Source organism: Oncorhynchus mykiss, chromosome 2 (genome assembly GCF_057628025.1).
Source record: "Oncorhynchus mykiss isolate SJ-2025 chromosome 2, ASM5762802v1, whole genome shotgun sequence".
NCBI lineage: Eukaryota > Metazoa > Chordata > Actinopteri > Salmoniformes > Salmonidae > Oncorhynchus > Oncorhynchus mykiss.
In genome coordinates this window covers 98,425,962-98,488,866 of record NC_143023.1, presented here as the reverse complement: position 1 = coordinate 98,488,866, position 62,905 = coordinate 98,425,962, and the positions used below count along the sequence as shown (strand labels likewise).

Below are 62,905 nucleotides of genomic sequence, written 5' to 3'. Positions count from 1 at the left end.
TAGTCTGTCCTGCTCAGGTCTGGTCTGGTCTGGCCTAGTCTGTCCTGCTCAGGTCTGGTCTGGTCTGGTCTGGTCTGGTCTGGTTTTGCCTAGTCTGTCCTGCTCAGATCTAGTCTGGTCTGGCCTAGTCTGTCCTGCTCAGGTCTGGTCTGGTCTGGTCTGGCCTAGTCTGTCCTGCTCAGGTCTGCTCAGGTCTGGTCTGGTCTGGTCTGGCCTAGTCTGTCCTGCTCAGGTCTGCTCAGGTCTGGTCTGGTCTGGTCTGGCCAAGTCTGTCCTGCTCAGGTCTGGTCTGATCTGGCCTTTTCTGGCCTGGTCTAGTCTGGCCTGGTCTGGTCTGGTCTAGTCTGGCCTGCTCAGGTCTGGCCTGGTCTGGTCTGGTCTGGCCTAGTCTGGCCTGGTCTGGTCTGGCTTAGTCTGGCCTGCTCAGGTCTGGTCTGGCCTAGTTTGGTGTCTATACTGGTCTCTGGGCAGATTGGAAACAGGCATTGCATTTGGAAATCCAATTAGAGATGGAAATTGCAGTGAACCCAAACCCATAACTTTATCACCATGTTATGCCCCATCACATACCTGCACATGTGGACCGAGCACTGAAAACAGGGCCGTTCTTTTCTAGAAACCTTAATTAAACTGTTTACTTTTTGAAAGAGGACTAGTCTGTTACCAGGCACTGGTCTGTTCACCATCCACTCTTTCACAACTGTGGTACAGAGATGAATCACAAAGGAAAATGGATGGATTACAAAGAAAAATGGCCTTGGTAATGGAAACTATTTGTCAGTTTTGTTGGACAAGTTTCTACTGTGTGTCTCTCTAGCCTCTATTTTCCTGTACATCCCAGAAAAACTGTTTCAACTTTGACCTCCCAGTCAGGCAGTACCCACTCACTCACGGTCGTGCTGTTTTCATTGTCTCATAACGTCATTTCTTTCCTTTCTCCAAGTACCCAAAATGCTTTAGATTACAGAGGATAATCCCTCTGATTTATAGTGTCTAACCCTAATATTGTGGTCCAGACGTAGAATTACATTTATTACCCCAAGTAAAAGAGAAGAGATGAGAGTCTGCTGACACAATATTGCGTCTCGCCCAAGGTCATATTCAAACATTGGCTGGCCTCCCTATCAACATCCCAGGGCACGTATCCACGTCTCAAAATGTGTTTTAAAGTGAATTCTATATTAGATTTTTACATTAGGCAGTTTCTAAAATATACATTTTTTCCAAATTCCACCCCTGCTGTAGGCTTACTATATGTTCCTCAAGGAGACTTGAAATCCCTGGCCATTTTAATAACGGAACACTAGTCACTTCAATAATGTTTACATATTTTGCATTACTCATCTCATATGTATGTACTGTATTCTATCCTATTCTACGGTATCTTAGTCTATGCGGGAGAAGAGGCATTGCCGTGACTTCTTCACGACTGTGCTGGTGTGAGAGGACCATGTTAAATCCTCAGGGATGTGGGATACAGAGGAATTTGAAGCACTTTGTTGCATTACAACCATAATCATTTAAATACATTTGTATTTGTATTTCATGTAATGGACAGACACAAAATAGTCCAAATTGGTGAAATGAAGTGAAAAAAATTACTTGGTTCAAAAAATTCAAAAATACAAAATGGAAAAGTGGTGCGTGCGTATTCACCCCCTTTGCTATGAAGCCCCTCCCCCCTTTGCTATGAAGCCCCTCCCCTTTGCTATGAAGCCCCTCCCCTTTGCTATGAAGCCCCTCCACCTTTGCTATGAAGCCCCTCCCCTTTGCTATGAAGCCCCCCCCCCCCCCTTTGCTATGAAGCCCCTCCCCTTTGCTATGAAGCCCCTAAATAAGATCTGGTGCAACCAATTACCTTCAGAAGTCACAGAATTAGTTAAATAAAGTCCACCTGTGTGCAATCTAAGTGTCACGTGATCTGTCACATGATCTCAGTATATATACACCTGTTCTGAAAGGCCCCAGAGTCTGCAACACCAATAAGCAAGCGGCACCGTGAAGTTCAAGGAGCTCTCCAAACAGGTCAGGGACAAAGATGTGGAGAAGAACAGATCAGGGTTGGGTTATTAAAAAATATCTGAAACTTTGAACATCCCACGGAGCACATAAATCCGTTATTAAAAAGGCACATGGGAGACTCCCCAAACATATGGAAGAAGGTACTCTGGTCAGATGAGACTCAAATTTTGCTTTTTGTCCATCAAAGAAAACGCTATGTCTGGCGCAAACCCAACACCTCTCATCACCCCAAGAAAACCCACAGTGAAGCATGGTGGTTGGCAGCATCATGCTGTGGGGATGTTTTTCATCGGCAGGGACTGGGAAACTTATCAGAATTGAAGAAATGATGGATGGCGCTAAATACAGGGAAATTCTTGAGGGGAACCTGATTCAGTCTTCCAGAGATTTGAGACTGGGACGGAGATTCACCTTCCAGCAGGACAGTGACCCTAAGCATACTGCTAAAGCAATACTGGTGGTTTAAGGGGAAACATTTAAATGTCTTGGAATGGCCTAGTCAAAGCCCAGACCTCAATCCAATTGAGAATCTGTGGTGTGACTTAAAGATTGCTGTACACCAGCAGAACCCATCCAACTTGAAGGAGCTGGAGCAGTTTTGTCTTGAAGAACGGGCAAAAATCCCAGTGGCTAGACTTGCCAAGCTTATAGAGACATACCCCAAGAGACTTGCAGATGTAATTGCTGCAAAAGGTGGTTCTACAAAGTATTGACTTTTGGGGGGGGGGGTGAATAGTTATGTACGCTCAAGTTTTCATTTTCCTTTTGTCTTATTTCTTGTTTGTTTCACAATAAAAAATGTTTTCTTCAAAGTGTGTGTGAATCAAATGATACAAACCCCCCAAAATATTTATTTTAATTCCAGGTTGTAAGGCAACAAAATAGGAAAAATGTCAAGGGGGGTGAATACTTTCACTAGCCACTGTACGTCTCGAGTCTTTGTACTGTAATGCATTTAGCCTGTTTGACTGCCTTACAGAGGGAATTAACTACACTATTGGGCGGCAGGGTAGCCTAGTGGTTAGAGCGTTGGACTAGTAACCGGAAGGTTGCGAGTTCAAACCCCCGAGCTGACAAGGTACAAATCTGTCGTTCTGCCCCTGAACAGGCAGTTAACCCACTGTTCCCAGGCCGTCATTGAAAATAAGAATTTGTTCTTAACTGACTTGCCTGGTTAAATAAAGGTAAAATAAAAAAAAAAAAAAAAAAAAAATAACTACACTATTTGGCCATATTCACAGTCATGGTTAAAATGTGACAGTAAGCACTTTCAGTTTTGCACAAATGCTGCCATCACCTTACCCCTATATATATATCTACCTCAAACACTCCAGTACGTTTATTTAACTAGGCAAGTCAGTTAAAGAACAAATTCTTATTTTCAATGACAGCCTCCCGGGGAACATTGGGTTAACTGCCTTGGTCAAAGGCAGTTTTCCTTGTCAGTTCGGAGATTCGATCTTGCAACCTTTTGGTTACAAGTCCAACACTCTAACCACTAGGCTACCTGCCGCCCCTCCACTCTAACCACTAGGCAACCTGCCGCCCCTCCACTCTAACCACTAGGCTACCTGCCGCCCCTCCACTCTAACCACTAGGCTACCTGCCGCCCCTCCATTCTAACCACTAGGCTACCTGCCGCCCCTCCACTCTAACCACTAGGCTACCTGCCGCCCCTCCACTCTAACCACTAGGCTACCTGCCGCCCCTCCACTCTAACCACTAGGCTACCTGCCGCCCCTCCACTCTAACCACTAGACTACCTGCCGCCCCTCCACTCTAACCACTAGGCTACCTGCCGCCCCTCCAATCTAACCACTAGGCTACCTGCCACCCCTCCACTCTAACCACTAGGCTACCTGCCGCCCCTCCACTCTAACCACTAGACTACCTGCCGCCCCTCCACTCTAACCACTAGGATACCTGCCACCCCATATTCCTGCACATTGTAAGTATGGTACTGACACTGACCCTGCATATAGCATCCTCTCTTATTTCTTATTTCTCATGTTAATTCTGTATTTGATACTAGTTTGATATTGAATACTGTACTGTTGGGTATGGCTTGCAAGTTAAGCGTTTCACTGTATTTGTACACGTGACAAATACAACGTGAAACATACGTACATAAGCTTGGCTTATCGGGATCCAGGAACACATACGGTGATCATTTCAGTGGGAGAAAGGCCCCGGCAACATACTTAAAAAACTGAAGATTTTACAGTACTTCCTTTACAGACTTTCGTCCAATCTACTGCATATTACTATTTCACCAACACAAGGAAGATTATGATAGGATGTGAGATGTGTCAATCAAAAAAAAATCTATAAGGAACAGATTAATTTGCACGTCAGCAAAAAACCCAACTGACCAACCAGAACCAAAAGATCTGAAGTCACAAGAGGCGAAGTTCAGCAACACCTTACAGAGAAAGTTGTAAAGTATTAACTTAAGGGGGCTGAATAATTTTGCACGCCCAATTTTTCAGTTTTTGATTTGTTAAAAAAGTTTGAAATATCCAATAAATGTTGTTCCACTTCATGATTGTGTCCCACTTGTTGTTGATTCTTCACAAAAAAATACAGTTTTATATCTTTATGTTTGAAGCCTGAAATGTGGCAAAAGGTCGCAAAGTTCAAGGGGGGCCGAATACTTTCGCAAGGCACTGTATCTCCAATAGCAGAATGATTCGTCACAGCACAGCTAGGTCTGGTCTGTCAGGATAAGAACTGATCGGATTAAACGATTCAACAGCTATTGATGATCAAAACATGCTTCTTTTTCTCTTCAGATGTCACTCTCACTCATGTTAGATCAGACTACATGACCCAAGTGTCTTCTTACTGGGCCCCAACAGACTACATGAACCAACTGTCTTCTTACTGGGACCCAACAGACTACATGACCCAAGTGTCTTCTTACTGGGCCCCAACAGACTACATGACCCAAGTGTCTTCTTACTGGGACCCAACAGACTACATGAACCAACTGTCTTCTTACTGGGCCCCAACAGACTACATGACCCAAGTGTCTTCTTACTGGGCCCCAACAGACTACATGAACCAACTGTCTTCTTACTGGGCCCCAACAGACTACATGACCCAAGTGTCTTCTTACTGGGACCCAACAGACTACATGACCCAAGTGTCTTCTTACTGGGCCCCAACAGACTACATGACCCAACTGTCTTCTTACTGGGCCCAACAGACTACATGACCCAAGTGTCTTCTTACTGGGCCCCAACAGACTACATGACCCAAGTGTCTTCTTACTGGGCCCCAACAGACTACATGAACCAACTGTCTTCTTACTGGGCCCCAACAGACTACATGACCCAAGTGTCTTCTTACTGGGCCCCAACAGACTACATGAACCAACTGTCTTCTTACTGGGACCCAACAGACTACATGACCCAAGTGTCTTCTTACTGGGCCCCAACAGACTACATGACCCAACTGTCTTCTTACTGGGCCCCAACAGACTACATGACCCAAGTGTCTTCTTACTGGGCCCCAACAGACTACATGACCCAAGTGTCTTCTTACTGGGCCCCAACAGACTACATGAACCAACTGTCTTCTTACTGGGCCCCAACAGACTACATGACCCAAGTGTCTTCTTACTGGGCCCCAACAGACTACATGAACCAACTGTCTTCTTACTGGGCCCCAACAGACTACATGACCCAAGTGTCTTCTTACTGGGCCCCAACAAACTACATGAACCAACTGTCTTCTTATTGGGCCCCAACAGACTACATGACCCAACTGTCTTCTTACTGGGACCCAACAGACTACATGACCCAAGTGTCTTCTTACTGGGCCCCAACAGACTACATGACCCAAGTGTCTTCTTATTGGGCCCCAACAGACTACATGAACCAACTGTCTTCTTACTGGGCCCCAACAGACTACATGAACCAACTGTCTTCTTACTGGGCCCCAACAGACTACATGACCCAACTGTCTTCTTACTGGGCCCCAACAGACTACATGAACCAACTGTCTTCTTACTGGGCCCCAACAGACTACATGACCCAAGTGTCTTCTTACTGGGACCCAACAGACTACATGACCCAAGTGTCTTCTTACTGGGCCCCAACAGACTACATGACCCAACTGTCTTCTTACTGGGCCCCAACAGACTACATGACCCAAGTGTCTTTTTACTGGGCCCCAACAGACTACATGACCCAAGTGTCTTCTTACTGGGCCCCAACAGACTACATGAACCAACTGTCTTCTTACTGGGCCCCAACAGACTACATGACCCAAGTGTCTTCTTACTGGGCCCCAACAGACTACATGAACCAACTGTCTTCTTACTGGGCCCCAACAGACTACATGACCCAAGTGTCTTCTTACTGGGCCCCAACAGACTACATGACCCAAGTGTCTTCTTACTGGGCCCTAACAGACTACATGAACCAACTGTCTTCTTACTGGGACCCAACAGACTACATGACCCAAGTGTCTTCTTACTGGGCCCCAACAGACTACATGACCCAAGTGTCTTCTTACTGGGCCCCAACAGACTACATGAACCAACTGTCTTCTTACTGGGCCCCAACAGACTACATGAACCAACTGTCTTCTTACTGGGCCCCAACAGACTACATGACCCAAGTGTCTTCTTACTGGGCCCCAACAGACTACATGAACCAACTGTCTTCTTACTGGGCCCCAACAGACTACATGACCCAACTGTCTTCTTACTGGGACCCAACAGACTACATGACCCAAGTGTCTTCTTACTGGGCCCCAACAGACTACATGACCCAAGTGTCTTCTTACTGGGCCCCAACAGACTACATGAACCAACTGTCTTCTTACTGGGCCCCAACAGACTACATGAACCAACTGTCTTCTTACTGGGCCCCAACAGACTACATGACCCAAGTGTCTTCTTACTGGGCCCCAACAGACTACATGAACCAACTGTCTTCTTACTGGGCCCCAACAGACTACATGACCCAAGTGTCTTCTTACTGGGCCCCAACAGACTACATGACCCAAGTGTCTTCTTACTGGGCCCTAACAGACTACATGAACCAACTGTCTTCTTACTGGGCCCCAACAGACTACATGACCCAAGTGTCTTCTTACTGGGCCCCAACAGACTACATGACCCAAGTGTCTTCTTACTGGGCCCCAACAGACTACATGAACCAACTGTCTTCTTACTGGGCCCCAACAGACTACATGACCCAACTGACTTCCTCCCCAGACTCTTTTTTTTTCTCTCTCCCACTCCCTCACCTTTTCATTTTTACTATCTTACTATCTATTCATCTCTCTCCCTATCTCTCTCTCTCTCTCTCTCCACCTAACCTTTCATTCTCATTCTCTCGTTCCTGTAATCTGTCATTTCTTCTTTCAGCTATTATGTCTTCCTCTCCTCCTTTTCACAGTTGTCTAGAACACATGTGTGAATGTGTGTAGTGATGGATCGAATGATAGTAATGATTATTACTGTACTGCCTGGCTCCCTGCTGGCTGGGCCTCATTACTGTACTGCCTGGCTCCCTGCTGGCTGGGCTGGCTGTGCCTCAAAATCATACTGCCTGTCTCCCTGGTGGCTGGCTCCCTACTGGCTGGGCCTCATTACTGTACTGCCTGGCTCCCTGCTGGCTGGGCTGGCTGTGCCTCAAAATCATACTGCCTGTCTCCCTGGTGGCTGGCTCCCTACTGGCTGGGCCTCATTACTGTACTGCCTGGCTCCCTGCTGGCTGGGCTGGCTGTGCCTCAAAATCATACTGCCTGTCTCCCTGGTGGCTGGCTCCCTACTGGCTGGGCCTCATTACTGTACTGCCTGGCTCCCTGCTGGCTGGGCTGGCTGTGCCTCAAAATCATACTGCCTGTCTCCCTGGTGGCTGGCTCCCTGGTGGCTGGGCCTCATTACTGTACTGCCTGGCTCCCTGCTGGCTGGGCTGGCTGTGCCTCAAAATCATACTGCCTGTCTCCCTGGTGGCTGGCTCCCTGGTGGCTGGGCCTCATTACTGTACTGCCTGGCTCCCTGCTGGCTGGGCTGGCTGTGCCTCAAAATCATACTGCCTGTCTCCCTGGTGGCTGGCTCCCTACTGGCTGGGCCTCATTACTGTACTGCCTGGCTCCCTGCTGGCTGGGCTGGCTGTGCCTCAAAATCATACTGCCTGTCTCCCTGGTGGCTGGCTCCCTGGTGGCTGGGCCTCATTACTGTACTGCCTGGCTCCCTGCTGGCTGGGCTGGCTGTGCCTCAAAATCATACTGCCTGTCTCCCTGGTGGCTGGCTCCCTGGTGGCTGGGCCTCATTACTGTACTGCCTGGCTCCCTGCTGGCTGGGCTGGCTGTGCCTCAAAATCATACTGCCTGTCTCCCTGGTGGCTGGCTCCCTGGTGGCTGGGCCTCATTACCATACTGCCTGTCTCCCTGGTGGCTGGGCCTCATTACTGTACTGCCTGGCTCTCTGGCTCTCTGTTGGCTCTCTGTTGATTGTGCATCATTTCTGTGCTGGCTGGGTCTCTGCTAACTGGGCCTAATTATTGTGCTTCCTGGCTCTCTGTTGGCTCTCTGCTGGCTTGATGCTGGCTCTCTGTTGGCTTGGCCTCATATCAGACCAGGAGCCCAGGAGACCATAGGCATCCATCAGAACACACACGCCATCTACTGGACACAGTGAACATAACACCACCTCACAGTTGCATGATCCAGGATAATTGGGGTTTCACGCAATGGGTGAGACCTCACCCCTCTGCTCTGTTGGACAAAAACAAGCCTGATCCTCAGTACACACTGTGGTTTCATCCTCGGTAAGTCTCCTTGGTTTCCATGAGCACAGCTGGTTGTTTTTAGGTATACCCGTTGGGCAATGCTGTGACATAGGTACTGAGAGACGAAACAGACCCTCCTCTGCACACAAACACAGAACACAGCATTACACTCCCGGCCTTGTGTGCAGCTGCTAGGGATGACACAAGAGGAACAGAACGCCTTTATTGAGACCCGCTGAGGGTGTGTGTGTGTGTGTGTGTGTGTGTGTGTGTGTGTGTGTGTGTGTGTGTGTGTGTGTGAGTTCATGTGTGAGTTCATGTGTGAGTTCATGTGTGAGTTTGTGTGTGAGTTTGTGTGTGAGTTTGTGTGTGAGTATGTGTGTGAGTTTGTGTGTGAGTTCGTGTGTGAGTTCGTGCATGCGTGTGAGTGAGTCAGGGCTGCTCTCTGGAGAAGCTCAGGCTGGAGGGCGCTGCACTGGAGGAGAGCAAGAGGAGAAGAAGGGAATGGAAAGCAGACCAGACCAGGCCAGGCAAGACAAGGCCTGAACCAGGAATGAACCAGGCCAGACCAGACCAGCTTGTTGGTTGCATGGTCCTGTGAGGCTCTGTTCTGTGGGTTTCTGATCTACTGGACGTTGTGAAGGGACCAGGGACTGGCGGCATCTCTTTGTCTCCATTCTCTTCATTAAACCCAATGAACTCCCTCCAGCAGGGATCAGGTCCCTAGGGTACAGAGGATCAGGCCCCTGGGGTACAGAGGATCAGGTCCCTAGGGTACAGAGGATCAGGCCCCTAGGGTACAGAGGATCAGGTCCCTAGGGTACAGAGGATCAGGTCCTTAGCGTACAGAGGATCAGGCCCCTGGGGTACAGAGGATCAGGCCCCTAGGGTACAGAGGATCAGGTCCCTAGGGTACAGAGGATCAGGCCCCTAGGGTACAGAGGATCAGGCCCCTAGGGTACAGAGGATCAGGTCCCTAGGGCACAGAGGATCAAGCCCCTAGGGTACAGAGTATCAGGCCCCTAGGGTACAGAAGATCAGGCCCCTAGGGTACAGAGGATCAGGTCCCTGGGGTACAGAGGATCAGGTCCCTAGGGTACAGAGGATCAGGTCCCTAGGGTACAGAGGATCAGGTCCCTAGGGTACAGAGGATCAGGCCCCTAGGGTACAGAGGATCAGGTCCGTAGGGTACAGAGGATCAGGTCTGCTGCTTAGGGGAGAAATGAAGAAGTATCAGTCATGTTGGAACACAACACAAACGCACTCATACAGATCTCCACCCAACACATCCCTAATACAACATATTCAGCCCCTCCACCCAACACATCCCTAATATAACATATTCAGCCCCTCCACCCAACACATCCCTAATACAACATATTCAAGCACTTTCGTTCTTTGCCGACGACCAGCGAGCGGAACTCAAGTTTCTGATTATCTAAAGACAACTGAGGATAGCAGTGAGGTTCTGGGATGGAACCACAGGAGCCTTGAGCTGGTCAGTGTGTGTGTGTGTGTGTGTGTGTGTGTGTGTGTGTGTGTGTGTGTGTGTGTGTGTGTGTGTGTGTGTGTGTGTGTGTGTGTGTGTGTGTGTGTGTGTGTGTGTGTGTGTGTGTGTGTGTGTGTGTGTAGCCTTATGGGCTATATTCTGGGAGCTGGATGACATGAAGAAGAGCAACATTATCACGATGATGGGTACCAGCTTTACACACACACACACACACACACACACAAACACACACTCACATAGACACACACACACACACACACACACACACACGCACACACGCACACACATGCACACAGTCACACACAGTCACACACACACACACAAAGGAACAACATCATGTCCTCATTATCGTCATCAGCCACGTATTTCTCTGTTTTGCATTTCATTCCCCCCCTTTCTGATCGTGCAGACTGACTCTCAATATGTAGGCTGAAGGTATCTGACTCTCAATATGTAGGCTGAAGGTATCTGACTCTCAATATGTAGGCTGAAGGTATCTGACTCTCAATATGTAGGCTGAAGGTACAGTATTAGACTCTCAATATGTAGGCTGAAGGTATCTGACTCTCAATATGTAGGCTGAAGGTACAGTATCAGACTCTCAATATGTAGGCTGAAGGTATCTGACTCTCAATATGTAGGCTGAAGGTACAGTATCAGACTCTCAATATGTAGGCTGAAGGTACAGTATCAGACTCTCAATATGTAGGCTGAAGGTATCTGACTCTCAATATGTAGGCTGAAGGTACAGTATCAGACTCTCAATATGTAGGCTGGAGGTATCTGACTCTCAATATGTAGGCTGAAGGTACAGTATCTGACTCTCAATATGTAGGCTGAAGGTACAGTATCAGACTCTCAATATGTAGACTGAAGGTACAGTATCAGACTCTCAATATGTAGGCTGAAGGTATCTGACTTTCAATATGTAGGCTGAAGGTACAGTATCTGACTCTCAATATGTAGGCTGAAGGTACAGTATCAGACTCTCAATATGTAGGCTAAAGGTACAGTATCAGACTCTCAATATGTAGGCTGAAGGTATCTGACTCTCAATATGTAGGCTGAAGGTATCTGACTCTCAATATGTAGGCTGAAGGTACAGTATCAGACTCTCAATATGTAGGCTGAAGGTATCTGACTCTCAATATGTAGGCTGAAGGTATCTGACTCTCAATATGTAGGCTGAAGGTACAGTATCAGACTCTCAATATGTAGGCTGAAGGTACAGTATCAGACTCTCAATATGTAGGCTGAAGGTATCTGACTCTCAATATGTAGGCTGAAGGTATCTGACTCTCAATATGTAGGCTGAAGGTACAGCATCTGACTCTCAATATGTAGGCTGAAGGTATCTGACTCTCAATATGTAGACTGAAGGTACAGTATCAGACTCTCAATATGTAGACTGAAGGTATCTGACTCTCAATATGTAGGCTGAAGGTATCTGACTCTCAATATGTAGGCTGAAGGTACAGTATCAGACTCTCAATATGTAGGCTGAAGGTATCTGACTCTCAATATGTAGGCTGAAGGTATCTCACTCTCAATATGTAGGCTGAAGGTACAGTATCAGACTCTCAATATGTAGGCTGAAGGTATCTGACTCTCAATATGTAGGCTGAAGGTATCTGACTCTCAATATGTAGGCTGAAGGTACAGTATCAGACTCTCAATATGTAGACTGAAGGTATCATAAACTGAAAGAATCCACCAATGACTTGTCAGATCCAGTGGTAGTAGAGTTATATGTGTTGGAATGTAACACATAGTCCTCTGGTGACCTCTTCTGGTTTAGATACAGGAACAGACAGTGTGTTTCCCCATCAGGAAGTGTTATATAGCTACAGTGTGTTGTCCCATCAGGAAGTGCTATATAGCTACAGTGTGTTTCCCTACAGGAAGTGCTATATAGCTACAGTGTGTTGTCCCTACAGGAAGTGCTATATAGCTACAGTGTGTTGTCCCTACAGGAAGTGCTGTATAGCTACAGTGTGTTGTCCCTACAGGAAGTGCTATATAGCTACAGTGTGTTGTCCCTACAGGAAGTGCTATATAGCTACAGTGTGTTGTCCCTACAGGAAGTGCTATATCGCTACAGTGTGTTGTCCCTACAGGAAGTGCTATATAGCTACAGTGTGTTGTCCCTACAGGAAGTGCTATATAGCTACAGTGTGTTTCCCCATCAGGAAGTGCTATATAGCTACAGTGTGTTGTCCCTACAGGAAGTGCTATATAGCTACAGTGTGTTGTCCCTACAGGAAGTGCTATATAGCTACAGTGTGTTGTCCCTACAGGAAGTGCTATATAGCTACAGTGTGTTGTCCCTACAGGAAGTGCTATATAGCTACAGTGTGTTGTCCCTACAGGAAGTGTTATATAGCTACAGTGTGTTGTCCCTACAGGAAGTGCTATATCGCTACAGTGTGTTGTCCCTACAGGAAGTGTTATATAGCTACAGTGTGTTTCCCCATCAGGAAGTGCTATATCGCTACAGTGTGTTGTCCCTACAGGAAGTGCTATATCGCTACAGTGTGTTGCCCCTACAGGAAGTGCTATATCGCTACAGTGTGTTTCCCCATCAGGAAGTGCTATATCGCTACAGTGTGTTTCCCCATCAGGAAGTGTTATATAGCTACAGTGTGTTGTCCCTACAGGAAGTGCTATATCGCTACAGTGTGTTTCCCCATCAGGAAGTGCTATATCGCTACAGTGTGTTGTCCCTACAGGAAGTGTTATATAGCTACAGTGTGTTGTCCCTACAGGAAGTGCTATATCGCTACAGTGTGTTGTCCCTACAGGAAGTGCTATATAGCTGCAGTGTGTTTCCCCATCAGGAAGTGCTATATCGCTACAGTGTGTTGACCCTACAGGAAGTGGTATATAGCTACAGTGTGTTGTCCCTACAGGAAGTGTTATATTGCTACAGTGTGTTGTCCCTACAGAAAGTGCTATATAGCTACAGTGTGTTTCCCCATCAGGAAGTGCTATATCGCTACAGTGTGTTGTCCCTACAGGAAGTGTTATATAGCTACAGTGTGTTGTCCCTACAGGAAGTGCTATATCGCTACAGTGTGTTTCCCCATCAGGAAGTTTTATATAGCTACAGTGTGTTGCCTCTACAGGAAGTGCTATATAGCTATAGTGTGTTTCCCCATCAGGAAGTGCTATATCACTACAGTGTGTTGCAAATACAGGAAGTGCTATATAGCTACAGTGTGTTGCCTCTACAGGAAGTGCTATATAGCTACAGAGTGTTGCAAATACAGGAAGTGCTACACAGCTACAGTGTGTTTCCCCTACAGGAAGTTATTTTTGCAAGAGTGTTTTGCCCCTAAATGAAGTGCTATATAGCTACAGTGTGTTGCCCCTACATGAAGTGCTATATAGCTACAGTGTGTTGCCCCTACATGAAGTGCTATATAGCTACAGTGTGTTGTCCCTACAGGAAGTGCTATATAGCTACAGTGTGTTGCCCCTACAGGAAGTGCTACATAGCAACAGTGTGTTGCCTTTAAAAGTAAGTACTATTTTGCTACTGTGAGTTGCCCCTACAGGAAGTGCTATATAGCTACAGTGTGTTGTCCCTACAGGAAGTGCTATATCGCTACAGTGTGTTTTCCCATCAGGAAGTGCTATATTGCTACAGTGTGTTGTCCATACAGGAAGTGCTATATCGCTACAGTGTGTTGTCCCTACAGGAAGTGCTATATTGCTACAGTGTGTTGTCCCTACAGGAAGTGCTATATCGCTACAGTGTGTTTTCCCATCAGGAAGTGCTATATCGCTACAGTGTGTTGTCCCTACAGGAAGTGTTATATAGCTACAGTGTGTTGTCCCTACAGGAAGTGCTATATCGCTACAGTGTGTTTCCCCATCAGGAAGTGTTATATAGCTACAGTGTGTTGCCTCTACAGGAAGTGCTATATAGCTATAGTGTGTTTCCCCATCAGGAAGTGCTAAATCACTACAGTGTGTTTCCCCATCAGGAAGTGCTATATCACTACAGTGTGTTGCAAATACAGGAAGTGCTATATAGCTACAGTGTGTTGCCTCTACAGGAAGTGCTATATAGCTACAGAGTGTTGCAAATACAGGAAGTGCTACACAGCTACAGTGTGTTTCCCCTACAGGAAGTTATTTTTGCAAGAGTGTTTTGCCCCTACATGAAGTGCTATATAGCTACAGTGTGTTGCCCCTACATGAAGTGCTATATAGCTACAGTGTGTTGCCCCTACATGAAGTGCTATATAGGTACAGTGTGTTGTCCCTACAGGAAGTGCTATATAGCTACAGTGTGTTGCCCCTACAGGAAGTGCTACATAGCAACAGTGTGTTGCCTTTAAAAGTAAGTACTATTTTGCTACTGTGAGTTGCCCCTACAGGAAGTGCTATATAGCTACAGTGTGTTGTCCCTACAGGAAGTGCTATATAGCTACAGTGTGTTGTCCCTACAGGAAGTGCTATATCGCTACAGTGTGTTTCCCCATCAGGAAGTGCTATATTGCTACAGTGTGTTGTCCATACAGGAAGTGCTATATCGCTACAGTGTGTTGTCCCTACAGGAAGTGCTATATCGCTACAGTGTGTTGTCCCTACAGGAAGTGCTATATCGCTACAGTGTGTTTCCCCATCAGGAAGTGCTATATCGCTACAGTGTGTTGTCCCTACAGGAAGTGCTATATCGCTACAGTGTGTTGTCCCTACAGGAAGTGCTATATAGCTACAGTGTGTTGTCCCTACAGGAAGTGTTATATAGCTACAGTGTGTTGTCCCTACAGGAAGTGCTATATCGCTACAGTGTGTTGTCCCTACAGGAAGTGCTATATAGCTACAGTGTGTTTCCCCATCAGGAAGTGCTATATCGCTACAGTGTGTTGACCCTACAGGAAGTGCTATATAGCTACAGTGTGTTGCCCCTACAGGAAGTGCTATATAGCTACAGTGTGTTGACCCTACAGGAAGTGTTATATAGCTACAGTGTTTTGCCCCTACAGGAAGTGCTATATAGCTACAGTGTGTTGCCCCTACAGGAAGTGCTATATCGCTAGAGTGTGTTTCCCCATCAGGAAGTGTTATATAGCTACAGTGTGTTGTCCCTACAGGAAGTGCTATTTAGCTACAGTGTGTTGTCCCTACAGGAAGTGTTATATAGCTACAGTGTGTTGTCCCTACAGGAAGTGCTATATCGCTACAGTGTGTTTCCCCATCAGGAAGTGTTATATAGCTACAGTGTGTTGCCTCTACAGGAAGTGCTATATAGCTACAGTGTGTTTCCCCATCAGGAAGTGCTATATCACTACAGTGTGTTGCAAATACAGGAAGTGCTATATAGCTACAGTGTGTTGCCTCTACAGGAAGTGCTATATCACTACAGAGTGTTGCAAATACAGGAAGTGCTACACAGCTACAGTGTGTTTCCCCTACAGGAAGTTATTTTTGCAAGAGTGTTTTGCCCCTACATGAAGTGCTATATAGCTACAGTGTGTTGCCCCTACATGAAGTGTTATATAGCTACAGTGTGTTGCCCCTACAGGAAGTGCTACATAGCAACAGTGTGTTGCCTTTAAAAGGAAATACTATTTTGCTACTGTGAGTTGCCCCTACAGGAAGTGCTATATAGCTACAGTGTGTTGTCCCTACAGGAAGTGCTATATAGCTACAGTGTGTTGTCCCTACAGGAAGTGCTATATAGCTACAGTGTGTTGCCCCTACATGAAGTGCTATATAGGTACAGTGTGTTGTCCCTACAGGAAGTGCTATATAGCTACAGTGTGTTGCCCCTACAGGAAGTGCTACATAGCAACAGTGTGTTGCCTTTAAAAGTAAGTACTATTTTGCTACTGTGAGTTGCCCCTACAGGAAGTGCTATATAGCTACAGTGTGTTGTCCCTACAGGAAGTGCTATATAGCTACAGTGTGTTGTCCCTACAGGAAGTGCTATATCGCTACAGTGTGTTTCCCCATCAGGAAGTGCTATATTGCTACAGTGTGTTGTCCATACAGGAAGTGCTATATCGCTACAGTGTGTTGTCCCTACAGGAAGTGCTATATCGCTACAGTGTGTTGTCCCTACAGGAAGTGCTATATCGCTACAGTGTGTTTCCCCATCAGGAAGTGCTATATCGCTACAGTGTGTTGTCCCTACAGGAAGTGCTATATCGCTACAGTGTGTTGTCCCTACAGGAAGTGCTATATAGCTACAGTGTGTTGTCCCTACAGGAAGTGTTATATAGCTACAGTGTGTTGTCCCTACAGGAAGTGCTATATCGCTACAGTGTGTTGTCCCTACAGGAAGTGCTATATAGCTACAGTGTGTTTCCCCATCAGGAAGTGCTATATCGCTACAGTGTGTTGACCCTACAGGAAGTGCTATATAGCTACAGTGTGTTGCCCCTACAGGAAGTGCTATATAGCTACAGTGTGTTGACCCTACAGGAAGTGTTATATAGCTACAGTGTTTTGCCCCTACAGGAAGTGCTATATAGCTACAGTGTGTTGCCCCTACAGGAAGTGCTATATCGCTACAGTGTGTTTCCCCATCAGGAAGTGCTATATAGCTACAGTGTGTTGCCCCTACAGGAAGTGCTATATAGCTACAGTGTGTTTCCCCATCAGGAAGTGTTATATCGCTACAGTGTGTTGTCCTTACAGGAAGTGTTATATAGCTACAGTGTGTTGTCCCTACAGGAAGTGTTATATAGCTACAGTGTGTTGTCCCTACAGGAAGTGCTATATCGCTACAGTGTGTTTCCCCATCAGGAAGTGTTATATAGCTACAGTGTGTTGCCTCTACAGGAAGTGCTATATAGCTACAGTGTGTTTCCCCATCAGGAAGTGCTATATCACTACAGTGTGTTTCCCCATCAGGAAGTGCTATATCACTACAGTGTGTTGCAAATACAGGAAGTGCTATATAGCTACAGTGTGTTGCCTCTACAGGAAGTGCTATATCACTACAGAGTGTTGCAAATACAGGAAGTGCTACACAGCTACAGTGTGTTTCCCCTACAGGAAGTTATTTTTGCAAGAGTGTTTTGCCCCTACATGAAGTGCTATATAGCTACAGTGTGTTGCCCCTACATGAAGTGTTATATAGCTACAGTGTGTTGCCCCTACATGAAGTGCTATATAGCTACAGTGTGTTGCCCCTACATGAAGTGCTATATAGCTACAGTGTGTTGTCCCTACAGGAAGTGCTATATAGCTACAGTGTGTTGCCCCTACAGGAAGTGCTACATAGCAACAGTGTGTTGCCTTTAAAAGGAAATACTATTTTGCTACTGTGAGTTGCCCCTACAGGAAGTGCTATATAGCTACAGTGTGTTGTCCCTACAGGAAGTGCTATATAGCTACAGTGTGTTGTCCCTACAGGAAGTGCTATATAGCTACAGTGTGTTGCCCCTATAGGAAGTGCTACATAGCAACAGTGTGTTGCCCCTATAGGAAGTGCTACATAGCAACAGTGTGTTGCCCCTACAAGAAGTGCTATATAGCTACAGTGTGTTGCCTTTAAAAGGAAGTGCTATATCGCTACAGTGTGTTGTCCCTACAGGAAGTGCTACATAGCTACAGAGTCTTTCCCCTACAGGAAGTGCTATATCACTATAGTGTGTTGTCTCTACAGGAAGTGCTATATCACTTCAGTTTGTTGCCCCTGCAGGAAGTGCTCTTCAAGCATTTCGCTACACTCGCATTAACATCTGCTAACCATGTGGATTTAACAAATACAATTTGATTTGATATTGCTACAGTGTGTTGTCCCTACAGGAAGTCCTATATAGCTACATGTAACAGTATAACTTTAGACCGTCCCCTCGCCCATACCCGGGCACAAACCAGGGACCCTCTGCACACATCAACAACAGTCACCCACAAAGCATCGTTACCCATCGCTCCACAAAGGCCGCGGCCCTTGCAGAGCAAGTGGAACCACTACTTCAAGGTCTCAGAGTGACGTCACCAATTGAAACGCTATTTAGCGCGCACCGCTAACTAAGCTAGCCGTTTCACATCCGTTACATACATTGTGTTGTCCCTACAGGAAGTCCTATATAGCTGCAGTGTGTTGTCCCTACAGGAAGTGCTATATAGCTACAGTGTGTTGTCCCTACAGGAAGTCCTATATAGCTGCAGTGTGTTGCCCCTGGATCACGCTTCAGTACCAGGCAGTCCGACGGATGAATCTGGGTTTGATGAATCTGGGTTTGATGAATCTGGGTTTGATGAATCTGGGTTTGCTAGGAGAACGCTACTTGCCCGAATGCATAGTGTCAACTCTAAAGTTTAGTTTAGGAGGAATAATTGTCTGGGGTTGTTTTTCATAGTTCGGGCTAGGCACCTTAATACCAGTGGAGGGAAATCTTAACAGTACAGTTACATTCTAGATGATTCTGTGCTCCCAACTTTGCGGCAACAGTTTGGGTAATGCCCTTTCCTGTTACAGCATGACAATGCCCCCGTGCACAAAGCGAGGTCTATACAGAAATGGTTTGTTGAGATCGGTGTGGAAGAACTTGACTAGCCTGCACAGAGCCCTGACCTCAACCCCATCGAATACCTTTGGGATGAATTGGAATGCCAACTGCCAGCCAGGCCTAATCGCCCAACATCAGTGCCCGACCTCACTAATGCTCTTGTGGCTGAATGGAAGCAAGTCCCTGCAGCAATGTTCCAACATCTAGTGGAAAGCCTTCCCAGAAGAGTGGAGGCTGTTATAGCAGCAATGTTCCAACATCTAGTGGAAAGCCTTCCCAGAAGAGTGGAGGCTGTTATAGCAGCAATGTTCCAACATCTAGTGGAAAGCCTTCCCAGAAGAGTGGAGGGTGTTATAGCAGCGAAGGTGGGAACAACTCCATATTAAATGCCCATGATTTTGGAATGAGATGTTCGAAGAGCAGGTGTCCACATACTTTTGGTCTTGTAGTGTAAATAAAAAAAAATATGATACTTTAACATTTTTTATCTTTGCTCCAGCCAACGAATATAAAATGTATCCTCTGAAAAGCGAGGATCCGTGGTCTACTAAATGTAACATATTTTAATGAGGGTTTAATTAAACATATATATATAACAAATATCCCAAAGTTTATGAGCCATATTGAAACAAAAGAAAAGTTACAAAAACAAAACACATAAAGATTGGAAACTTGTATTTTGAACTTGGCCACTAGGGGGCGCATGTGGACTCCCCAAACAGACCTTCACTTTACGAATGTATTACTTCGGAATGGACCAGACCTTTTTGGACATAACACTTTATATATATTCATAACAAATGTCATAATACATATTTCTCTAGAGGTGAAATAACAGTGTTGGACTACAACAAATTCCAGTGACATCGCTCATCATTTAGCTCAATGAGCAAATCTCTATTACAACTGTATGATACAAGAAATATTGAGATTTCTGCAATGAGCACATAGATTATTGCATTATTACATTTTCCTTTTTTTTTGCATTGAAAGGGTGGAACCAGTTCTCCATTCACTGGTGGATCGAGCCTTCATTTAGCCTCCAGTACAGATCAATGGTGAAACAACTCTCTTCAAACATCTAACAGATTTGAGAGGTACAAGAGAGTCTGTATGTGGTGACCTTTGTCCGAAAGTTTGAGATCTATTATCTTGCTGTACATCTGGAGATATTTTATCATGCTGTTGATCCCAAATGGAGAGATCACAATCACAATCAAAACCATCTCATCTTTGTGTTCTACAATGTTCTAGAGTTTTCTACAACATGTTTTTGAGGTGCTCTGGAGTGTTGTAGAATGTTCTAGAGTGTTCTACACCATGTTTTTGAGGTGTTCTAAAGTGTTGTAGAATGTTCTAGAGTGTTCATGAATCTGCTAAACCATGTTGTTGTTGAGTTTGGTCCACTCAAAGATGTCCTGCTCACACACAATGTCCGAGTTGATGAGCAAGTAACGGTCCCCGACACAGAAGTGTTTCTGGCAGGCCGCGCATTTAAAACACTCCAGGTGGTAGACCTTGTCCCTCACACGCATGGTCATCTCAAACGCTCTGATTCTCTTCTCACAGCTAGCACACAGCCCGTCCTGTCCAAACAGCCTGGGAGGGAAGGGAGATGAAGGTGTATAACGTCCATGGATAAGCATTAATAAACCATTATAAAGAGTTTACATGCTATTGACTACTTAATATTTTGTCATATTTGTATGAATTTTGGAAACATTTAAAATAATTTAAATTTAAATTTAAATTTAAATTCATTTAAATTATTTATAAAATAATTTATATGGGCAGGATTTCAATTACTTATTGACTCTTGGGGTGTGCCCAACAGCAAAATATCTAACTCTATTTTTGGGGTGAGGGTATATGGTAAATGTCAACTATAAAGTGTCTAACCTGAGGTAGTCTCTGCGACAGAGCTTACGTCCCAGTTTGTAGTAGAGTCTTCGTCCCACCTCTCCCAGTCTGCAGCCACACAGGTCACAGCTCAGACAGTCCTCATGCCAGTACTTCTCTATGGCTTTCAGGAAGAACCTGTCCCCGATGCTCTGCTGGCAACCCCCACAGTTCAGGAGGGACGGGGCCATCTGTAACACCTCGTCCACCGGCTCCCTAGGGGGAACGAGGACAAGAGACAGATGAGGAAATGGAAGAATACAAGTCCATAATAAGAAGGCTGTGTGTGTGTGTGTGTGTGTGTGTGTGTGTGTGTGTTCTACCATGTAATATGCACATATTATTATTAGTTTAACCCACAGGATGGAGCCATTGACCTATATACCAGCGAGTGCAGCACATAATCCCTATGACCTGTTCATACAGCCAAACTATGTACTGACAAAAGGTCACGACATTCATCAGCCTTCTAAATAGACTTATATCGTTCTTTATAATGATCCCTTTCCCATTTATTGGTGCTTCCTTTTTCAATTGGTTCTTTCATGATGTTGTATTTGAATTGGATTATATTCTGAAGAGACTTTGGAAACTGCCACTGGCCTATTGCGTTTGCTTATTCCCAAGCAACTATTGTAATTTGCGTAATAAGACATTCTACAGCAGTATCAAGTCAACATTGAAGGTCCTAAGATTCTATTATAGCCTATTCTATTATATTTCATTGAAACAGCCGACTGGTACGTCACTTACTCGTTAGCCTCCATCGTCTTCCTTTCAATTGCAGATGACATTTTCCCAGTATGTTTTATTTCTCAGGTTGACATCAAGATGTTCCCGCTTCTCTTCTCTGTGATCAGCCTGGCAGGCCCACACCACGGTCACAGTTAAATCTTCAGAACACGCGTGTAACGGTAAATGTCGAAGGGACACACACTGCACCTGCTCTGATATAATGTCGCCCTAGACGTCAGTTGCGCGCGGAATTTGCCTTCATTTTATATGACATAATTTCAATCAGCAGTCTATGTCCAACGAAGATCATCCTGACATGTGACGCATTTTCAATGATGGAGGCTATTCTGTACATTTCCTCAGGCAATTGAGAAACCGCGGTGAAATTCGGTGTAGCCTTCGTCTTTCATAAGTGCATTTTTTTTATTCCATTGCGACTGTATATATGTCTTAAAACACTAGAAGAATTAAAATCAGCAAAGGTTGCTTGACTGAGTCTCCCTTTCCTCTTCAGTTCTTATTTATATTCCCTTCTTCTCCAGACGCGCTCTGTCCTGAGAATGAACGTTACCGCGGTTCCGTTATTGAGCGGCTGCGTCGTGCTTTTAAATACCAGCTCCTGCCCCCTAGCTCGGTCTCTGGTTTCGTTTCACCCTTCCTGCTCACGACTACTTGACAATGGGGGGAAATCGCTCTTAAAGCGACAGATAGCCAGCCCAGAGCAGAGCTCGAGAGCTCAACTCCTTCATGCGTGATTGAAGAAGTAAGTCGTGACAGAACTTGGGGTCACGAAGTGTTGCCTCGAGTTCAAGTGGTGTCTATATGTCTAAATGGCAACACAAGTGAGATAAATAAAAGCCTTTTAGCTTATTTGTGTGAAACATTCTCACTGCACTGTGTGGTAGTCTTATTAGTGCCTGTTTATTTATTGTTTGTTTCATTCCTAATAGGTCAATTACCCAACAGTCAAAATAAAATGAGGAGCAATCATAACATAAATACATTGCTCTGAGTACAGCAGCTCCTGGTGGAAAACCCCAGGTTGGATTATCATGAGCCTTGATGGTGTGTCCATTGCCTTTTATTGAAAAGCATGTTGAAATGTGCCATGGTACGTGTTCTATTGGACAGGGTTTTTTCTCAGCAGTTTTATGATATCACATTGGACGAGTAACATCTGCGTTATAGGAGCATTGGACTTGGTTAACATGCATATATATCATTACAGTCTGAAAACGGGATCTACAACTCTCATGTCCAAAAAAAAAAAGGTTTATTTAACCAGCAGAAAGACTCCCTATCTCTCTCTGTATAATCTGTGTTCTTACACCCATCCTCAACCAACGTCCTCAGGGAGCCTTCCTCTTATCTGCTGCCAGGGTCCCAGGCAAGGCTGGCTGTTAGAGGGAGGGAGACACACACAGCAGTTGGACTGAGCTGAGAGATAAAGCACCTTGCCTACTGCAACACCCGGTTTATACACACTTGTCAGGCATTAATAATCAATCATCATCAACCCCAATTTCCACTGTTACACTACTGCTGATGGTGGGTGGACCGAATACAGCCTGAGAGTGCCAGTCTGTTTGTGCTATCATGCCAACTCATTGTCACTCATTGTCATGCCACTCAAGCTGGCACTCAGGCTAGGCTGAGTGTACTCCTCCCCAGGCAGATGCTTGGTTAAATGTAGGTCGATTACAGCCTGTGGCTAGATTCTGGCTGTTAGGTTGTGTTGTGGGTTTTGTTGTGTAGGCCCAGTGACCACACAGAGACAGAAGCAGAGCTGAGAAGGCCCCGGAGCACAGCTATGTCTAGTGGAGATCTAATGCAGAACAGCTTTGAGAGACAGAGAGATTACTATTCAGAGTTACATGATCACAGAACGGAACACAATTCACAGTTAATGAGTTCTAGAACACCAACCAAGACATTTGGTTAGACAGGAATCTTAAGAGGCTAATGAGTTCTAGAACACCAACCAAGACATTTAGTTAGACAGGAATCTTAAGAGGCTAATGAGTTCTAGAACACCAACCAAGACATTTGGTTAGACAGGAATCTTAAGAGGCTAATGAGTTCTAGAACACAAACCAAGACATTTGGTTAGACAGGAATCTTAAGAGGCTAATGAGTTCTAGAACACCAACCAAGACATTTGGTTAGACAGGAATCTTAATTAAGAGGCTAATGAGTTCTAGAACACTAACCAAGACATTTGGTTAGTCAGGAATCTTAAGGGGCTAATGAGTTCTAGAACACCAAACAAGACATTTGGTTAGACAGGAATCTTAAGAGGCTAATGAGTTCTAGAACACCAACCAAGACATTTGGTTAGACAGGAATCTTAAGAGGCTAATGAGTTCTAGAACACCAACCAAGACATTTGGTTAGACAGGAATCTTAAGAGGCTAATGAGTTCTAGAACACCAACCAAGACATTTGGTTAGACAGGAATCTTAATTAAGAGGCTAATGAGTTCTAGAACACTAACCAAGACATTTGGTTAGACAGGAATCTTAAGGGGCTAATGAGTTCTAGAACAGCAACCAAGACATTTGGTTAGACAGGAATCTTAAGAGGCTAATGAGTTCTAGAACACCAACCAAGACATTTGGTTAGACATGAATCTTAATTAAGAGGCTAATGAGTTCTAGAACACCAACCAAGACATTTGGTTAGACAGGAATCTTAAGGGGCTAATGAGTTCTAGAACACCAACCAAGACATTTGGTTAGACAGGAATCTTAAGAGGCTAATGAGTTCTAGAACACCAACCAAGACATTTGGTTAGACAGGAATCTTAATTAAGAGGCTAATGAGTTCTAGAACACTAACCAAGACATTTGGTTAGACATGAATCTTAATTAAGAGGCTAATGAGTTCTAGAACACCAACCAAGACATTTGGTTAGACAGGAATCTTAAGGGGCTAATGAGTTCTAGAACACCAACCAAGACATTTGGTTAGACAGGAATCTTAAGAGGCTAATGAGTTCTAGAACACCAACCAAGACATTTGGTTAGACAGGAATCTTGGAACCTTTATTTGAAATAGGGTTTTATCTTATCTGATGACAAGTGATTTGCAGAAGAACTTATGATGTCTACGAAAATAGATTTTGGAGTTATGCCTTGACTACGTTTTTTTCACTCTAAATTGTATTTCAAACAAAAATCATTGAGTTAAAAGTTCAACAAACCATACAACTCTACACACAGGACTACTTTTAACAATTTCCTCAGAAAAGTGTCCAAAAACAAATTTTGTGGAAGAACTGTGCAGATGCAAACTTTGGTTAATGGAAATACGGTCAAATCTACCTCAGGTTTTTATGAGACTACTTTCTTTTTTTATACGGTTAAATACAGTGCCTTGCGAAAGTATTCGGCCCCCTTGAACTTTGCGACCTTTTGCCACATTTCAGGCTTCAAACATAAAGATATAAAACTATAGTTTTTTGTGAAGAATCAACAACAAGTGGGACACAATCATGAAGTGGAACGACATTTATTGAATATTTCAAACTTTTTTAACAAATCAAAAACTGAAAAATTGGGCGTGCAAAATTATTCAGCCCCCTTAAGTTAATACTTTGTAGCGCCACCTTTTGCTGCGATTACAACTGTAAGTCGCTTGGGGTATGTCTCTATCAATTTTGCACATCGAGAGACTGAAATTTTTTCCCATTCCTCCTTGCAAAACAGCTCGAGCTCAGTGAGGTTGGATGGAGAGCATTTGTGAACAGCAGTTTTCAGTTCTTTCCACAGATTCTCGATTGGATTCAGGTCTGGACTTTGACTTGGCCATTCTAACACCTGGATATGTTTATTTTTGAACCATTCCATTGTAGATTTTGCTTTATGTTTTGGATCATTGTCTTGTTGGAAGATAAATCTCCATCCCAGTCTCAGGTCTTTTGCAGACTCCATCAGGTTTTCTTCCAGAATGGTCCTGTATTTGGCTCCATCCATCTTCCCATCAATTTGAACCATCTTCCCTGTCCCTGCTGAAGAAAAGCAGGCCCAAACCATGATGCTGCCACCACCATGTTTGACAGTGGGGATGGTGTGTTCAGCTGTGTTGCTTTTACGCCAAACATAACGTTTTGCATTGTTGCCAAAAAGTTCAATTTTGGTTTCATCTGACCAGAGCACCTTCTTCCACATGTTTGGTGTGTCTCCCAGGTGGCTTGTGGCAAACTTTAAACAACACTTTTTATGGATATCTTTAAGAAATGGCTTTCTTCTTGCCACTCTTCCATAAAGGCCAGATTTGTGCAATATACGACTGATTGTTGTCCTATGGACAGAGTCTCCCACCTCAGCTGTAGATCTCTGCAGTTCATCCAGAGTGATCATGGGCCTCTTGGCTGCATCTCTGATCAGTCTTCTCCTTGTATGAGCTGAAAGTTTAGAGGGACGGCCAGGTCTTGGTAGATTTGCAGTGGTCTGATACTCCTTCCATTTCAATATTATCGCTTGCACAGTGCTCCTTGGGATGTTCAAAGCTTGGGAAATCTTTTTGTATCCAAATCCGGCTTTAAACTTCTTCACAACAGTATCTCGGACCTGCCTGGTGTGTTCCTTGTTCTTCATGATGCTCTCTGCGCTTTTGACGGACCTCTGAGACTATCACAGTGCAGGTGCATTTATACGGAGACTTGATTACATACAGGTGGATTGTATTTATCATCATTAGTCATTTAGGTCAACATTGGATCATTCAGAGATCCTCACTGAACTTCTGGAGAGAGTTTGCTGCACTGAAAGTAAAGGGGCTGAATAATTTTGCACGCCCAATTTTTCAGTTTTTGATTTGTTAAAAAAGTTTGAAATATCCAATAAATGTCGTTCCACTTCATGATTGTGTCCCACTTGTTGTTGATTCTTCACAAAAAAATACAGTTTTATATCTTTATGTTTGAAGCCTGAAATGTGGCAAAAGGTCGCAAAGTTCAAGGGGGCCGAATACTTTCGCAAAGCACTGTATCTGCTCTGAATGAAGATTTCTTTGAAACCCAAAACCCAATTTGATGTGCTCCTATTAACTTTACATGTTGGTGCTCATGGATCCTTTGATGGAAAAGGGGAATCATGATGCCCTTATCCAGAGAAACCAACAACACAAGCTTCATCATATACAGTGGCACACAAAAAAGGTGCTATCTAGAACTTAAGAAGGTTAATCGGCTGTCCCCATAGGAGAACCTTTGTTGATCCAGGGAGAACCCTTTTGGTTCCAAGTAGAACCGTTTGAATTCCACGTAGAACCCTTTCCACAGAAGGTTCTACATGGAACCCAAAATGGTTCTACCTGGAACAGAAACGGGTTTTGACCTAGAACCAAAAAGTGTTCTCCTATGGGGACAGTTGATGAATACAATTAAAAACATTTGTCTAAGACTGTAGTCTAGTCTTCCAAGGGCTATGGCAGAAAATCCAAAGACTTTGTGACAACGCAGTCAGCATATCCCCAACAGTTGGTGCTGCTGTGAAGATGAATCCACTACTTAAAACCATTCACCATTTCCTGTGGATTTGACAGGGCAGGCCTAGAAGGATGTGCAATAACTAAAGGTGTCAGCACGCTTCAGTTCGGCTGGTGCCTAGCGAACCGAACGAGTGTGCTCGCATACTCTCTTAAAAACCTTTGTTTGATAAACAAGAAAAAAAAGTGACAATAGTACTGCTTGTCCATTTTGAGACGCCGTAGCCAGTATGCACTTCCTCAAAATAGTCTGAATTCATCTAAAATAACTCAAGAAATCTGTCATACATTTGTTTTTGCAGAGTAGATCTTAGTTGCGCAATTTTACATCACAGAAGAAGAGCCGAAGCTTTCCTGGGAGGGGTCAGGCCTACTTTTTCTACCGCTTACTCTCAATCGCTCCACTGACTCCGCTGTCTGACTGCAGTTGGCTCAAACTGATAGGCGGCTGACGAGGCTGATAGAGCACTTGAGAAAATTGAGGTCTGTACATTAGGGCATGCAACAGGAAACAGAAAGTGAGCTTTTCTTACTGTGCAAGTCTAGATAGTCCCTAAATGTTTCAGTCCATTTTGGTGCTAAAAGTGGGAATCAGCAGTTGAAACAGTAACAAAGTGTGTCCCCGTCACGGTTTTGGTAAAAGGCTGAGGGATGGCGCTGGAGAAATGTAACCACTCTCAAATTTAAAAACAGAGCTATAGATGCAAGGATTGACCATCCATGATATCATGTTTTGAGGTTATACCACAATTGTTTACATTTACTTTGAGGCATTTTTAAGTGATATTCTTCAGTAATCAATGGGTGCATACTATCATTGATTTATATGTCCATAAATGGATGTCACAACTGCAGAATGCAACTTTAACGACCACAACCCTGGTTTGTTGTTCTGAGTTCAATAGGTGGGAAGGAATCCATTAGTCCTCTAGGGTTTCCTTTACTGCTTCTAAAACAAATGGTGTATGACATGACAAGACGTTATATTACCATGGTAACGTGACAACAGGTTACAATATACTGTAACTACATGGTAACACGTTATAATATACTGTAACTACATGACAACATGTTATAATATACTGTAACTACATGGTAACATGTTATAATATACTGTAACTACATGGTAACATGACAACATGTTATAATATACTGTAACTACATGGTAACATGACAACACGTTATAATATACTGTAACTACATGGTAACACGTTATAATATACTGTAACTACATGGTAACATGACAACACGTTATAATATACTGTAACTACATGACAACACGTTATAATATACTGTAACTACATGGTAACATGTTATAATATACTGTAACTACATGGTAACACGTTATAATATACTGTAACTACATGGTAACATGTTATAATATACTGTAACTACATGGTAACATGTTATAATATACTGTAACTACATGGTAACATGTTATAATATACTGTAACTACATGGTAACATGTTATAATATACTGTAACTACATGGTAACACGTTATAATATACTGTAACTACATGACAACACGTTATAATATACTGTAACTACATGACAACACGTTATAATATACTGTAACTACATGGTAACATGACAACATGTTATAATATACTGTAACTACATGGTAACATGTTATAATATACTGTAACTACATGACAACATGTTATAATATACTGTAACTACATGACAACACGTTATAATATACTGTAACTACATGGTAACATGACAACACGTTATAATATACTGTAACTACATGGTAACATGACAACACGTTATAATATACTGTAACTACATGGTAACATGACAACACGTTATAATATACTGTAACTACATGGTAACATGTTATAATATACTGTAACTACATGGTAACATGTTATAATATACTGTAACTACATGGTAACATGTTATAATATACTGTAACTACATGGTAACATGACAACACGTTATAATATACTGTAACTACATGGTAACATGTTATAATATACTGTAACTACATGGTAACATGTTATAATATACTGTAACTACATGGTAAAACGTTATAATATACTGTAACTACATGGTAACATGTTATAATATACTGTAACTACATGGTAACATGTTATAATATACTGTAACTACATGGTAACATGACAACATGTTATAATATACTGTAACTACATGGTAACACGTTATAATATACTGTAACTACATGGTAACATGTTATAATATACTGTAACTACATGGTAACATGTTATAATATACTGTAACTACATGGTAACATGACAACATGTTATAATATACTGTAACTACATGGTAACAAGTTATAATATACTGTAACTACACGGTAACACGTTATAATATACTGTAACTACATGGTAACATGTTATAATATACTGTAACTACATGGTAACATGTTATAATATACTGTAACTACATGGTAACATGACAACATGTTATAATATACTGTAACTACATGGTAACATGACAACACGTTATAATATACTGTAACTACATGGTAACATGACAACACGTTATAATATACTGTAACTACATGGTAACATGACAACACGTTATAATATACTGTAACTACATGGTAACATGTTATAATATACTGTAACTACATGGTAACATGTTATAATATACTGTAACTACATGGTAACATGTTATAATATACTGTAACTACATGGTAACATGACAACACGTTATAATATACTGTAACTACATGGTAACATGTTATAATATACTGTAACTACATGGTAACATGTTATAATATACTGTAACTACATGGTAAAACGTTATAATATACTGTAACTACATGGTAACATGTTATAATATACTGTAACTACATGGTAACATGTTATAATATACTGTAACTACATGGTAACATGACAACATGTTATAATATACTGTAACTACATGGTAACACGTTATAATATACTGTAACTACATGGTAACATGACAACATGTTATAATATACTGTAACTACATGGTAACATGTTATAATATACTGTAACTACATGGTAACATGACAACATGTTATAATATACTGTAACTACATGGTAACACGTTATAATATACTGTAACTACATGGTAACATGTTATAATATACTGTAACTACATGGTAACAAGTTATAATATACTGTAACTACACGGTAACACGTTATAATATACTGTAACTACATGGTAACATGTTATAATATACTGTAACTACATGGTAACATGTTATAATATACTGTAACTACATGACAACATGTTATAATATACTGTAACTACATGGTAACATGTTATAATATACTGTAACTACATGGTAACATGACAACATGTTATAATATACTGTAACTACATGGTAACATGTTATAATATACTGTAACTACATGGTAACATGTTATAATATACTGTAACTACATGGTAACATGTTATAATATACTGTAACTACATGACAACATGTTATAATATACTGTAACTACATGGTAACATGTTATAATATACTGTAACTACATGGTAACATGACAACATGTTATAATATACTGTAACTACATGGTAACATGACAACACGTTATAATATACTGTAACTACATGGTAACATGACAACACGTTATAATATACTGTAACTACATGGTAACATGTTATAATATACTGTAACTACATGGTAACATGACAACATGTTATAATATACTGTAACTACATGGTAACATGTTATAATATACTGTAACTACATGGTAACATGTTATAATATACTGTAACTACATGGTAACATGACAACATGTTATAATATACTGTAACTACATGGTAACATGTTATAATATACTGTAACTACATGGTAACATGACAACATGTTATAATATACTGTAACTACATGGTAACATGTTATAATATACTGTAACTACATGGTAACATGTTATAATATACTGTAACTACATGGTAACATGACAACATGTTATAATATACTGTAACTACATGGTAACACGTTATAATATACTGTAACTACATGGTAACATGTTATAATATACTGTAACTACATGGTAACATGACAACATGTTATAATATACTGTAACTACATGGTAACATGTTATAATATACTGTAACTACATGGTAACATGACAACATGTTATAATATACTGTAACTACATGGTAACATGTTATAATATACTGTAACTACATGGTAACATGTTATAATATACTGTAACTACATGGTAACATGACAACATGTTATAATATACTGTAACTACATGGTAACACGTTATAATATACTGTAACTACATGGTAAGGCAGAAACAGATCTGGCTGCCAAGCTATCTGAACTTAAAGACAGTCAACCCTGTTGAATGGATATGATCTAGTATACAGGACTGTTATTCACCGACCGAGGCTTTTGGCGTCTAACAGCAGAAAATGGGAAACAAACAGTTAATGATCTTTGCTAGATGACCTTTTGGGAAGTGGTGTCACTCATATCTGGCTTCCTGTTTTGTGCTGTTTGGCGTTGAGAGAGAGAGAGAGCATTATGGAGTTGAAGGCTGTTGGGTGGAATTTCAAGGCAAGTGGAAAATATAATGGGTCGGGGCTATTAAGCGAACAGTAAAACTATTTGTCGTTGATACCACTTGTCACTCTCTGTAATCATATAGTGAACTATGGAGATTAGGTCAAGCTCATTGATCGGCATGAAAGTTGGGGATTTTAGTCGGTCACAACTAGCCTGGGCCCAGATCTGTTTGTGCTCTCTTCCCAACTCCTATGGTCACTGTGCTATAGGAGTTGGCAAGACAGCACAAACAGATCTGGGGCCTGGCTAGGTCACCACATGGACTACATCCCATACAGAACCTTTTATTTAACCTTTATTTCACCTTTATTTAACTAGGCAAGTCAGTTAGGAACACATTCTTATTTACAACGACGGCCTACCAAAAGGCAAAAGGACTCATCGGGGTTAGTTTGGCAGCTGGGGTGAAAGAGGAACGATTACAATAGAGTCCACCAAGACTAGATTTAACTTTAGCCTGCAGCTTTGATATGTGCTGAGAAAAGGACAGTGTACCGTCTAGCCATACTCGCAAGTACTTGTATGAGGTGACTACATCAAGCTCTAAACCCTCAGAGGTAGTAATAACACCTGTGGGGAGAGGGGCATTCTTCTTACCAAACCACATGACCTTTGTTTTGGAGGTGTTCAGAACGAGGTTAAGGGTAGAGAAAGCTAGTTGGACACATGTAGACTCCTTGTTTTCTTCTATGTAAAGCATACATCAACTGGCAAGACACCGTGGCCATCCATCACAGACTGTCCACACACACACACACACACACACACACACACACACACACACACACACACACACACACACACACACACACAGGCCTATTTCCTGTAACTAGAGATAGAGTGCTCTGGACACAGTGGTGAAACTGCAAACTCTGGAGCAGCAATAGCCAGGCTACAGCTTCATGTCTATAATCTGAAGCAAATCCATTATTGGTTTATTTTTGTTTGAGTTTAGTTCACTTCTCTTAGATGATTACACCATTACCGTGGTGAACTTTGAGAAGATAGACTGGAGAGAGAGGAGAATCGAGTTGATGGTTTGACAAACTCCTGCTGATAAGGGCAGAGGTCAGAGCATTAGCCAGGGTTGTGTTAATTATGCATAAAATGGAAGAAAGCATCCTGAAACAGGAGGGGACTACCTGGACTTGTCCAATAAGACATTGTATTTATTGCTTATTGAACATTACCCTGGCCTCTTTACAGTAGTTTAGAAAATGGAGGACAAACAGTACAGCCCTGCTGTCTAACTGCAACAGAGCAGGTTACCATGGAGAGGAAATGAGTCACTGGTTGAAAGGGAGCTTCGCTTCCCTTAGGGAACCTCCCATAATCAGTATTATCACAAAAAAAAAACAGCCTTTCAATGGGCCAGTGCAATCAAAGAGCAGCGCGGCCATGTTAACTGCTTCCTGAATAAGCCAAACAAAACCTCATGAAGGCTGATTCCACAGAGTTCTTATGGACTCTGGTTAGTTTGTCCTGTTGGAGAGGTTGATGTTAAATACAGGCTCTGACTTGAAGAAACAACAACCGAATGTATTTCAGAGGGACGTTCATTTTCATGGGAATAGAGAACACCCCATAGACATTGAGATAGTTTTATCTCCATTTTTATTTTCCAAATGGAGGAGAATTGTTTGTGTAGTTAACTGTCATGTTTCCAAATTGTGGAAACGCCAATAATTATGTCTGTTATGGTTGGGTTCTGCTGCCAATGACTGGAACGAATGGCAAAAATCGCTGAAGCTGGAGACTTATATTTCCCTCACTAACTGTAAGCATCAGCTATCTGAGCAGCTAACCGATCGCTGCAGCTGTACATAGCCCATCTGTAAATAGCCCACCCAATCTACCTACCTCATCCCCATATTGTTTTTATTTTCTTTCCTGCTCTTTTGCACACCAGTTTCACCACTTGCACATCACCATCTGCTCATCTATCACTCCAGTGTTCATTTGCTAAATTGTAATTACTTCGCTACTATGGCCTATTTATTGCCTTACCTCCTCACGCCATTTGCACTCACTGTATATAGACTTTCATTTTTTTTCTATTGTGTTTTTGACTGTATGTTTGTTTTACTCCATGTGTGTTGTTGTTTGTGTCGCTCTGCTTTGCTTTATCTTGGCCAGGTCGCAGTTGTGAATGAGAACTTGTTCTCAACTAGCCTACCTGGTTAAATAAAGGTGTTCTCAACTAGCCTACCTGGTTAAATAAAGGTGTTCTCAACTAGCCTACCTGGTTAAATAAAGGTGAAATAGAAATACAAATAAAATGTAAAAGCTGAGGCATAATGTTCAATTCATCCACACCTTTGAATCAACAAATCAATAGAAGAAAAACTGGATAATCCAAGTAGGACTTGTGACCAAATAAACTTGATATCACTTTTAGTAACTGGTATGGCCATTATTTTTAATTGTATTTAACTATGCAGTAGTAATAGCAGTAGTAGTATACACATAAGGTTCAGGAACTCTACAATACTTTTGAGCTAATATTCTATAATAGGTGCAGGAACTCAAAAGAGTAGAACATTTGATGTGCCGGTCCTCAGTTCCGGTGAGCCATGGTGCACAATTTAAAAGCAAAAACAGGTCAGGAATCTTGGTCACCAATCTGACAGTCATAGGCCTACGGTATACAGTACAGTTACTTTCCATGGGTGGAAAGTGTTGGGGAAGCTACTCTGAAAATACAGTACCAAACTAATAAAATATATACAAAACTACCAATTACTTCACATTGGAATAAGTTAAGTTAACATTAATAAAAATATAGTTTACTTAACTAAAGTTACTTTGATAAAGTAGTTTACTAAATCCAAAGTACTTTGTGAAAAAGTATCGTATCTCAATCTGAAACGTCATAGAATACAAATGGCAAAAAAACAGATCTGGAGTCAGATGTTAACAGAATGTGTAATTTAGCCTATTAAAAACTAAGTTTCAAGTGAGAATTAGGCAAGTCTAATGCTGAAAAAGAAAGGAAATTCTTGCCTAGTTTTGTCATATTTTCTCTTCTTTTTTGCAATAAATGTAGTGTGTAGTTCCAGTAGTTAGCCAGTAATTAGCCACTGCATGACAACAAAAAAAGTAAATAACTACTGAAACACTACCAACATTTTTTATTTAGTTTGTTCAACTACCACCAAGCTACTGCAAAAAGTCAATGAAAAGACTCGTTGAACTAAATGTTGTTCAGGACTCCCAAACACTGTCCATGGCTCATTACTGCCCCCTGCTGATCTACAGTAGATTCATCGATCTCATCACCAAACATTTTAACACTCAGAACTGTCGACTCAACAATGTCACAGTGTCATGTAGCTAGCAATAGGCTACATTAATCTGAAAAACTTCAATTTAAATCACTGCACTGATTACAGATACTGTAGCAGCATTGTACAGTGCCAGAGCGCACACACAAGTTAGCTTGAACAAATCAATACAAGTTATTTTGCAGATTTTTGTGGGGCGAAGATTTGCTATGCACATTTTTTGGGCCGTATTAGAAAACGTACTATCTGTTATGTACATTTGAATATTTAATCAACCTCGCAATAACAGTCTTTCACAAGCTGTCTCTATATTGTGTTTTTATCTCCCAGTTGATTTGTTTAGATCAGATCAGTCTGGTTCGTTGAGTCTGGCATATCGTTGGACAGCCGAAAAGGGTCCTTCTTCTTTATAAAGAGTTCCTTCACTAATCACACTGTCTCAGTTGTCGGTGAGGCCGGCTGGGCGGATCCTCACTTTTGAAAGAGAAAATAAAGCAACACAATAAAAAATAAATAATAATATATACATATTTTTTAAACAACCTTGGCTATTGCATTTCTCTCGTGAATAAGCTTCCCCCAGTGGATACATAGAGCATAAAGGTAAGGGAATATAAAGCTAGCCAAATGAACCTATGAGACAAGGAAAGCATAGCTTATTCTAGCTAATGATATGCTAACTTTAGCTAGCTGAGTTATGGGCCAGTGTGGCTGTATCACAGCTAAAGTTCCTCGTTAAAGCGATGATTTATAGCTAGCTAATGAGCCACAATTGCTAAATCGTTTAGTTATTAACTAGCTAACGTTCCATCTACATTGAATTTTCTCCTTTGATCATAAGTGTGATGTATTTTTTTTAGCCTAGATTTAGCTAATGTCAGTTAGCTGGGCAATCTGCATGGTTGAATATCTGCTAGCAGGTAGCTAACGGTACGGGCCAGATAGACGATAAGGCTCTTGGTACACGGGCTTTATGCGATGATAGGCTCATTTAAAGTTAGCTAGCTAGCTTATCATCTCGGTGACTTTGAGCTGGACGTGTTCGCGAGCTAGGTCAACTAATATTCTTGAAATTGGTTAACAAGTTCATTAGTTATTATTATTATTATTATTTTATTTTTTTAAATGGTCCGGCGGAGCTGGCTGGCAACACTTGGATCCGTTCAATCAAGTGGATCGTGTATGTAACTAACTACTTGTTGGACTTAGATGTTATATTCCACCATGACGCTCATTGTGCACCAATCCAACGCTGTATTAAAACGGCCATACTTATTCCTCCCTTCTGGGCAAGTGAAATGGCTGAAATTATGTGAACTTTCTAATGCTCAACCACGATTTAAAGTTGGCTACACCCGTAGTTATTTTGTTAGATGAGTGGGGTGGTTTCCTGGACACAGATTTAAGTCTAGACCTAGACTAAAAAGCAAACTCGATGAGTGTCTGGGGAAAACTATAAAAATCCATCCATTGTTACTCGTCTCCACCTCCATAACTAACTTATTGATTGATGTACCTCTCGCTTTGTCTATTCAGATGCCCTCAGCAATGAATGGTAACAGGACAGTGCAGTCGGCCAGCCCAGATGTGGGATCTGCTCCTGGACAGATCACCTTGGGCGGAGGGCAGTCCTCTGGGGCCCAGACCGAGGCAATGAAGCAAGTCCTGGGCGTCGTAGACAAGAAAGTCCGGAACATGGAGAAGAAAAAGGCAAGTCTCCTTTTGTTTTTGGGGAATGAAACTTGTGATGAGGTTGAAAAGTGCCTCTGCCTTTTGATACCTCCATTTTTTAAATTTATTTAGCTAGGCAAGTCCGTTACGAACAAATTCTTATTTACACTGGACAACCTACCGGGGAGCAATGGGTTAACTGCCTTGTTCAGGGGCAGAAAGACATATTTTCACCTTGTCAGCTCGGGGATTCGATCTAGCAACCTTTCGGTTACTGACCCAGCGCTCTAACCACTAGGCTACCTGCCACCCCTCCACTCTAACCACTAGGCTACCTGCCACCCCTCCACTCTAACCACTAGGCTACCTACCGCCCCTCCACTCTAACCACTAGGCTACCTCCTGCCATTGAGCAACCCCCCCCCCCCAGCTTGGGGTGTAATCATTAGTTAAAAATGTTTTGCAATGGAAATGAGAGTTCAGGCCTTGAATTTTGTGGTCCTAATGCAGCCTTAAAATCTATGCCTTGTGGCCGTTGTGCCCTTGGCAAATGTATATAATAATTAGTATTCCCTTCTCCCGGCTGACGATCGCTCTGAAGCACCTCACTCTCATGGCTTTCTCAGATATCTCAATTCTTATTAGCTAATACCATCATGTGACTTTCACAGCCAGACTGCAGACTTAGGCAACAAGGGAAGATTGGCACATCGGACGGGGAATTCCAAGGCGCATATTGAAGATGTATGAACTGTCCACATTTACTTTTTGTCAGCCAACATAATGAGTAACGAAGCACTAGCCTGTGTCAATCTACTATCTCCCATAGTAGAAAAGTTGACCCTATTCTGTTGGTCAACTTGTCGTTCTGTGCGAGAAATAAATATCCCAAACAAACTCTGGGACAGTTGTGGGACGACAGATCCCCAATTAATACAACCCCCTATTAAAAAAATACTTTTTAAAGCAATGAGACTGGTGCAACAGATCAGAATGTTTAACCTTAAAATGTTGATCAACCATTAGGCGATTTCTTCACATTTAGAAAAGCAGCAAATGCGCGCATGGCAGTAGGCTATAATAACACAAATGCTCCATTGTGCAGTTTGTACAAAACAACGCTCTCAAAAGCGAGCGGTTTCATATGATCGATGAAAATGTCCTTTTTAGAAAGGAAGATGCAACAACTAGCATGGGTTGATGACTAGGGTTGATGACTAGGGTTGATGACTAGGGTTGATGACTAGGGTTGATGACTAGGGTTGATGACTAGGGTTGATGACTAGGGTTGTGTCTTTGGTTTGCTGGACAACTAAAGAAAGTTGAGAACATGAAATACTGGTCTCAATGGCATATGAGGAAGTGATTTTATTTAAAAAATAATAAATTAAAAAAAATAATCCACTATGGCCGGACCATGGTAAGACAAGCCTCAATGATAAAGAAATGTCCAGGTTTTAAACAATTTACGTTTATGGTTAAAGTCGTTTTGAAAATGTTGACTGCCTCTGCTCAGTTTGCAGTGTGCAACAGACACTGCCCCTTCTCTCCTATATGAATGATTTAGTGCCTTCAGTATGTCCACAGACTCACGTCTTTAGATGTTTAATATTAGTCATGATCCTACATTATATTTGTCAAACATGACCGCCGTTTAGTGGTGTGTGTGTGTGTGTCAAGTCACTCTAAAATAAAAAATAAAAAAGTTTGGATACATTTTCGGGTGCCTCCATGACAGCCTGTACCCAAGTAGGCTCTCAGCTACAACTTTGACATGTTGTATTAAAAGAGGAAAAAAAATAGGCCTGAACAAAATTCTTATTTACAATGACGGCCTACACCGGCCAAGCCCTTGGAGGCTATTTATGTACATTTACCAAAACCTACATTCACAGAATAGTGTTTTTCTTTGCCAATGAAGCCACTTATGCACTTCCCCCAGAGTCAGATGAACAGGAACAACTACCATGGTAACTGTTCTTATAGTGGGGGGGGGTCATTGGATAATTTTGGATGGTGCCCTGGCAGAGATGATGGCTTTGGTGCCCTGGCAGACTGGGCACCTCTTGAAGGCCAAATGGTCTTGCCCCTAAAACCACAAAATTCCAGGCCTGCGGGAGTATCTATTGAGACAAATTCAGCTAGGTCCCTTCTCGTTTGGTTCCTAGTGATACACCCCTTGCTCTTGGGCTGATCCGGGCAATGCTTCCAGCGTCTTGTGTGTCTGGGGACTTATTGAATTAAAAAAAAGACTGCAAACAGACACATTTTTCTGTTTTGATGGACAACAGTTACTACTTGCATGGTTTTTCTATTGACGCATATGCTAGTGCACAGGTTCAGTGCCAACATCATTGTGCTGATCATGACAGCAGTTTCCTCTCTGACAAAATCAATCAATGCAAATTGCATTATCCAATTCCTTCCAACTGTGTTTTTTTTTGGAGGGGAGGAGGAGGGTGCTCTAAAATAGACACGGCTGTCCTAGTAAGTCATCATTGCTGCAGACACAGCGTCTTGCTTTCTGGGTCTCACTGCTTAGTTGCAACATCATCACGTCGTCTTCGCCGACATTTTACAGTTGCACGATGAAAGTGCAGTCCCCGGCCAGCTAGCTCAGGGGTTTTCAAACTCTTCTTGCCAAGGGATCCTCCCCGCCCAGGCAAACCGACGACCCAGAAATCCCCATCATATGTTAGAAGTAATCAACTTTTTTTTTTATTTTTTATGAATTGATATGGGAGGCAGTTTTATTTTGACCTGGAAGAGGAAGTGTAAACTCTTAACAGTCTATTAGCTAGAATGATATCTTGGCGGTGAATAACTTTTTTTTTCTTTTTTTTTCTCGTTTTAAAGCTAATTTCCTGCATTTTGGCCACGGCCAATGCGGTTTCTCTGCTCAAACATAACACAATCAATGGCATGTGCACTGAATAACACAACTTTGTATCGATTGGCTAGCTTTTATTTGATCGTTTTCACACGGTATTAGGATCGCAGTTGGGGGGGGAAACACTGGACTAGAGTTTACACACGCGGTGTTAGCCAAAGCTGTTCTGAAGAAGCTTGTCCATCTCATTTAACCTACTAGCTGTAAAGGCACACTTGTGTTGTGTTGCTCAGAGGTGTCCGACGAACCTTGCATTTTTGTTAGTGTACCGTTACCATGGGATTAGCAATTGAACCTGGTGGATGAGGTTACCATTGGATATCTGTTGCAGGTTTTAGTGTTGCAGGAATGAGGATCGGGGCATCTGCTTCCCACTTCAACCAACAACTGAGACATTTCAGCTCTTGTTTTAAAATAAAAAAAACGAAAAAAAACTTTATTTAGCTAGGCAAGTCAGTTAAGAACAAATTCTTATTTTCAATGACTGCCTACCGGGGAACAGTGGGTTAACTGCCTTGTTCAGGGGAAGAACAACAGATTTTTTTACCTTGTCAGCTCGGGGATTCAATCTTGCAACATTTTGGTTACTAGTCCAACGCTCTAACCACTAGACTACCTGCCGCCCCTCCACTCTAACCACTAGGCTACCTGCCGCCCCTCCACTCTAACCACTAGGCTACCTGCCGCCCCTCCACTCTAACCACTAGGCTACCTGCCGCCCCTCCACTCTAACCACTAGGCTACCTGCCGCCCCTCCACTCTAACCACTAGGCTACCTGCCGCCCCTCCACTCTAACCACTAGACTACCTGCCGCCCCTCCACTCTAACCACTAGGCTACCTGCCGCCCCTCCACTCTAACCACTAGACTACCTGCCGCCCCTCCACTCTAACCACTAGGCTACCTGCCGCCCCTCCACTCTAACCACTAGGCTACCTGCCGCCCCTCCACTCTAACCACTAGGCTACCTGCCGCCCCTCCACTCTAACCACTAGGCTACCTGCCGCCCCTCCACTCTAACCACTAGACTACCTGCCACCCCTCCACTCTAACCACTAGGCTACCTGCCGCCCCTCCACTCTAACCACTAGGCTACCTGCCGCCCCTCCACTCTAACCACTAGGCTACCTGCCGCCCCTCCACTCTAACCACTATGCTACCTGCCGCCCCGCCCCTCCACTCTAACCACTAGACTACCTGCCACCCCTCCACTCTAACCACTAGGCTACCTGCCGCCCCTCCACTCTAACCACTAGACTACCTGCCACCCCTCCACTCTAACCACTAGGCTACCTGCCGCCCCTCCACTCTAACCACTAGGCTACCTGCCGCCCCTCCACTCTAACCACTAGACTACCTGCCGCCCCTCCACTCTAACCACTAGGCTACCTTCCACCCTCCACTCTAACCACTAGGCTACCTTCCACCCCTCCACTCTAACCACTAGTCTACCTGCCGCCCCTCCACTCTAACCACTAGTCTACCTGTCGCCCCTCCACTCTAACCACTAGGCTACCTGCCGCCCCTCCACTCTAACCACTAGGCTACCTGCTGCCCCTCCACTCTAACCACTAGACTACCTGCCACCCCTCCACTCTAACCACTAGACTACCTGCCGCCCCTCCACTCTAACCACTAGACTACCTGCCACCTACTATGTAGATATTTTTTTAATTATACCATCAGATCAACACCCTGTTTGTTTCAATTGCAACATACTGTAATGGTTCTTTCTGTCTTACAGGGCAAGCTGGACGATTATCAATCTAAGAAGAATAAAGGGGAACGTCTCAACCAGGACCAACTGGTGGGTCAATTAACCAATAAGGTCCGGGGGGGGGGGGTTAATATACCACGGCTAGGGGCTGTTCTTGGGCACGACGCAACGCGGAGTGCCTGAATACAGTCCTTAGCCGTGGTATATTGGCCATATATCACAAACCCCCAAGGTGCATTATTTGTTGTATTTGCTGTTATAAACTATTTACCACGGCTGTCAGCCAATCAGCATTCAGGGCTCGAACCACCCCAGTTTATAACGTTCAACAACATGCTGTATGAGTCATCTGTAGTCCCTCAACTAACATCACTGGATTGGTGTTTCCAAGCGTTCCATCGCATTGCTTTTCACCAATTAGCCTGTCTTCAGTTCAGTGCGTCAAGGAAGCAGGAAGAAGGGATGCAATGCATTTTAAGACTTTGAACAGTATATGTTAGGCTTTCTGTGTTAACCAGTTTCCTCTCTCTCTCCCCCTCTCGCTCTCTCTCCCCCTCTCGCTCTCTCTCCCCCTCTCGCTCTCTCTCCCCCCTCTCGCTCTCTCTCCCCCTCTCGCTCTCTCTCCCCCCTCTCGCTCTCTCTCCCCCTCTCGCTCTCTCTCCCCCTCTCGCTCTCTCTCCCCCTCTCGCTCTCTCTCCCCCTCTCGCTCTCTCCCCCCCTCTCGCTCTCTCTCCCCCTCTCGCTCTCTCTCCCCCTCTCGCTCTCTCTCCCCCTCTCGCTCTCTCTCCCCCTCTCGCTCTCTCTCTCCCCCTCTCGCTCTCTCTCTCCCCCTCTCGCTCTCTCTCCCCCTCTCGCTCTCTCTCCCCCTCTCGCTCTCTCTCCCCCTCTCGCTCTCTCTCCCCCTCTCGCTCTCTCTCCCCCTCTCGCTCTCTCTCCCCCTCTCGCTCTCTCTCCCCCTCTCGCTCTCTCTCCCCCCTCTCGCTCTCTCTCCCCCCTCTCGCTCTCTCTCCCCCCCTCTCGCTCTCTCTCCCCCCCTCTCGCTCTCTCCTCTCGCTCTCTCTCCCCCTCTCGCTCTCTCTCTCTCTCTCTCTCTCTCTCGTCTCTGAAGGATGCCCTGACCAAGTACCAGGAAGTGACTAATAATCTGGAGTTTGCCAGGGAGTTACAGAAGAGCTTCCTGTCACTGGGACAAGATGTAAGCAAGACGCTTGACCACTAAACTGCTCCAGGATGCACTGCTCTGGCTGACCCTAGATTCCTGCCCTGGGGGGATAAAGCATTCTTCTAGCGCTGGGGAGTCTCTGGCGCTGGGGAGTCTCTGGCGCTGGGGAGTCTCTGGCGCTGGGGAGTCTCTGGCGCTGCCCCATGTCTTTTTGCATTGATATGGCTAACACCAAAGCTCCTGTACGCTAGAGGTACCAGTAGACTGATTTAAAAAAATATATTTTCATAACATTGTGGCCTGCCTATCTGTCTGGCAAACGGTACCGGAGAGTTGGCTCTCGGACCAACCGGCTCCCCAAGCCGTAAGACTGATTAAATAGCCAGACTACAAAATAGTCAATAGTCGGATACCAAAACTATCTGCACTGACTCTCTTGCATGAACCATGCGCATACTCACTGGACTATACAGTGTGTTCAGAAAGTATTCCAGAACCCTTGACTTATTAACTTTGTGTTGTTGGGGAAGGGCTCGTAAGCAAGACTTTCAGGGTGAAGTCTGTATCAGTCGTATTCGGGGCCAACGTGACCAATGAATTGTGATTTCTCTCCAGATCCAGAAGGCGGTGAAGAAGGCAGCGCGACGGGAACAGCTCCAGAGAGAAGAGTCTGAGCAGAAGAGGCTGAAGACTGTCCTAGAGCTCCAGTTTCTCCTGGACAGGCTTGGAGAGGACAGTGTGAGGCAGGAGCTGAGACAGGGGGCTGCCAGTGTTGACACACCCTCACTCCTCACCGACACGGAGCTCACTGCCCTGGACGAGCTCTATAAACTAGTGGGACCAGAACCAGACCAAAACACCAGGTTAGACAGTGGGAGAAAATATATATGTGTGGAAGTTTTTGTTGTTGTTTTTCTATAACATGTCTTGGGTTTCAGGAGCTTCTCGGCTATCTGTCAAATACATACCATGAACATGATGGTCAACTTGGATGTTTAGAAACTGGGGTTTCACCTTTGTTGTTTGTTGACATTTGAGAGGGAGAGGGAGTTGCGCAACTCAAGCCTGACCAAGACATTTGTGTCAATGTTGCACTCCATAAAACCGCAGGAGCATTGAACAGCGTGTAAGGGAGGGGGGGGGGAATTATCTTTCTTTCCCCACGTTCCAACTTTACCACTCCCATTGCAGATTTACTGACCAGTACGAGGAGGCTTCTCAACACCTCATGGATCTGTTGGAGGGGAAGGACAAAGCAGTGGCAGGAACTACGTGTAAGTCTAACCAACAACTGCCTGGGTGTGTTCAGTGATGTTGCTGAGAGGATTCTATATTCTAAGCTGACAGATCTAATACATCTGGGACCAGGCTAGTTTGGCCATAGCTTGTTTCCACAGATCTAATACATCTGGGACCAGGCTAGCTTGGCCATAGCTTGTTCCCCCAGATCTAATACATCTGGGACCAGGCTAGCTTGGCCATAGCTTGTTCCCCCAGATCTAATACATCTGGGACCAGGCTAGCTTGGCCAAAGCTTGTTCCCCCAGATCTAATACATCTGGCATCAGGCTAGTTTGGCCATAGCTTGTTCCCCCAGATCTAATACATCTGGGACCAGGCTAGCTTGGCCATAGCTTGTTCCCCCAGATCTAATACATCTGGCATCAGGCTAGCTTGGCCATAGCTTGTTCCCCCAGATCTAATACATCTGGGACCAGGCTAGTTTGGCCATAGCTTGTTTCCACAGATCTAATACATCTGGGACCAGGCTAGCTTGGCCATAGCTTGTTTCCACAGATCTAATACATCTGGGACCAGGCTAGCTTGGCCATAGCTTGTTTCCACAGATCTAATACATCTGGCATCAGGCTAGCTTGGCCAATGACTTTGTCTAATATTTGTTGTCTAGACAGGAAAGACATTAATTATTCAGGAAGACATGCCGTCTTTTAGTTATACAGTAGGTGGCAGGATCTTGTGGATCTATAACTCGAAAAAGACTGAAAGACTTCTGTGAGTGTGTTTGGACTTTATACTGCCAGCTCTCAACAGCCAGTGGTAACTATCCACCGTCTTGTCACATAACTATTTGATGATTATAAGATTTCTCCTTCATATCCCGAGGTGTCTTGTCTTCAGGGAGATATCTTGGAGACCTAAAAGGCAACCCAGTTCCTGTCTTTTCTGTGATTTCCATGGCCTTGTACAGTAGTTTGAGGGTGCATTCTATATGAGTAGTCATGGCATAGGCTATATGAGTGGTGGTTTGAGATTGCTGAGCCCCTTGGGGGGGGGGGGGGGGGGGGGTTACAGCGGTGAGTCTTCCTGGATAAGTCTCTTAAGAGCTTTTCTCACCTGTAAGAGGTCGACCGATTTTTAATTAGGGCCAATTTCAAGTTTTCATAACAATTGCTAATCAGCATTTTTGGACACTGACTAGATTGCACTCCATGGGGAGACTGCGTGGCAGGCTGACCACCTGTTACGTGAGTGCAGGCAGCAAGGAGCCATGTCGTTCTGCCCCTGAACAGGCAGTTAACCCACTGTTCCTAGGCCGTCATTGAAAATAAGAATTTGTTCTTAACTGACTTGCCTAGTTAAATAAAGGTAAAATAAAGATGTTAGCTCGCATTAAACGTATCTTATAAAAAATAAATCAATCTTAATTAACATAATCACTCGTTAACTACACATGGTTGATGATATTACTAGTTTAACTAGCTTGTCCTGTGCATATAATCAATACGGTGCCTGTTAATTTATCACTTCTCTTGCTTTCAGTGTAAGCAGAGTCAGGGTATATGCAACGGGCCAGGGGACCCAAACTGCTGCAAAGACCATTTCTTCCTAACAAAGACCATTTCTTCCTAACAAAGACCATTTCTTCCTAACAAAGACCGTTTCTTCCTAACAAAGACCGTTTCTTCCTGACAAAGACCATTTCTTCCTGACAAAGACCGTTTCTTCCTGACAAAGACTGTTTCTTCCTGACAAAGACCGTTTCTTCCTGACAAAGACCGTTTCTTCCTGACAAAGACCGTTTCTTCCTGACAAAGACCGTTTCTTCCTGACAAAGACCGTTTCTTCCTGACAAAGACCGTTTCTTCCTGACAAAGACCGTTTCTTCCTGACAAAGACCGTTTCTTCCTAAGACTGTTTCTTCCTAACAAAGACCGTTTCTTCCTAACAAAGACCGTTTCTTCCTAACAAAGACCGTTTCTTCCTGACAAAGACCATTTCTTCCTGACAAAGACCGTTTCTTCCTGAAAGACCGTTTCTTCCTGACAAAGACCGTTTCTTCCTAACAAAGACCGTTTCTTCCTGACAAAGACCGTTTCTTCCTGACAAAGACCGTTTCTTCCTGACAAAGACCGTTTCTTCCTAACAAAGACCGTTTCTTCCTAACAAAGACCGTTTCTTCCTAACAAAGACCGTTTTTTCCTAACAAAGACCGTTTCTTCCTAACAAAGACCGTTTCTTCCTAACAAAGACCGTTTCTTCCTAACAAAGACCGTTTCTTCCTAACAAAGACCATTTCTTCCTAACAAAGACCATTTTTTCCTAACAAAGACCATTTCTTCCTAACAAAGACCGTAATTAATTTGTGGGAATTGTACATAATTATGACATAACATTGATAGTTATGACATAACAATGATAATTATGACATAACATTGATAGTTATGACATAACAATGATAATTATGACATAACAATGATAATTATGACATAACATTGAAGGTTGTGTAATGTAACAGCAATATTTAGACTTAGGGTCGCCACCCAGATAAAATACGGAACGGTTCCGTATTTCACTGAAAGAATAAACGTTTTGTTTTCTAAATGATAGTTTCTGGGTTTTGACCATATTCATGACCAAAGGCTCGTATTTCTGTGTGTTTTGTTATATTATAATTAAGTCTTATGATTTGATAGAGCAGTCTGAGTGGTGGTAGGCAGCAGCACCAGGCTCGTAAGCATTCATTCAAACTTTACTCCGTTTGCCAGCAGCTCTAAATTAATCGTTTCTGGATTTGACCATATTAATGACCAAAGGCTCGTATTTCTGTGTGTTTATTATAATTTAGTATATGATTTTATATTTGATAGAGCAGTCTGACTGTGGTGGTAGGCAGCAGCAGCAGGCTCGTAAGCATTCACTCAAACAGCAGCTCTTAGCAATGCTTGAGGCTCAGTGCTGTTTATGACTTCAAGCCAATCAAGTCCTGAGATGAGAATACTAAAGTGCCTATTAGAACATCCAATAGTCAAAGGTTAATGAAATACAAATGGTATAGAGGGAAATAGATAGTCCTATAATAACTACAACCTAAAACTTCTTACCTGGGAATATTGAAGACTCATGTTAAAAGGAACCACCAGCTTTCATATGTTCTCATGTTCTGAGCAAGGAACTGAAACGTTAGCTTTCTTACATGGAACATATTGCACTTTTACTTTCTTCTCCAGCACTGTTTTTGCATTATTTAAACCAAATTGAACATGTTTCATTGTTTATTTGAGACAAAATAGATTTTATTTATGTATTATATTAAGTTAAAATAAGTGTTCATTGTTCATTCAGTATTGTTATATATATATATATATATCTCTCTCTCTTTGCCGATTAATCGGTATCACCTTTTTTCAATAATCGGTATCAGCATTGAAAAATCCTAATCGGTTGACCTGTACTGTACAATATTTGCTCATTTATTATTTGAGATTCTTCAAGCTGGTTCAAGTTGGTTGTTGATCATGGCTAGACAGCCATTTTTCATGTCTTGACACAGATTTTCAAGTCAACTGTAACTAGGCCACTTGGAAACATTCACTGTCTTGGCAAGCAACTCGAGTGTAGATTTGGCCTTGTGTTTTAGGTTATTGTCCTGCTTGAAAGGGGATTTGTCTGTCTGGGAAAACCGATTGGACTTGTGATTAGCTCGATTCCGTTTCTTGTTAGCTTCGCTGGTTAGATTTGTCCACCATTATATTGTATATGTCAACAGTGTAGTGTGTTTAAAAAATAAAAAAAAATGGAGTTTCAATTGTTGCTGATGACTCCATCACAGTTTGTGTTGGCATGATGGTTTGAAAAGGGGGTATCAGATGGTCCCTTTTGGCATCAGCAGTCTCTGCCTAGCCCGAGTTGAAAACATTCTTCTCAAATGTAGATGTCCACCATATTGTTTTGTACAATAGACATGTTTGTTAATGGTGTTTCTGACGGTGTTCTCTATTCCTCTCCCTACCCAGACAAAGCTCTGAAGGACAGCCTGAACCGAGTGCTGCTAAGTGGGTACTTTGATCAAGCCCAGTCTCACCAGAATGGAGTGTGTGAGGAGACCGAGGAGCAGACCGTCGCTGTAGTGGAGGAGACCGAGGAGCAGGCTGTAGTGGAGGAGACCGAGGAGCAGGCCGTCGACCCAGGTCAAAATCTTTGACGTTGGCGTTTAGAAATGTGCACTGAGTTATAAATTGACCAAAGTTATACATATTATGTTAGCTAAATGAGTCTCTTTCCTTGACCATCCTTACAAATGTGCACTTATTCCCCCATTCCCCCATTTTTTTTTTTTAAATGACTAAGCAATACCAATGTTAGCGAAAGTACACTTTAGTTGGTTGATTTGTAATCGAGCTGGAAGCAATACAAATGTAGTTAGCTTGAGTACACTTTAAAGTTAATTTGTAAGCCATACAAAATGTAGCTGTTAGCTTAAGTTTGTTGTAATTGTTGTTTTTATTTTACCACCACAAATTTCCCAATTGGGACAATAAAGATGATTGATTGATTGGCTTTCGTCCTGCGTTCTGAAAGTTATTTTCTCTTTCCAGAGGGCGAAATAGTTGAAGAGTACATAGAGCCCATTGAGGTGGAAGCTACAGAGGTGAGAGGCTTTCCTACCCTGGGTCGTGTTGATTAGAGCTTCATTTTGGCCAAACTTAAAACGATTAAATAATGGCCCAGCATTTTGTGACGGAAAACTAAAATGAGTGCTTCTTATCGGACAAATTAAATTCAGACAGTACCTCTCAAGTTCACTGATTTCGGGACGATTTCTTCCGTTTAGTGCCTACTGAACACGACCCTTCTATTTCAGTTCTTATGACTCGGCTGGTTTGTGACGGCGGCCATCTTGTTTCTGTCTTTCAGTTCGTTAACAGACAATTCATTCTAGACACCACATACAGCGACAAGGAGCAAGGAGATGAGTGGACCACTGAAACGGAGGTATTTATGCTGCTCGCCTGTTCCTGACTACCTCATCCTTCGTCCTCCATTTTGTATTGACTCTGTCCTCTTCACTGACAGTCCACTGGTTCTCTCCCTACCATCACACAACACTGATGGGTATCCTTTTGTTGTTGATATAGAAACATTCATAATTGAATACAAATGTATCTCTGGTCATTAACAGACAGCATCTGTTAAAGATCCATTGAACATGCTCCACACAAACCGGGTAGGTTGTAGACCGGGTCGGGGAGTAAGGGTTACATGTATCTGATTACAAAAGAACATCAGTGACATTACCAGCTAACATATTGTAATCGGATACTTAAAAAAAAAATGTTTTTAAATTAATACGTTTTTTAAATTTTTTTAAAATTAATAACTTTTTAAATTCATAAAGGATGTTTGCGAAAGTTGACACCTTTCTGTTTTCGAAATGACATTCATATCCGCATTGGGGAAAAAAAAAGGTGAACGATTCTGACAAGCTAGGGGGAACTGATGACACCAAATACATTTGGATTGCGGGAAAATGGCAGGAATGGGCTTTTGTCAACTACAGTCCAAGATACGTCTTCCAATGGTGCGACTGCTGTCGGCATCCGAAGATGATCCATCTTGAATATACGGCTTGGATGTTAGGATGACCGCAGCAGGGATGCAAATTAGTTACGTTTCGGCGAAATTCGCCGTTTTGAATCCAAAATAGGTGACCTACGTGATTCGTGTAGATCCGATTTAAGTTAGATCACTACTGGCAGAAAGCGAACGAGTGATGTGCGTTTGGTGCACTACTGGCTGCTGTATCCAACGCTCAGTCAGTCGTTTACATAACAGAATGCAACGCAGCACTCGGCTGAAGAGACGACCAATTTACTAGTTACAGCAGCACGTCCCCTGAACGACAACGAAGAGGTAACGTTAAGGTGAGAAGCCTGACCACGGAGACTGGGGTGAGAAGGTGATGAAGCGTACTTCATGAGCTGTGACTGGGGAAAAACTACTGGCACTTGGAAAGTTTGAGATAAGGGAGAAAGTGCGGTGGAACAACAATTTAATTTTTCACACGCAAATAGCACTTTTTGGTATTGCACAAAGCATGCCATTCCACGAGAGCAGCATTTATTGTTCATCTCGAAGCAGTGAGCCCCAATCAGTCCTCCATGACGACACAATCGACAGATTAGGCTAATGATTTCTTAGTTTGTGGGTTATGCTCAGGTCAAACAATGTTTTCCCTAATCTATTTCCAAGTCCAATTTTTTTTAAGCCCCACGAGTATTAAATTAAATGACTGAATCTGACAGACTTATTTTTTTTAAATATAAAGATATAGCCTTAATGGTATTACATGTAGGAGAAAGCAATGAGTTAGAAGAAGTCTACATGACCAACACAAAGTAAAATGCAACATTGATTTATGGCTAGCTATGTAAACATTGATTTATCCTGCAAAAAAAATTGGTAATATTGTTTGTCTTCTAATGCCTTTTTTTTAAGGGGAAAGTAATCTAAAAGTTTGGGTAATCCAAAAGTTTAACTGATTACAACTAATGGATTACATTTAGAAAGTAACCAACTCTGGTTGTAGAGCGCCAGTTTAGGGTTGCAACATTCTAAAAAAATTAATTAAAAAACGTTCCCATAATGCCCTTTTTAACATTTTTTACATTTTTTTTAAGAGTTCTTGTTTATAGATCGGGAAAGTATCCGGAGATTTTCAACCCCAGGTCCTCCCGGGTTTCCATGACAACCCCTGACCATACTTTCCCCCTTTTTTTTCAGGAGGTGAGAACCATCCTGCAACAGCCTGTACAGTCAGCTCCTCCCCCTATCACCACAGAGGCCCAATCCCTGGACAGGGCCACGCCCCCAGGCACGCCCCCTGCAGACTCGGTGGTCAGGAAGCAGGAGGTCCAGAACCTCTTGTCACAGATGCAGGGCCCTTACAACTTCATGCAGGTGAGGATTTAAACAACAACTCTGTTTAAGACTGTTTTCCCGCAGCGCTAAAGCCTAGGCATTATCTCTGACTGGTGACAGATGCAGGGGCCTTACAACTCCGTGCAGGTAAAGAAGCTGAGCTTTTCAGATTGAGAACTTTCATGTCCTCGAGGCAATTTATTTTGCAGCTAAGGGCATACAGACTATCGCATATTAAACTGTAAAAGACAACTGAAAAACTGATGTTTACTAAAAAAAACTGCAGGATAGTGCAAAGATCTTTTTAAAATTAGGGCTATGACAATATCACGATACTCGTTAGTGTCGTGGCAAGGAAACAGAACGTAAAGCAGATTTGAACTTCTTTATGAAAAACAGCCTTAATGTTTCAATCAAACAACGTTGTTGTCGTCCAGACTCACTTGTATTTTAGGGACGAACGATATATCGGTGAACATATCGGAATCGGACGATATTAGCTAAAAAAAATGCCAGCATCTGCATCGGCCCGATGTCTAGTTTAACACCGATGTGCAAAACCAATGTCAAAGTTGAGTTACCTGTATAACGTAGGTAGATGACCTACATACCTGTATAATACCTATAACGTAGGTAGATGACCTACATACCTGTATAACGTAGGTAGATGGCGTAATGTCAAAGCTGTGCCTACAGTTGAAGTCTGAAGTTTACATACACCTTAGCCAAATACATTTAAACTCAGTTTTTCACAATTCCTGACATTTAATCTTGTTAAAAATGTCCTGTCTTAGGTCAGTTAGGATCACCACTTTATTTAAAGAATGTGAAATGTCAGAATAATAGTAGTGATTTATTTCAGCCTTTATTTCTTTCATCACATTCCCAGTGGGTCAGAAGTTTACATTCACTTAATTAGTATTTGGTAGCACTACATTTTAAATTGTTTAACTTGGGTCAAACGTTTCAGGTAGCCTTCCCTTCCACAAGCTTCCCACAAAAAGTTGGGTGAATTTTGGCCCATTCCTCCTGACAGAGCTGGCGTAACTGAGTCAGGTTTGTAGGCCTCCTTGCTCGCACACGCTTTTTCAGTTCTGCCCACAAATGTTTTATAGGATTGAGGTCAGGGCTTTGATGGCCACTCCAATACCTTGACTTTGTTGTGCGGAAATCCCGTTAAATTCGACAACATCCAGTGAAATTGGAGCGCACAAAATCGAAATATTAAACATTCATGAAAATACAAGTGTCTTACATTGTTTAAAAGCTTAACTCATTGTTAATCCAGCTGCTTTGTCAGATTTAAAAAAGGCTTTACGGCGAAAGCACACCATGCGATTATCTGAGGACAGCGCCCCGCATTACAAACATTTTCCAAACAAGCAGAGGTGTCACGAAAGTCAGAAGTAGCGATAAAATAAATCACTTACCTTTTTGAAGATCTTCCTATGTTTGCAATCCCAAGGGTCCCAGCTACACATCAAATGGTTGTTTTGTTCAATAAAGTCCTTCTTTATATCCCCCCAAAAATCAGTTTAGTTGGCGTGCTTGATTCAGTAATCCACCTGTTTCCTTCGTTCAAAATGAATCCCAAACGTTACCAATAAACTTCGTCCAAACAAAGTCAAACAACGTTTCTAATCAATCTTCAGGTACCCTAATATGTAAATAAACAATACAATTTAAGACCGAGAATAGTATTACCGGATATAAATAACGAAGTGCTCACCACAATACTACAGTCAAAATGGGAGCCACCTAGAAAAATGACAAATTCTAGCTCATTTATCAAAATCCAAGCCTGAAATTCTTTCCACAAGACTAACATCTTGTGGAAGTCCTAGGAACTGCAATCTGGGAGGTAATTCCTTTGATTTTCCCAATAACAAGGATTTAAATGGGCAGACACCTCAAAAAAAAAAAAAAAAAATCAGAAAGGAGAATCCACAGGTTTTCACCTGCCATATCAGTACCGTTTTACTCAATTTTAGAAACTTCAGTGTTTTCTATCCAATACTATGCATATCCTAGCTTCAGGCCCTGAGTAACAGGGCAGTTTACTTTGGGCATGTCAGTCATCTGAATATTTTGCCACAACTTTGAAAGTATGCTTGGGGTCATTGTCCATTTGGAAGACCCATTTACGACCAAGCTTTAACTTCCTGACTGATGTCTTCAGATGTTGCTTCAATATATTCACATCATTTTCCTCACCCTTTTTCCTCCAAACATAACGATGGTCATTATGGCCAAACAGTTCTATTTTTGTTTCATCAGACCAGAAGACATTTCTCCAAAAAAGTACAATCTTTGTCCCCATGTGCAGTTGCAAACTGTAGTCTGGCTTTTTTTATGGCGGTTTTGGAGCAGAGGCTTCTTCCTTGCTGCGCAGCCTTTCAGCTTATGTCGATAGAGGACTCGTTTTACTGTGGATATAGATACTTTTGTACCTGTTTCCTCCTGCATCTTCACAAGGTCCTTTGCTGCTGTTCTGGGATTGATTTGGACGTTTTGCACAAAAGTATGTGCATCTCTAGGAGACAAAGTGCATCGCCTTCTTGAGTGGTAGGCCGACTGCGTGGTCCCATGGTGTTTATACTTGCGTACTATTGTTTGTACAGATGAACGTGGTACCTTCAGGCGTTTGGAAATTGCTCCCAAGGATGAACCAGACTTATGGAGGTCTACAATTTTTTTTCTGAGGTCTTGACTGATTTCTTTTGATATTCCCATGATGTCAAGCAAAGAGGCACAGAGATTGAAGGTAGGCCTTGAAATACATCCACAGGTACACCTCCAATTGACTCAAATGATGTCAATTAGCCTATCAGAAGCTTCTAAAGCCATGACATCATTTTCTGGAATTTTCCAAGCTGTTTAAAGGCTGTCAACTTAGTGTATGTAAACTTCTGACCCACTGGAATTGTGATACAGTGATTTATAAATTAAATAATCTCTGTAAACAATTGTTGAAAAAAATACTTGTGTCATGCACAAAGTAGATGTACTAACCAACTTGCCAAAACTATAGTTAACAAGAAATTTGTGGAGTGGTTGAAAAACTAGTTTTAATGACTCCAACCTAAGGTGTATGTAAACTTCCGACTTCAACTGTATATAGCGTAGGTAGATGACGTGCATATCTGCAGTTGAAGTCGGAAGTTTACATACACCTTAGGTTGGAGTCATTAAAACTCGTTTTCAGCATTGATGTTTTGTATGGTAGAGTTGCGTCAAGTCGATCACCGTCTCATTTTTGTTGTTGTTGATACATCTAACGATGGGACAATGTTAGCCTTCAACAATGTTAGCCTGCTGAGCTAAACTCTAGGCTCTCCGTTAAGTGCTCAGCTGCTCTCTAGCAGGTCAACTGTGGTATAGATTAGGGACGGGCACTTTTTTTCAGATATCTGAACAGTCAACATTTTTCTATTGACTCTTGACTAATTTAGAATGACTCAAATGCACATGGCAGAGGTAGACATCGGTTTGGCTAACCACACCAGCAAAATATGTGGTTTTCGCCATGATAGAACTGATTCTGTTTTGCATTGAACTGTGTCGGTTATTGTGGAAATTCTGTTAGGTGAACGCCTGTAATTGGTATTTGTAGTGAGGGAAAATAACATGCCGACTTCAGGGCATTCTGGTGGGCTAAATGTCCTGCAGTAGCTCAACGCAGATAGGAAAACTACATTCAAAAGTTTTCGTTTTATTACATTTGAGAATTTCAAATGTCATGGTATATACGTGTAGGTAAAAATGTCATGGTATATCCGTGTAGGTAAAAATGTCACCAAGGATCATTTAGACAAACTGCCTTTTTAACAAAGGGGGGAAAAAATGGCTCAAATCAATACGAATGTCCATTCCAATATCCAGATATTAGATTTAATCGTGCCCGTCCTCCCTAGTACACATAAGAGGCATTGTGCTTCTAGCTGGTTGACTGGTACACATAAGAAGTATTGTGCTTCTAGCTGGTTGACTGGTACACATAAGAGGCATTGTGCTTCTAGCTGGTTGACTGTGGTTCAGATATAGAGTGTTGGGCTCCTAGCTGGTTGACTGGTTCAGATATAGAGTGTTGGGCTCCTAGCTGGTTGACTGTGGGACAGATATAGAGTGTTGGGCTCCTAGCTGGTTGACTGGTTCAGATATAGAGCGTTGGGCTCCTAGCTGGTTGACTGGTTCAGATATAGAGCGTTGGGCTCCTAGCTGCTTGACTGTGGGACAGATATAGAGCCTTGGGCTCCTAGCTGGTTGACTGGTTCAGATATAGAGTGTTGGGCTCCTAGCTGCTTGACTGTGGGACAGATATAGAGTGTTGGGCTCCTAGCTGGTTGACTGGTTCAGATATAGAGCGTTGGGCTCCTAGCTGGTTGACTGGTTCAGATATAGAGTGTTGGGCTCCTAGCTGGTTGACTGGTTCAGATATAGAGTGTTGGGCTCCTAGCTGGTTGACTGTGGGACAGATATAGAGTGTTGGGCTCCTAGCTGGTTGACTGGTTCAGATATAGAGCGTTGGGCTCCTAGCTGGTTGACTGGTTCAGATATAGAGTGTTGGGCTCCTAGCTGGTTGACTGGTTCAGATATAGAGTGTTGGGCTCCTAGCTGGTTGACTGTGGGACAGATATAGAGCGTTGGGCTCCTAGCTGGTTGACTGTGGGACAGATATAGAGCGTTGGGCTCCTAGCTGGTTGACTGGTTCAGATATAGAGCGTTGGGCTCCTAGCTGGTTGACTGTGGGACAGATATAGAGTGTTGGGCTCCTAGCTGGTTGACTGTGGGACAGATATAGAGCGTTGGGCTCCTAGCTGGTTGACTGGTTCAGATATAGAGTGTTGGGCTCCTAGCTGGTTGACTGGTTCAGATATAGAGTGTTGGGCTCCTAGCTGGTTGACTGTGGGACAGATATAGAGCGTTGGGCTCCTAGCTGGTTGACTGTGGGACAGATATAGAGTGTTGGGCTCCTAGCTGGTTGACTGTGGAACAGATATAGAGTGTTGGGCTCCTAGCTGGTTGACTGGTTCAGATATAGAGTGTTGGGCTCCTAGCTGGTTGACTGTGGGACAGATATAGAGCGTTGGGCTCCTAGCTGGTTGACTGTGGGACAGATATAGAGTGTTGGGCTCCTAGCTGGTTGACTGTGGGACAGATATAGAGTGTTGGGCTCCTAGCTGGTTGACTGGTACAGATATAGAGCGTTGGGCTCCTAGCTGGTTGACTGTGGGACAGATATAGAGCGTTGGGCTCCTAGCTGGTTGACTGGTTCAGATATAGAGTGTTGGGCTCCTAGCTGGTTGACTGGTTCAGATATAGAGTGTTGGGCTCCTAGCTGGTTGACTTGTTCAGATATAGAGTGTTGGGCTCCTAGCTGGTTGACTGTGGGACAGATATAGAGTGTTGGGCTCCTAGCTGGTTGACTGGTTCAGATATAGAGCGTTGGGCTCCTAGCTGGTTGACTGTGGGACAGATATAGAGTGTTGGGCTCCTAGCTGGTTGACTGGTTCAGATATAGAGCGTTGGGCTCCTAGCTGGTTGACTGCGGGACAGATATAGAGCGTTGGGCTCCTAGCTGGTTGACTGTGGGACAGATATAGAGCGTTGGGCTCCTAGCTGGTTGACTGTGGGACAGATATAGAGCGTTGGGCTCCTAGCTGGTTGACTGGTTCAGATATAGAGCGTTGGGCTCCTAGCTGGTTGACTGGTTCAGATATAGAGCGTTGGGCTCCTAGCTGGTTGACTGTGGTTTCGCTATTTGGACCTTGGACATGATGATCAAGGAAGCATTTTTGATATTCAGCCATAACTGTTTTATGCTTCCTGCCTCAGGACTCAATGCTGGAGTTTGATGGGCAGCCCATCGACCCAGCCATCGTATCGGCCCAGCTCATCGACCCAGCCATCGTATCGGCCCAGCTCATCGACCCAGCCATCGTATCGGCCCAGCCCATCGACCTAGCCATCGTATCGGCCCAGCCCATGAAGCCTCCAACACAGAACATAGACCTGCCTCAGATGGGCTGTCCCCCAGCCCACCCAGAATCCTGCCTCTCACCACACACTGTTTCTGTACAGCCTGAGCCCACACAAGTGAGTTTACAGAGGGGTTTTACCACAGCATGACAACAGGTTGTCCTTTCCAAAAGCACCATAACATCATCATCCCACCTGGCCAGATACGACTGTATCCTCTGTTTCTCCTACTGCGACCTTGTTTATTACTTGATTTCTCTGTAACTCTATTGTCGACCACTCGCTTGTGGCGATTAATCCGTTTTCCCTTTTAGGGATTGTTGGAAAGTACTACTGTCTGAGGTGTGGTAGAAGTGTGATGTCTCAGTCCTCTGTTCTCCCTAGGTCCCCATGGTGTCCCCCACGCCCGAGGTCTACTCCACGCCGCCTCCCATGTTCAACTCGTCACACGCGTTAGAATCCCGACCGCAGACAGACTCCATCGACACCATCCAGGTAAATAAAGGAAGTCCTGGAATATTGTTAGACTCCAGCCACCCAAAAGCCATAGGCTGTTCCCTTTGCTTCTGCACGGCAAGTGGTACCGGTGCATCGAGTCTCGCACCAACAGGCTCCTGAACAGTGGAAAAACACGCTTCAGCCCAGCTTAAACAAGAAAAAGGGGGAATCGGGTGCTCGACTGGGGGACTTGAACATCCCAAAATAATTCCTTACCCCCAGGAGAATTCAACTGGTGACTGTCATTCCTTACCCCCAGGAGAATTCAACTGGTGACTGTCCGGGAGAATAACAAAAACAGTCGCATTCTGTTTGAGTAAATCTGATTGATTGAAAACAAACAATAGGTTTCAGCATGAATCGCCTTCATCAGAGCCTTGAGTAGGAAGGTGGGTGGCACCTACATACCCTCACAGAGGGGTGTCCCGCTCATCAGGTCAATAGAGTAGCAACTAGATGGGCTTGTCCAAATGAGTATGATCATCATTTGAAGATTCCTACACACACACACACACTCCACCTGAATAACAAGAGACAAAACATATGATAGTGACCGCTGCTCATTCAGAGCCTTAGTCTCGACACGATCTAAGCAGTCGATCCACAGTGCCCCTCTCTGTCACAATTTATATATATATATATATATATATACAATATTATAATACCAGTGTGGAAAAACAAACCCTAGCAGATTTCTCACGTTTTATCTTTTAGGGCGTGACTCTCATTCTCTCTAGTGAGCCATGATGAGACATGACTGTAGCCGTGTTCAGCTTTAGTCTCAATCATTCGCCTTTAGTCTAAGGCAGTGGTCACCATCCTTTTCTGAAAGATCACTTTTGCATTCAAAAAGCAAGCCGAGATCTACAGCTCCGATGTAAAAAAATAAAATAAAAAATGACTGTAAAAAAACATTTTTAAAAGGGAAATGCTATGCAACATTAACATACCAAAAACTGTTTTGTAAGGATTGAGGTTTGTGCAGTAAGTCAAAAAAATGATCACAGCATATTGGCTATATGCCTGGACTGCCAATGTTGTTCTCGGACCATACTATATTTCAAAACTCGAGCTTTGATAACAAAATATATCAGTTGTATCACTTGCGAGGCATAGCTGAGCATAAATTTAAATAATTCGCTTTTTAATTTTTTTTACTGGACTGATAGTACCTGATGTTCAGTCACGTTGGCAGCAGAGGGCCTCTCACGGTCCTCTTTCCTCTGGTGAGACTGGGGTGTGTTCATTCCTCCAAACAGTTGCAAAACATTTTGATGTTCAGTCACATTGGCAGCAGACCGCAGCAGAGGGCCTCTCACGGTCCTCTTTCCTCTGGTGAGACTGGGGTGGCATCATTCCTCCAAACAGTTGCAAAACATTTTGCAACTAAAACAAGCGTTTCTATTGGACAAGTTCGGGTAGGTCCCTCTCCGTTTTCATTCCATTTTGCTTCCATTTAAGAAACCTTTTGCAACAGAATCGGTGGAATGAACACACCTCTGACCAGAGAAGGGGGGGGCAGTCTTCCAACTGATGGCGACACTCCAGGCGCATTGCATTATTTTTTGCTTCTTGCACAAATGAACGTTGTTCCTATGACCCGAGGAAATGGACAATTGACGAGTTGCTAACAATAACGCAGGCCTATCGATACACTTGGCTACTCATTCATTGCAGCTGTGGAAGTGGAAGTAGGGAGAAGCACTGTTGACAGTGCTGAATAAAGCTATCCTGGTCAGCTGGGTAGGCAGAGTTTGTCTTTAAGACACATTTAAATGGTTCAAAATGGGAACACTTTGGCTACCTGGCGCACAGGGCTTCTGAATCAAGTGCACCCACCTCTCGACGTCAGGGCTTCTGAATCAAGTGCACCCACCTCTCGCCGTCAGGGCTTCTGAATCAAGTGCACCCGCCTCTCGCCGACAGGGCTTCTGAATCAAGTGCACCCACCTCTCGACGTCAGGGCTTCTGAATCAAGTGCACCCACCTCTCCCCGACAGGGCTTCTGAATCAAGTGCACCCGCCTCCAACAGCGTGAGACTAATAAAACCAAAAATAGGAGCGAAAGCCTTTCGTTGGCTTTTCTACAGAAACGCTTGGTGATCTGCTAGGAAAGCCTTGAAGATCGACTGGTCTTATTGCGATCAACCGGTTGGTGACCACTGGTCTAAGGAATTGACCAGTAGGGATATTGCATTTTCTAGAGGTTTAGGATGTTTACTATCATAGGAGCGTGTTCCTACAGAGAAGTTAGCGAGAAATAGTAGTTTCAAGCGTATCACCGTACCTTTAAAAAAAAAACAGCTTCTATCGTCAAAACGCTGCTAAATAGATAACAACCTGGCTACACAGATGGGAGTTGACCCTTGTATTGACCCATGCACACTGACACTCCAACACACGCTTCCGTTCAGCCACGAGCATTAGTGAGGTCGGGCACCGATGTTGAACGATTAGGCCTGGTTCTGTCGGCGTTCCAATTTATTCCCAAAGGTGTTCGATGGGGTTGAGGTCAGGGCTCTGTGCAAGCCAGTCAAGTTCTTCCACATATTTGGATTCCATGGCTGCCATGGAAACCCGTTTCATGACGCTCCCGACGAACAGTTCTTGTGCTGACGTTGCTTTCAGAGGCAGTTTGGAACTCGGTTGTGAGTGTTGCAACCGAGGACACGATGTTTACTGAGCTCTAAAATAAGCCATTCTGTGAGCCAGGCCTAATCGCCCAACATCAGTGCCCAACCACACTAATGCTCTTCTGGCTGAATTGAAGCAAGTCCCCGCAGCAATGTTCCAACATCTAGTGGAAAGCCTTCCCAGAAGAGTGGAGGTTGTTATAGCAGCAATGTTCCAACATCTAGTGGAAAGCCTTCCCAGAAGAGTGCTGCTATAACAGCCTCCACTCTTCTGGGAAGGCTTTCCACTAGATGTTGGAACATTGCTGCTATAACAGCCTCCAATGTTCCAACATCTAGTGGAAAGCCTTCCCAGAAGAGTGGAGGTTGTTATAGCAGCAATGTTCCAACATCTAGTGGAAAGCCTTCCCAGAAGAGTGGAGGTTGTTATAGCAGCAATGTTCCAACATCTAGTGGAAAGCCTTCCCAGAAGAGTGGAGGCTGTTATAGCAGCAAAGGGGGGGTACCAACTCCATATTAACGCCCATGATTTTGGAGTGACATGTTCGACGAGCAGGTGTCCACATACAGTTGGTCACGTAGTGTAGCTAGGTGGGGGCAACCACCATCTCTCCCTGGTGAAATTAAAGCCATTATTCCTTCCCATCCAGGTGTCCCTGTTGTCAGAGCAGCCCACTGCCTCCTCTCAGACCCAGGAGGTCTTCCAGTCTGTCAACGGCCCCAAACCCCCACACAGCTCCGGCATCAATGTCAACGCAGCACCATTCCAGTCCATGCAAACAGTAAGGTCACACACTTTTGGAGACACACACACACACACACACACAATGGCTCACGTCATCTTTCCTGAGAACCATTCTGTGATGATATTAGGAAAAGAAGCTAGGTCTGACACTCTGTTAACATTACTGAACTAAGAAGAGCATTGGTTTGGTTTGATTTGAGCCATGCATACGCATACCACTGAGGAGGCTAAGCTTCCTGCCATCCAGGACCTACAGTTGAAGTCGGAAGTTCACATACACTTAGGTTGGCGTCATTAAAACTTGTTTTTCAACCACTCCACAAATTTCTTCTTAACAAACTATAGGTTTGGCAAGTCGGTTAGGACATCTACTTTGTGCAGGACACAAGTAATTTTTCCAACAATTGTTTACAGACAGATTATTTCACTTACTGTATATCAATTCCAGTGGGTCAGAAGTTGTCTGTGCCTTTAAACAGCTTGGAAAATTCCAGAAAATGATGTCATGGCTTTAGACGCTTCTGATAGGCTCATTGACATCATTTGAGTCAATTGGAGGTGTACCTGTGGATGTATTTCCAGGCCTACCTTCAAACTCAGTGCCTCTTTGCTTGACATTATGGGAAAATAAAAAGAAATCAGCCAAGACCTAAAAAAAAAAAATGGTAGACCTCCACGAGTTTGGTTCATCCTTGGGAGCAATTTTCAAATACCTGAAGGTACCACGTTCATCTGTACAAACAATAGTACGCAAGTATAAACACCGTGGGACCAAGCAGCCATCCTACCACTCAGGAAGGAGACGCGTTCTATCTCCTAGAGATGAACGTACTTTGGTGCGAACAGGTACAAAAGTATCTATCCACAGTAAATTGAGTCCTATATTGATATAACCTGAAAGGCCGCTCAGCAAAGAAGAAGCCACTGCTCCAAAACCGCCATTAAAAAAAAAGCCAGACTACAGTTTGCAACTGCACATGGGGACAAAGATCATACTTTTTTGAGAAATGTCCTCTGATCTGATTAAACAAATATAGAACTGTTTGGCCATAATGACCATCGTTATGTTAGAAGGAAAAAGAGAAAAAAAGGGAGGGGCTTGCAAGCCGAAGAATACCAGCCCAACCGTGAAGCATGGGGGTGGCAGCATCATGTTGTGGGGGTGGCAGCATCATGTTTTGGGGGTGCTTTGCTGCAGGAGGGACCGGTGCACTAAACAAAATAGATGGCATCATGAGAAAGGAAATTTATGTGGATATATTGAAGCAACATCTCAAGACATCAGTCAGGAAGTTAAAGCTTGGTTGCAAATGGGTCTTCCAAATGGACAATGGCCTACTTCCAAAGTTGTGGGTTTAAGGACAACAAAGTCAAGGTATTGGAGTGGCCATCACAAAGTCCTGGCCTCAATCCTATAGAAAATGTGTGGGCAGAACTGAAAAAGCTTGTGCAAGCAAGGAGGCCTACAAACCTGACTCAGTTACACCATCTGTCATGGGTGAATTTTGGCCCATTCCTCAACTTATTGTGGGAAGCTTGTGGAAAGCTACCTGAAACGTTTGACCCAAGTTAAGCAATTTAAAGGCAATGCTACCAAATACACTCAATTAGTATCTAAACTTCTGACCCACTGGGAATGTGATGAAAGAAATAAAAGCTGAAATAAATCATTCTCTCTACTATTATTCTGACATTTTCACATTCTTAAAATAAAGTGGTGATCCTAACTGACCTAAAACAGAGCATTTTTACCAGGATTAAATGTCAGGAATTGTGAAACTGAGTTTAAATGTGTTTGGCCAAGGTGTATGTAAACTTCAGACATCAACTGTATATAATGTCAGAGGAAAGCCCATAAATATGTCAGAGACTCAAGTCTCCCAAGTCATACTGTTCTCTCTGCTACTGCCCAGCAAGCGGTTCCAAGTCGAGGACCAAAAGGTTCCTTTTAACAGCTCCCCAAACCATAAGACTGCTGAACAATTCATCAAATGGCCACCTGGACAATTTACAATTTGCTTTATCTTGGCCAGGTCGCAGTTGCAAAATGAGAACTTGTTCTCAACTAGCCTACCTGGTTAAATAAAGGTAAAATAAAATGTAAAATAAGCATTGACCCCCCCCCCCCCTCCCCCCTCCCTCTTTATTTTGTACACTGCTGCTACTCGCTGTTTATTACCTATGCAAATGTCAGTTCACCCCTACCTACATGTACAAATTACTTCAACTAACCTGCACACTGACTAGGTACCGGTGCCCCCTGTATATAGCCTCGTTATTTTGTTTTTATTTTTAAACTTTTAGTTTATTTGGTAAATATTTTCTTAACCAACAGCGCAGTTCAAGAAGAGTTAAGGGCTTGTAAGTACGAATTTCACGGCGTACTTGTATTCGGCGCATGTGACAAAGTTTGATTTGACGAGCTACACTTGGACAAGGTTGAGTAGCAACAGATTACATTCCTTAGTTTGTGGCAGGGATTGGCCTGAAACACAAGTCCCAGATTGTGACTAACTCTGACCTTTTCTCAATCTTTTCAGGAAGTACCTATTGTTCATGGTTGAACCACAGTACTCACCAGGCTGCCTTATTCCCCTCAGGTATTCAACCTCAACGCCCCTGTCCCGCCAGCCAATGAGACGGAAGCCTTGACCCAGGCCAGCCAATACCAGAACAGCTACAGCCAACAGGGCATCAGCAGCCAATCACAGCAGACGGAGATGCAGACGGAACAGCTGCAGTCTGGTGAGCTAGCAGGGT

The 62,905-nt window shown here is 43.3% G+C and overlaps 2 protein-coding genes across 3 annotated transcripts; one reads left to right on the top strand and one right to left on the bottom strand.

Annotated features, from left to right (window-relative positions):
• Nucleotides 1-19,418: 19,418 nt before the first annotated feature.
• On the bottom strand, nt 19,419-22,164 carry lmo2 (LIM domain only 2 (rhombotin-like 1)). 2 transcript variants are annotated; one of them, NM_001160508.1, is given in 4 exon segments: nt 19,742-20,058; nt 20,112-20,357; nt 20,658-20,873; nt 21,411-21,784. In NM_001160508.1, coding segments are annotated over 3 exon segments (480 nt in total). In that variant the 5' UTR covers nt 21,452-21,784; the 3' UTR covers nt 19,742-20,058; nt 20,112-20,134.
• Nucleotides 22,165-31,330: 9,166 nt separating this feature from the next.
• Nucleotides 31,331-47,921, top strand: gp137 (GPI-anchored protein p137). The gene is given in 8 exon segments (NM_001160691.1): nt 31,331-31,397; nt 36,227-36,400; nt 40,996-41,058; nt 42,077-42,163; nt 42,746-42,829; nt 42,932-42,993; nt 43,322-43,404; nt 47,386-47,921. Coding segments are annotated over 8 exon segments (774 nt in total). The 5' UTR covers nt 31,331-31,364; the 3' UTR covers nt 47,574-47,921.
• Nucleotides 47,922-62,905: the final 14,984 nt, after the last annotated feature.

What these genes read in the sequence shown, in the direction of transcription:
- lmo2 (XM_021617578.3), bottom strand. Translation starts at nt 21,451, where the DNA reads ATGTCATCTGCAATTGAAAGGAAGACGATGGAGGCTAACGA. An exon ending in AAGACGATGGAGGCTAACGA is followed by an intron (nt 20,874 to 21,410) that starts GTAAGTGACGTA and finishes CGTTCCCCCTAG; the next exon opens with GGAGCCGGTGGACGAGGTGT. An exon ending in TGTCGCAGAGACTACCTCAG is followed by an intron (nt 20,358 to 20,657) that starts GTTAGACACTTT and finishes CTTCCCTCCCAG; the next exon opens with GCTGTTTGGACAGGACGGGC.